We start from the raw sequence: 72,089 nt of genomic DNA on the forward strand, positions 1-72,089 counted from the left end.
TTGAACTGAAAATGTTTGTTCCCTTTTTTGTTGCATTCAAGTATTTTTAAAATAAATAATAATGGGGGTTTTAAGTGATGGGTGAATCTCCAAGGATTTGGCTTGGACATACAGCTAAAAGTCAAGGTGCTCATTCAAACTCCTCAACACTCCTACGACTGCAAAAATGAGGTGCTCACATACCACTGTGATAAGTGCAATATAGGGTTAGAGTAGCACCTAGAGGCTCAACTGAGAGCAAGGCCTCTTGTGCTAGGCTTTGCACAAACCTAGCGAGAGACAGTCTGTGCCTCAAGGAGGTTACAGTCGAAATAGATAAGTAAGGGCACGGATACACTGGAAACTTCACAGTTCTGTCGCGGGAGTGCTCCTGCGGCAGTGCTTTGAAGTGCGAGTGTGGTGCCGCACGAGCGCGGGGAGAGAGCTCTCCCAGCGCTCCTGGTCATCCACCTCCATGAGGGGATTAGCTCCGGGCGCTGGGAGCCTGTTTACACTAGTGCTTTAAAGTGCTCTAACTTGCTGTGCTCAGGGGCGTGATTTTTCACACCCCAAACCAGCAAGTTAGAACGCTATAAAATGTAAGTGTAGCCAAGCCCTCAGACAAAGGGTATGAGGTATTATTACACCCATTTTAAAGATGGGGAACTGACACTGTGGCCTTCTCTAGACAAGGATAAAAGGTGTGCTGTTAGCATGAATGTCTGCCCAACTCATGCTAACTAACACATCTTAAAAGTTTAGTATAGACAAGGCAATATATACTTCAATATTTGCTAGCAAGTTGAGTTAAAGCCTAGATTCACCCTCAACTTTAACGTGATTAGTGTAGCATAAAGTGTTGTCCTTGTCTACCCTAGACATTTAAAACATGTTAGTTAGCATATGTTAATATCACACCTTCAAATCCTAGTCTAGATAATAATAATACCTAGCTCTTATATAGCACTTTTCATTGATCTCAAAGTGCTTTCGAAGGTGATCAGTATTGTTATCTCAATTTTACAGGTGGGGAAACTGAGGCACAGAGTGGGGAATGACTTGCCCAAGGTTACCCACTAGGCCAGTGTCAGAACTGGGAATAGACGGCAGGTCTCCTAGTCCCAGTGCAGTGTTCTAGCTGCTGGGCATAATGCATAGATTAAATGACCCGTCCAGGATTTCTGGAAGTCTGTGGTAGATCTAAGAACTGAGCCCAGATCTCTTGAACCAGTTCAATGCCTTTAATCATAAGCCATCTTTTCTCTTATGGTAGGTAAAAACTGGACTGCAAATCTCATAAAAATATGTTCTTTAAAGATTTCTGGAATTTCCTGCTTATGGTCAGGACAGCAATACTATAGTCCAGCCTTTCTCATAGAGTGTCAGCACCTTTGCTTCCAGGCTTAACTTGAATCCAGAAAGTTGAAACCTGCAAAAATATTTTTACTTAGAAATGTAGCCAAACCATTCTGAATGTCTTTGCTTTGATTTCAGTTCAAGCTTTGAGCAAAAGTGCAGCGTGGTTTTCACTTTGTCTGACCCTAAGTAGGTTTTCAAAGCAATTCGTAGGATTGCAGCAGAGTGACTCCATTTTAAAGTCAATGGGATCATGCATATAATCCCCATCTTTTGAAAATATACACTTAAATATTTCAGATTATTTCCCCAAGCTGCTGGAGAAAATTAATAGTTTATGTACAGATCTCATCTAATTAAATAAATCCTACTGTGGCTTTGGTCCTGCAGATCTTTGCACTGTGCTCAGTAGGGAAAGCAAGATTGCTGTGCTCCAGGGCAAGAGTAAATGGAGGCTATGCTTTGGAATACATAAAGTTAACCACCAGGCTTTGTCCTCTGCACTGAGCAGAAGTAAATCTCTAATCCCGTCTGTTCCCTCCTCTCTATGTCAAAGAGCACAGAGGAGTGGCTAGAGAATGGGTGTTTCTGAGGGAACATGTTCAAGCATGTGAACAGCACACTTAGTTACTCACTCTCCCTTTAGGTCTTATTCGTGCTGCTAGGCAAGAGTAAAATGGAGGTCAGAGAAGTGCACCTTTGTTTATGCAGCATCAAGTTCTCCTGTGCACCACATCTGGCTCATCACTTTGTTATCTTGCCCTTATCCACAGCTGAAATTATAAATAAAACATGCTAAATACCACTCTCCTGTATTTAGCAGACATATGGAATATTTTAGTTTGCCTGAATTTAAGCCATTTTCATTAAAAAAGGAAACTTTAAACCAATGTCAGTGTTTTCTGAATCATGGCTTTTTTTTCTTTGGGGAATTCTTTTTTATTTTATTTATTTTTTATTTGTTTGTGACAGGGCCTCAGCGGAACTAAATTTGGTTCTTTTCACCTTCACCCCCAATGGCCTGAATGCTGGATGAGCAACAGGAGGTTTCTCCCAGACTAGATGATCAGAATGGTCCCTGCTTGACCTTAAGATCTATGAGTTCAGTGAGAGTGATTTAAGAATATCATGTCCTCTGAGTGGGACCATATAAAATTCATTATTTGCAAATAATCAGAAACCAATTGGTATTCAAGAAGATATTAAAGAGTCTCCAGTTTTTTTACAAAATTCATCCAGAACTGTATCCCAGTGCCCCATTATTCTATCTGTCAGAGGTATACATTTCTCATCGCTATAGTATCTAATTCATTATTCTCCTCTTTAGACATTTTAAATATTCAATCAAGAAGCAGGAACAATGCCTTGTGATTTGGTTGTCCAGCCATACACCACAAATAATGAATAGCACATCACAGCGAAGAGTTTTCACACAACCCATAGCATGAAAAGTATTAGACAAACCATGTAGTGCATACTTACAAAGAACAAGTTCATTAGCAGAAATCAGTAATGGCTCACAGGTTCTTTGCAAGTAGTAAAAAAAAAAAAAAAGAGCTGAATTTGCAACAGAGATTATTCAGACATAGGAGCGCCACACTTGATTAGATCTGTGGTCCAGCTAGTCCAAAATCCTGTTTCTAATGATAGCCAGCACCAAATGCTTCAGAGAAAGGTTCAAGAAACCCCATAGGAGCCCAATGTAAGTTGAACATTAATAAATGGCTCATGTGGACTATATAACCACATAGGCTAAGTCACGTGGCCCAAACCATTCCCATGCCAAGGGTAGAGTCACTGGCTCCATCCAATCCAATGCCACATATGGCCATGAGCATTGAGGACTGATGTCTGAGGAACAGGCACAAGTGTGTCAGTGACTGGGACATGGGCAGTCATGCCCAGAGGTCAGAGCTCGAGTAGGGTTTAGTGGTCAGGCTGGCCTCAGAAGTCAGGAATCAGTGCTCAGGGTCAGAACCAGAGTAAGAGGCCATGGTCAGAGCTGAAGACAGGAATCAGAACCAAGGCTCAGGACCGGATTACCTGAAATAAGGCATTGCAGGAGCAGGGGTGGGTCCAAGGCAGCAGCAGGACTGGGAACAAGGCTGGCACAGGAGGTATCACAGCTGTGGTCAAATGCTTTGAGCAGCTGCTGAACTGCTGCTGGGCTTAGAGCTGATCTGCTGACTCTTCCAACCAGTCAGGCAGGGTAGCCAATCAGCCAGGCTGCTGCCAAGCCCCATTTCCAGACTGGCTCTCCTGAAGCCCTGCTTCCTGACAGCCTCACTTCAGTTCCCATTGGTGGTGGGATGTTATTCTTGAGTTGTAGAGAGACTGAAAGAGTTGCGTGCCAGGAGAGATTAGTCACTGGGTAATGGCTCTGAAATGGAGCTTTGCCATGCATATGAGACAGGGGGTCCGCCAACGGCACTCTGGGGAAGAAGAGTAGGAAACCCTGTAGCCTTTCACCTCTGCCATATACACTGTGCTTTTGCATGCACTAAGACCTATCAATCCTACTGCCTTTCCCACTCACTGCAGCCTCTGTTATCCCCTTATGTGCTGGGACACTATCCCTAGGATCAGTCAGCCCAGGTCACAACTGGTTTATGTGGCCTTCTTCAGTTCTGGTGCTCAGGGACTATGGTGATGGAGGCATTATAAAGGGACAGAGAGAGATGCTTCATCATACCGAATGAACCCATTTCAGCAGCTGGCCCTAAATATGAGACTAAAATGAGAAGAAAACTAAACTGTATCTGTACAAGAGTTTTCATTGAGGCTTTGCTATTAAACCAGCTTCTATTGTACTTTTGATATTAATGTGCATAATGTGTTGATAGCTATCATAAGGGCCAAATGTAGCAAGAGCTCCCTAGTTCTTGCAGTTGTGAGCCACTTCTGTCCTAGCTGCAGAAAATCCTGTTTTGAGCTTTGCTGGCTGCTCCAACCCACTCTCTCACCTCCCTCCAGGCTGCTCCAGGCCTATCACTCAGCTTCTTCCCAGACTGCTCTGATCTACATTCCCTTAGTTCCCATTTGCTTTTCCAGCAGGTACCCGTCTCTCAGCCCCACATGGCCACTCAAAGCCACTGTCTCTTAGCACTCCACTGCCTCCATGGGCCTGTCTCTCCGTTTTTCTGCCTTCCTGCCAGCTGCTTTCTCTCAACTTGCTTAGCCCCTAAGGTCCCCCCCCTCTCATTTTTTTACCTTTTCTTCCTTCTTTCTCCCCTCCCGCAGACCGTATACTCAACTCTGTCTTCTCAGATTCCCACAAGCCTTCTTTCCACACTAGATAGCTCTCTGGGCACTACTGCTCATCTAACCCAACTCCTGATCAGTTAGAATTCAGCTGTCAGATCTTGCAGGGAGGGAGGGCACTTACATTAAACCTGATCTTCACTCAAGAGATCTCACCCAGTTTTACAGCGTAACTTGTCCCATCAATAAATATATCTCAGACTTCTGAGGCACTGGACAAAAGCTGGGTTCTGGTCCTAGCCATATTTAATCTCTAGCCCCAAAGGACTAGGACATCTTAGACTGTTGTGGTTAGCCCAGGCATAATTCCACCATTGCCATTGATTTTTTCTCCCAAGTTCCCCATGTGCTTTTAATAAACTCTCCATCTTCATGCCTTCACACCTCTATGCTTTACTTGATTGGCTCTGCTACTTTCTGTCTCAGCAGTGAAATAGTACAATAGAAATCTCTCTACATTTTACATACATTAACAATTCTATTTCTTCTCTCTCTGGTCCAGTGCAAGAAGGCCCAGTTCCCACAAAGGCTCAGCAGTACTATGCTCTTCCATTAAGATTATTTGTAATGGGGTCTATTCATAATGATGTAAAAACTAAGAAAATTGAAATATTATTAGTTGATGGCTGTTGGTTTAATATTCTGACTGTGGAGGCAATGTTGTAGATGAGAAGGGTAGAAATGTGTTTGTGTTAACTTAGATTGTGTTTCTATAGCACTGTAAATAGACAGTAGAGCTAAAACCTAGGTAAGAGTCTCACTGGACAAAAATATAAGCAGTTAGTGAGATCATCATTGCATTCATTTCAGGAAAATTGTGTGGTGGTGAAGAGAACTCATTAGCCTTCTTGTGCTGCATTGTCACTGTCATTTATCAGCTTCTACATCACACGCCACAGCTCCTATCTTTTGTGGCATCCAGTGGGGTACCACAGAATTCCTGGAGAATTCTGAGTTTAGACTCCTGGGTTCTACTGCATGACACACTGGGCTATGCACTGATTGTGGCTGATAGAATTTTTTTCCAATATACTCCTAATGGGACACTCAATAAAGCAAAGCAGTGTGATTTGCCAACTCCAGGAAGCATGGAAAAATAAAGCCCCATCAGAAGTTTGTCCCCCGTCTCCTTGTAAACCCTTCCTTACAACTTAAACTATGGCAAGCCGTTTGGAACAAACAAAAATTAGGCTAATCAGCCCTGTCCATGGGGCAGGCTTCGTTTAGTGGAGCATTTCACTTTAGTCTTGTTTCAAATGACTACCACCTATTAAAGCATATCAAAAGTCCGCTTCACCTTTAAACCATGGCCATCATACCCAAGTTTGTCCATATACATGCCGTTCAAAATGGAAATCTGTGCCCACTAAAACTTGGATGTGAAAAACGGGACACAATTGTAGAATCTAGGTAGAGATCCCTTTGTAAGCTTGGTCCTCAGAGTTCATAGATATTCTCTGAAGTGTTGATACCAACTGTGTTCAGATTGGCATTTGAGTATATAAGCCTATGAATACACTTTTCAAAGACCAAGTTATTGAAAGAGAAATCCCAGTTAAAATAGCGAAATGGAGCAAGTCAGTAACATAATTCCTGGCAGTTGCTTTTTCAGCCCTGAACTCAAATCTGTCTTCACAAGTACATTGAACTCTGTGGCCTCAGACCAATCTCCACTGGAGATTTGTCCATTCATTTTGGTACACATATTGCCAGTCAGGGGTGGGATACCTTGGTAGGAAGGTTGATGCAATCTAGTTCAAGTAGCTCAAGCCACTGCCATCAGTTCATGCCAGTGCTGCAAGAAAATACTGTCCTTCCAGATGAACCACATTTCAACCTCTCTCACCAAGTTATGTAAGAGAGAGATGGTTGTGCTGTCTCGTAGTTTGAGTACAACTCCTGAGTTCTCATCCTGTCACACACCATCCCTCCCCCTTCCCGGGTGGACCTGGGCAAGGCAATTAGCCATTCTGGCTCAGTTTTGCTGGGACAATAACATTTGTAACTCATAGGCAGTATGTGAGGATTAATTAATGTTTGTACAGTCCTTTTGAAGTTGAAAAGTGATATGTAAGTGCTACATATTAATAATAATAATAACTTTAATTTTAGAGAACGCAAGTCTATTTTGTAACCTTCTTTTCTAGGAAGATTTTTCGATGTCAAACAGTCAAACAGGCAATCCAGGATGAACCATTAGTGTCTAGTTCTTTGTTTTCCAAAGCATTTGGGGAAAGGCCCAACATAAATACAAAATCTATTCAATTGAACATTTAAAATATGGTCTGGTATGTTTTAAAATATGGTATGACACAGTGTACTGAGCTAATATGCCTGAAGTGATTCTGTCTGTTAAATGTATTAGAGTTGAGCTAAACTGATTTGGAAAGATTCAGGTTCTTTGAGTTTCGAGGCTTGTGGCTATAGCTTGTATTTTGCTCTCCACCTGCCATGAGCATGACCATGTATTCACTGTAATTCCAGGTTCCCTCTTGACTGCTCCTTACCACAGACTCTCTACAGAGTGTGTCTGTTGTCCCCTGCACTCTTCTAATGGTCTGCAGATGCCATCATAGATTGGTTGGCTAATAATCCTGGTTCCAGCATGTAGCTTCTATTAGAATCTCAAAGTGGCAATACACTGTATTTTTTTAACTCAAACTTTGAGCCTTTTGCTGAGGTATCCATTGTTTGATTTGAATAGGAAGAAATTCTTTGATTCTTAGCTCTCTTTCCCGCTCTGACTTGCTATATGGGGGGAGATCTGGGACAAGAAGAATGAGTAAGGTGTAAGGTACACAACTGGCAGTTGCCAGTATATTCCTACTTTTAGCTACCTAGGCTAACGGGCTTCTAAAGAGGCTTGAGAAACTTCAGTACAGTTTAAATTGAAATGGTTTCATGGTCCAGGTTTTGAGGGAATTTTCCTAACATCATGAAAAACAATATTTGTGTGAAAACTCTGGCAACCAGGAATTTCAAGTCTTGAGTATAAACACCAGAACTGCAAACAAAGGGTAATATTTATTTCTTCATTTGACTGGTTCAAGCAAGTGTAACCAGGATTAGCTAATGTTTCACAGAGGCTGTCATAAATATAAAGGGAAGGGTAACCACCTTTCTGTATACAGCACTATAAAATCCCTCCTGGCCAGAGGCAAAACCCTTTCACCTGTAAAGGGTTAAGAAGCTAAGATAACCTCGCTGGCACCTGAGCAAAATGACCAATCAGGAGACAAGTTACTTTCAAAGCTGGGGTGGGGGGGGAGCGGGGAACAACCGGTCTGTCTGTCAGTGTGATGCTTTTGCCGGGACCAGGTCAGGAATGCTCTTCAGAACTTCTGTTAAGTTAGTAAGTAATCTAGCTAGAAATGCATTAGATTTCCTTTTGTTAAATGGATGGTAAAATAGGTTGTGCTGAATGGAATGTATATTCCTGTTTTTGTGTCTTTTTGTAACTTAAGGTTTTGCCTAGAGGGATTCTCTATGTTTTGAATCTGATTAACCTGTAATCATCCTGATTTTACAGAGGTGATTCTTTTACTTTTTCTTTAATTAAAATTCTTCTTTTAAGAACCTGATTGCTTTTTCATTATTCTTAAGATCCAAGGGTTTGGGTCTGTGTTCACCTATGCAAATTGGTGAGGATTTTTATCAAGCCTTCTCCTGGAAAGGGGGTGTAGGGCTGGGGGGGATATTTTGGGGGAAGACGTCTCCAAGTGGGCTCTTTCCCTGTTCTTTATTTAATATGCTTGGTGGTGGCAGCATAGGGTTCAAGGACAAGGCAAAGTTTGTACCTTGAGGAAGTTTTTAACCTAAGCTGGTAAGAATAAGCTTAGGGGGTCTTTCATGCAGGTCCCCACATCCATACCCTAGAGTTCAGAGTGGGGAAGGAACCTTGACAGAGGCTGATGTTTTTGTAGCTAGGGAATCCCTAGGGGAACTAAGAAATCCAATTTTGATGAAAAGCTCCTAGTAAAATTAGAAACTGCTTCTGAGCCTAGTGAAGGAAAATGGAAAATAATGAAAATTAAAAGTGCAGCACAGAAATCTTGTAAAATCTGGAAAAGACTGCAATCTGGAATTCACTAGCTGGGATTTTTCATGTTTTCTGCCCCATATCTCTCTCTCTCTCTCTCTCTCTCTCTCTCTCTCTCTCACACACACACACACACACACACACACACACACACACACACACACACACACACAGCTCCTTTTATCCAGGTGGCTTACGTCAAAGATGTTTTTTTTTTTTTTAAAGTTCAATTAAAAGTTTATTAGCTGACACCCAAACTTCCTCTGGTGTATTGTCTTTGATGGCAGAAAGAGCACCATGAAAATACGGGGTAATTTCCAAGGTAGTGAGCATATCTTTTCCTCTCCTTAGCGTCTCTGTGTATTACAAACAAAATAACTGGGCAGTTTTTTGTAAGGGAAATTGTGGTTCTTGATAATTTGTCTATAATCACAAATCATGATCTGCCATTGCTTCTATGGCCAATATCTTTTATGCATTTCACATAAGTGGAAGGGGAACCCAAAGCAGCAGAAATGGGATGAAAAATGCAGAAGGAGGGGAGCAGCAGTTCCAAGGCATACCCCTCTTTAACCCTCTAAAAATTTCTTTGCCTCAGATCTGCAAGATGCGAGCACCTTCATACCTCTTTGTAATCATGTTAGTCTTTTAAGAATGTAAGCAAAAGGACATTTTTTTAAAAAAAGTTATCCCTAATGCATCTATTTTCTGTGTCTTATAGTTTTTATTCATTATTTATTAATTATTATTATTATTAGTTCTCCACACAACCTGTATCTGGAAACTAGTTTTTACTGGACACAGTAATGACTGTGAGGCAAATAATTACATTAGTGATTTCTTGCTTGTAAAGCAATATCATACACTCTTGAAGACAAATAGACTAGACGTACAAACCATGGCAGCCTGTAACAGCAGAAAGTGAAGTGGGGTAAGTGGGTATTTACAGCACAGAGGCAAAGTTGAGCTCACTAAAATCCTAAGGATTGTTCTTTACTTTCGGTCTGCAGTCTCTATAGTGTATTCAGATTTGAAGCACTAGTAAGGAAACCATTCAATTTTTTTTCCAGATTGCTTCAGTCTGTGATATCAGCAATAATCACCATGGTATTGTTGCCTAGCCATTCTTGAAGAATCAGAAGTGGACTGTAATTGAAGACTTCATTACCAAGATCAGTTGCCTGCCTGATTACAATGGCAAGGTGAAATATATATCCTCACCAAAAAGCAAACTGCTAAACCTTTGGAGAAGTCACCCACTTTTCACTCTTTTTCATTAGAACCCCGACAAGCTTGTCAGCAAAATTAAAGGTATGTCATTCACATCTTGCATGCATTGCAAAGGACTATAAACCTGCCAACCTCTTTGATGAAATAAAAGGGTTTTATTTATGATTCATGTAGGAATATGAGGTTATTTTTATTCTGTCAGTACACTAATAATCAGACGAGAGTTCAGGAAATGAGAAGGCAAACTGGCAGGGAAGGTTCTGATAAAGGGGAACCCTCTAGGGTATTTTGACCCCTTTGTAATCTCCTTCTTTTTAGTGTGAAGTTATAGCGTGGCATAGTGTGATCCTGCAACAAGCTTGGGAACAAAGACAGTAACTATCTAGAAGGGCTTGAGGTGTAATTCCACTAGAAAAGGAAAATGCTTCCACCAGAAAAGTGTGTGTTGTTGCAGTGATGGGAACAAGTACATTTTGATCCTAGCTGGTTTCCAGGATGTAGGAAGTTGAAAAGATGTCCTTTTAGGGCTCCCCTCCTACAAGACAATGTAACTAGTCTTTAAAAAACAAGGTAAACCTCATGTGCAGTCATTAAACATTTCTTACCTATCATTATTGGCATTCACTTTTACAGCACCATTGCCCCAAGGAGCTCACAGTCTAGTCTGACGTGATGTAATGAAGGGGATGCCAATAAAGTAGGGAGAGGAAAGGGGAGGAAGGACTGCGGTAACCCCCTTCATGATTATTTGCTAGGGTGATTTAATGCTCACATATAGCTATGTGTACATGGGCACATTTCAGAATATGACCTGCCCTGGACATTTCAACTGCTTTGGTAATTTGGTACTGGTGTAATTTTGTCCCAGCTATATGAAGCTTTTGAAAGTGACTTTAATTCTAGTTGGTGTAAACTGTCATTCATAGCCCTGGCTGCCGCTGAGATTAGAGAAGCAATCCTTGCAAGTAAAAGGTATCAGTGTATTAGCTGGGTAGCATTAAGTACAGTAGTTTGCTGAACAGTGGTATCTTGGCAGAGAAACACAGAATAGCACAATATATGCAGGATGAAGTGAAACAAAGTTCACTGGAGGAAAAATAATAATACTAATCCTTCATTCAATAAGCAGTGAGTTAAGTACATTTTGTGTGTGTGTTGAAGAAATGTAAAAGTAAAGGTAAGAGCACAAATGTAAAGGTAGTGACTAGCTTCCTTTCAAAAGACAACATATGAGACATTTAGGGGTTGGTAATAATAAAAGACGGACCTGAATTACTAAGTTCAAATCCAGATCCTGGTCTAAACTTCCACAAAGTTCAAGGGTGTTGGATTCACTCTTAGGGTAATACAAATAATACATCCGTGGGTGTCCTTTGCATAGAGCCCTATGCCTCCCTTCTCAGCTCCACAGTGCACAGTGTGCCAGGGTATGAGATATGGGCAATGGGAGGGGGTCTTTGCAGCTCACAGTCATAAGTTAGAGCACTGGTTCTCAATCTTTCCAGACTACTGTGCCCCTTTCAGGAGTCTGATTTGTCTTGCATACCCACAAGTTTCACCTCACCTATAAACTACTTGCTTACAAAATCAGACATAAAGACACAAAAAGTGTCCCAGCACACTATTATTGAAAAATTGCTTACTTTCTCATTTTTACCATATAATTTTAAAATAAATCAATTGGAATATAAATATTGTACTTACATTTCAGTGCATAGTGTATAAAGCAGTATAAATAAGGCATTGTATGAAATTTTAGTTTGTACTGATTTCATTAGTGTTTTTTATGTTGCCTGTTGTAAAACTAGGCAAATATCTAGATGAGTTGATGTACCCCCTGGAAGACCTCTGTGTACCCCCAGGGGTACACATATCCCTGGTTGAGAACCACTGAGTTAGAGCAGCCCTCAGATAAATTTGTAGGGACACCCTTATAATTAACTTCTGTCTGAAAAGTTTCCCTTGATTTGACACAAGCAGCAAGTAAGAGACACAAGTAACTGAAAGAGACTGGCGCAAACAAAATACTTTCCTCTGCTCTTTTACTTTTTTTTTTTCCTTCCAGTTTCTGCACTTTGTGTAAACCCCAGCAAGTTGTGTATAGTCAGTTTCCTGGTTTCTCCTGCATAGTCAGTTTCCCCGGTTGTTTGTGTCGGCCATTCACACAGCAATAGAGAAGAGAAAACATTTTAAAGAATAGAAAATATTGATTGCAAAACCACTGAAATTGGCTGGAGGGCTTGGGACAGGTGCAGCACCTGAAATTGCTTTGAACTCATTTTAGTACACTGACTAGATTTCAAGGGCCAGATACACCAGTATACTCCATACACTTTGTGTTACTTCAGTTGGCAAATCAGCCATAAACCCAGTTTAACTATCTAGGTTAAACTGGGTGTCTAGCAGCTTTGCAGTGCTGGAGTGACACAAAGTGGGGAGAGCTTTTGGGTGACAGTGTCTCTTTAAAAACCCCATTCCCTTCATCAGTTCAACTCTTTCAAATAGAAATATCATTTTTCTTCTTCCAAGAACTTTCTCCATTCCAAAATATTGCCCTTGTCAGGTAGCCCTGGGTGTCACTGCTGAGGATAGCCCAAGATTTAGGAGTTTGCAGCATTGCATCTTTATTTTCCATAGCTGCCAAGTACATCTCCTTGTACCTCTCAAGCCTGCCATAGTGCTGGAAAGTAGAGCAAGTAACTACTTCATCAGTCCAAGATTGCATTTTCATGGAGCACGGAGGTTCATTATACTTACTTTATCAGCAGTAAGGTTTACTGCTGAATCCATGAGAGATATTCGTGTGAAACATGAGCAGAGAGAGAGGCATTGCATCTTTTCATTAATAAGCCCTCTTCTGGGATCTGGCATTAGTGAGATTCAGCGGATCATAGAGCACAGGGGTATCATTTTTACATGATTACTCTAAATTCTTAAACCAGAGGCTTAAGAGAGAGGCTTCTCACAAAGGCAGCTGTGGGAATTGCTAAATGATTGGCACAGCAGTAGCAATGGGCTGAACCACTGCAGGTACCTCCAGTCATGGGGGTACCAGCAGGCATTTTATTACCTGCCATCACAGGAAAAGGGGAAACAAAGGTGTGAAAGACAGCAAGGAAGATGTGCTAACCCTGCAGAATTTCTCTGTGTTCCTATTCCGCCTTCTGAAAAAAGCTCTCAGAGCATACTTAAGCAGGGCTTCTCCATGCCACCCTTATTAGGTTGTTCTCTTCCCTTGCTGTATTTTCCTTGGGTTCAGGATTTTTTTTCAGAATATCTGTATTTACCTGCTTTGTTATCTCTAAAGCTAGCAGTGAACTAGAGAGAACCCCACTCTCCCTCTTAAATAACACCTAACCTCGCATTTGGTTGAGCCATGGACCACCCTGGTTAGACAGTCCAACCACACCAAGCTGTAGCCCAAATACCTTTTCTGAAGTTAATAAAGTCTGGAAGAGGAGTGGATGGCTCAGAGGGTTGGCCTTGGTCTAACAAGCCCTTGCTAAGTTCACACCTAACTCAGGCTGATGATGACACTGATAATGTTGTTAACACCAGGAAAGGAAAACAACCTTGTAGTTAAGGCACTGGACTGGCCTGGATTTATTTTCTGGCTCTGCCACAGACTTCCTGTGTGACCTTGAACAAGTCACTTCCTCATCTGTAAAATGGGGATAATTATAATTGTCTGCATCATATGAGTTAGATGTGGTGGGTCCGAAAACTAGACCATTGGACAGCCATCGGAGCCATATGAAGAGTTCTCAGTTCGCAGTAGATAGGTATCTACCTCACAAAAAACACACTTAGCACTGATAAGCGCATTTGTTGTCAACCTCTGTTGGGATTCAAAGTGTTGAATACATAACTGAACATGGCGGCTTAACTCTTAAAGACAGTTGCCTCAGGTTAGAGTTGAGGCCCACTGGCAGAACACTGATACTGTGCTTGTTAGGCCTGGTTCTCTTCTCACCTTAGGTGTACCAGGGATTGAGGTGTTCTATGACCATGGAACTCACTCTGAGCTGCAGAATTTTGTTCTAGAATCTAACTAACTAACTTTTCATTCATGAAATGATGTTTCTAGCCTTTGTGGTTGTGTTGATGAGCTTTAAAACATGAAGCATGTGTAACACCTGCAACTTTCTCTTCCCGAGTCTGCAAACAGCCTAAGACAATTGCGCTGAGAGGTATGAACTTCCAGAATCAGCTTAGTGTACATTTAAATCTGAAACATAAAGACAACAGCTAAAACCTCAATTGTCAAAACCTCCAGCTTTTCAAACAACTTCTATAATGTCCAAACAAAGTCCTGAACACAAGCATTGACAGACAGGAACTGTCTGTGACAGTAGCCAGCTGCAGATATTTTAAAGGAAAATGTAAAACTCCCACAATGGGATACTCTGCCCCTACATTAGGTCTCATCCTGATCTCTAATTGTTATAGACTGGTTTAAGCCCTGAAGCATGATGTTTAATATTCCTTTCAAAAAATTTCTGAGTGTTAATTATGATTATTCTGGATATTCTTCATATCCATATTAATGTTCAATTTATTTTTTAATTTTGCTAAGTTCTCAGTCTCAAAAACTTCCAGTGGAAATGAGTTCCACAGTGTAATTATGTGTTGTGTGAAAAAGGCTTTCCTTTTATCAGTTTTGAATTTGCCACCTTTTAATTTCAATGAATGTCCTGTTGGTCTTGAGTTCTGAGATAAGGAGAACAAAAGCTTCCAATCTACCTTCTCTAGACCATTCATCATTTGATATACTTTTATCATGTCCCCTCTTATTTGTCTCCTTTTGAAGGTAATTTTTTTAAATCCCACTTTGTATGAGAGTTTTTTTCACATCCCTAATCGTTCTTGTCACCCTTTTCTAAACCCCTTCTAATTGTGCAATATCCTTTGTGTGGTGCAGGGACCAATGCTGAACGTAATATTCCAGATGAGGCCACACCACTGATATATATCCATAATGGCAGTAGCTAATAAAGCATTTTGTAAAATGAAAATGTGGGGACAGAGTAAAATTAATTGAATTTTCTATCAGCATAAATAACAGAAGGGCAACTGTACTATTTTTATTACTGATTTCCTTATTTAATTAATTAAAAATCTCATTTTTTAAAAACTGAAATGTACCTGTCACAGAATTTTCAGGCTGCAGTTCAATACACGGAACAATATATGAACCGTGCTACAGAATGTAGGGCTATCTTCCATGGTATGTAGGGACTTGGGTGTAACTTTATTGAACTTAAAAGATTCACACCTCATTTACACCATTTTAAGTTAGAGGGGAATCAAGTCTGTTCTGCATATGGAGGATGTCTTTCAATTTAGCACTTTATACAAGTACCAAAGGGGGAAAAAAAGGAGAGTGAGAGAGACCCAAGAAGTCTACACCTTGCTGGATGTCAAATAGTCCAGATCAAATAGCAAAGAATACCAGTTTAGAATCTAACACATTCTCTCTTTCCAGTATTTCTCAAACTGTCCTGCTGAATTAGTTAAAAACAGGTGCTAACTATAACACCAATTGCAACAGGTCATCTAGTCATCACAGCAACCTACATGGACTATAACTTTATCTATGTGGATAAAATGTGGGATAATTAACCCTTTAGCTAGTGGAATAAAATATTGCATAATATTGTTCAGAACACAGATCTAACAAAATGTAAGATCATGTGAGGAATCTTTCATAACAACAGGTTCCAGACAAATAAGTGACATAAAGAGCTGAGCTCATACCCAGCCTTATATAAAAATAGAGAAAGGTACAAGGAAAACAGTCTTTTTTTTTTTCAATTAGTGATCTTTTAAAGGCCTAGGTTTATATAGTCTTTTCTGCAACAGGATGCAAAGATTGTAGCATGATAGAGACTCAAACTAAACATATAGCCCAAATTTAAAAAAAAAACAGTAAGAGGTCTATGGTTAAACAGCAGAGTAAAAGAGGCAGTTAGAGGGGGGAAAAAAAGGCATACTTTAAAAAAGTGGAAGTCAAATCCTAGTGAGGAAAAAGGAAAGGAGCACAAACTCTGGTAAGTCAAATGTAAAAGTATGGTAAGGCAGCCCAAGAAAGAATTTGAAGAGCAACTAGCTAAAGACACAAAACCAAACAGAAAATAGTAATAATAATTAATAAATAATAATTTTAAAAAGTAAGTACATCAGAGTCAGGAAGCTTACCAAAGAGACAGTGGGGCCACTGGATGATTGAGGTGCAAAAGGAGCACTCAAAGAAGACAAGGATGTTGCAGAGAAGCTAAATGAATTCTTTGCATCAATCTTCACTGCAGAGGATATGGGGGAGATCCCTACACCCAGGCCTTTCATTTTGGTGACAAATCTGAGGAGCTGTCCCAGCTGAGGCATTAATACAAGACATATTGGAACAAATTGATAAAATAATCAGCAATAAGTCACCAGGACTGGATGGGATTCACCCAAGTGTTCTGAAGGAACTCAGATATGAAATTGCGGAACTACAAACTGCAGTATGTAACCTATTGCTTAAATTGGCCTCTATACCAGATGACTGGAGGGTAGCTAATGTAATACCTAGGCTGCAGAGGCGATCCTGTTAATTACACGCCATTAAGCCTAACTTCAGTAGCAGGCAAATTGGTTGAAACTACAGTAAAGAACAAAATTATCAGATACATAGATAAACACGATTTGTTGAGGAAAAGTCAACATGGCTTTTGTAAAGCGAAATCATGCCTCACCAAGCTAGTAGAATTCTTTGAGAGAGTTAACAACATGTAGGTAAGGATGATCCAGTAGATATTGTACTTGGTACTTGGACTTCTAGAAAGCCTTTGACAATGTTCCTCACCAAAGACTCTTAAGCAAACTAAGCCGTCATTGTATAAGAGGGAAGGTCTGCCCATGGATCAGTAACTGGTTAAAAGATAGGAAACAAAGGGTAGGCATAAAAGGTCAGTTTTCAGAATGCAGAAAGGTCAATAGTGTCCCCCAAAGCTCTGCACTGGGATCAGTGCTGTACATATTCATAAATGATCTGGAAAAAGGGATAAACAGTGTGGTGGCAAAATTTGTAGATTATATGAAATTATTCAAGATGGTTAAGTCCAAAGCTGACTGCAAAGAGTTACAAAGGGATCTCACAAAACTAGGTGACTGCGTGACAAAATGGCAGATGAAATTCAATGTTGATAAGTGAAAAGTAATGCAAATTAGAAAAAAAAAATCCACCCATACATACAAAATGATGAGATCTAAATTACCTGTTATCACTCAAGAAAGAGCTCTTGGAGTTATCATGGATAGTGCCCTTGAAACATCCACTCAATCTGAAGCTATCATAATGCTACTATATAAATCCATGGCATGTCCACACCTTGAATATTGCATGCAGTTCTGGTTGACTCATCTGAAAAAAAATATTAGAATTGGAAAAAGGTGTAGAGAAAGGCACAAAAATGATTAGGGTTATGGAACAGCTGCCATATGAGGAGAGATTAAAAAGACGGGGTTTCTCCATGATTGGTATGGAGAAAGTGAATAAGGAAATGTTATTTACCCCATCACGTAACACAAGAACTGGGGGGCCACCTGATGAAATTAATAGACAGCAGGTTTAAACAATCAAAAAGAAGTTCTTCTGTTCACACAACACACAGTCAATTTGTCCAATTTGTTGCCAGGGGATGTTGTGAAGGCCAAAAGTATAACTGGGTACAAAGAAGAATTAGATAAGTTAATGAGGGCTAGGTCCATCAGTGGCTAGCAAGATGGCCAACTTCCAACTGCCAGAAGCTGGGACTAGATGACAGAGGATGGATTACTAAAAATTGCCCTGTTCTGTTCATTGCTTCTGAAGCATCTGGCACTGACCACTGTCAGAGACAGGATACTGGACCAGATGGACTGAGAATAGCCATTCTTATGTAATGCTCGGTGTACACTTCAGCCTCACACACTATGTTCTATCAAACCTTGATTTTGTAATATATTGCTTTGACTAGTTCTGTCAGTATATAAATCATATCACAAATAAACTGCTGAGTGTGTTTCTAAACTACCAGGCGAGAGTGCAAGGGCCTCCAAGACTTACTGTATTGAGAGTAACTGATAGATAAAGCTGTTTATCCTTTTTATCTCTTAAAAGAGCAAACTTTAGAAACTTTAGAAAGTCATAGTTCACTTATTTCTATCCACACAAGGGCAAGCGTCACAATCACATTTTCACCTGGTCATACAGTGAATTCATTGGGTGGCACTGGCAATGCTCTTGAATATAGCATAGAAGGCTCCCATTTTTCAAAGCCACCCCTAAATTCCCTCTTGTGAGTTTTTCCTGATAATCTCTGCATGACATTTTTGTGCTCTAGTAATCATTTGGGAATGAGGAGCTTCTTTAAAACCTATTTTGTTTCTTTGAAATGTGCCAAGTATAAATACAGAATCAAAGAAGCATACATTAATGATACAGATGTGTGTGAATGCATTTTTTGCCTTTCTAGCGAAAGCAGCAATAAGTTATATTGTCAATTTGCAGAAAGATGCCAACAATTCTTCAGATGGAAATCTGTGGGGTCGGGGTGGGGGTTCTACCTTCAAATGCTCACCCAGCATAAAAACTATGTGAGGCCTTGGCCTTGTATGTTTAATACAGGGGTTCTCAAATGGGGGGGGGGTCGGGACCCCTCAGGGGTTCATGAGGTATTACATGGGGGGGGTCGCAAGCTGTCAGTCTCCACCCCAAACCCTGCTTTGCATACAGAATTTAATGGTATTAAATAAAGTGTTTTTAATTTATAAGGGGGGGGTTACTCAGAGGCTTGCTATGTGGAATGGGTCACCAGTACAAAAGTTTGAGAACTACTGGTCTAATAGGACTGAACCTAAAGAAACTAAGGGAATAAAACCAACTTTCTTATGAGGGCGCAAACTCAGGATCCGGATCTTGTTCTTTTGGTGGTCCATAATTCATGGTGTGCTCACAGATGATGCCACAGTTACAGTATCCATCCATCACTATTCAGCTTAGCTGAACTACGTCTACAATCAACCACATAGATATGTTGTCTGTGACCTCCATAAACATTTTTAAATGACTACTCCAATGCCCATTAAAGACAGTGGAAAGACTCCCATTGACACTGATGGGATTTGAATCAGGCTTCAAATGAATGTTTTAATGGCAGACAGATCTTGCAATTAACCTACAGAACACTATATTTATATTTAGAGTTGACTCCCTAAAATAAAATTCGATTGCACTTGGAGATAGTATAGGAGGCTCCCAAATAATAATGAATGATTGAGAAGTTCAGATGTAGATTCAAACTTCACAGCACTATCTCGTTAATTTTATGGCATTTCATCAGGTTCATCCTAAATTATTTTATCAGAAGCATTTCAATATTGGCTGGCTCGTGGTTTGCAAATATTTCTCGTGTGGCACTGAGTTCTCATTTCACCTCAGTGCATATCTAGATATTTTCTTTTTGTTAATTGTGCGCACACCCACACACAATGGGTTTTGCAAGGCTGGATTTGAACCTGAAAATCTCTCATATTGTTATAACCAAGACCCCCTTGCCAGCATATCACAGGTGTGCACCACAAGAGTGAAAAAGGAAAGAGAGATTCAGATGGTTCAAGGCTCTGTTGACAGCTCTGAGTCCAAAATGCTTTCACCTAACAGTGCTCCTGTACACCTGTGACCCTGTACAATTAAGCTAGGCTAGGGGAAGTAGCTTGAAGTTTTGAAGATATGTTAAACAACTGGTTACACATTTCTTCAAAACATGATCAAAGTGGGAATGTGAACAAAGGGCTGAAGGGAAGGGATGTGAATTAGGAAGAGAAGGACTGTGAGCGTGGCTCAAATGAGTAAAAGTGCTGAGAAATCACTGGAAGTATGGAACTGGATTGGGAACCTTAAGAAATGGGTAGCTAGGTTCTTTCACCCTCTGGTCAGTTGTGGTGTTTTGTTTTGTGATCTGAGTGCCAAACACTTGGATTATATTTTACTGGGAATCAGAAAGATCAGCTTACCCACAGGTGAATGGTTGGGTCAGATGTTTCAGTCTCAGGTCATCTCTACGTTGTACCTAATTGAATAATACCTTTCTTTTTTTCCCTTTTCCCATCATTGATCAAGCTGCTTTTGAGAGAAGTGATTCTTTGCATATCTGGCTAAGTGCTGTTAACAGCCTCTGCCTGCGGTTTGTTAAAATTAAAAAAAAAAAAAAAAAAAAAAAAAAGTGTGATCTTCCCGGAGAAGTAATTTGCTTCTCTCCAACCAATGATGGCTTGCACTTTATGCAAATTGGTATCTAGGGACAACAAATCCCATTTAATACATATGCATAGTTCATAAAAAAAAACGACGTGAGAGAAAGCGAAAAAAGATAAAGCAAAGAGTCAGCAAAAGAACAGGTTCCAAGGAAATTTATTGTCCCAAATTGGACATTTGTAACAGATGATGTGAACAAGTGTTAACTTTGTTTTCAGCAGCTCTTCACGTACGTTCACTAGACATCACACAGATTATGTTTTAAGGATCTGAACTGTAATAAAAAAAAAGTGTCTGTGGGCTTTAGAGTGTTGTGTTCCATATGGTTAGGGAAGTGCGGAGTTATTGCGACAAGCATCTTGTGAAGCTCATTACGCGCGGCGGTGTTAGATGCGAATTGCTGCGCATAGCTATAGGGTACGTACATGACATCCCACAGTCAGCAGATAGCAACTGGAAATGAAAGATATGAAGGCACAGAGTACAGCTTCAGGGAACATGTTAGACAAAACATCTGCTAGTATCAGAACGCTGCATTATCAGATCATTGTGGCCATGAATTTTTTATAAACACTTTTTTTTAAAGCTGTAACTTTGAAAGTGACATTTTGTGAAAAAGTTTTTGATTGAAGGGTGATGTCAGGATCAAGGCCAGTCTAGTTTATTATCTGTGTAAGAACCAATATTGGCAGCCTGAAATAACTCCTTTCTCCAAGGAGTTGAGTTGTCCATTGCTAGGGTTTTTTCCTTATGATCCTGAAGGCTGATAAAACCTTGGCCTGGGATCCAGCACAAAGCTATGGGGCCATGCTCCACATGGAATGCTTTAACCCTGGAACAATGCAGCGCTTACTGGTGCTTAACAGTCCTGTACCTAAGTTAGGGAACAGTAAGGAGATAGGCAACACATGTATACATTGCAGGCCACTTGCATTAAGAAGGTGAACTGTTTTCCATCCCATCACCTTTTGTGCTCTGACTACTAGCAGGTAGACTTTCCCTGTGTCACTTCTCTCTAAGGGTGCAATTGTAAGATATTCTCTCTCTCATGTAAAACGGGTACAGATGAAAAACTTGTTTTGTTGATCCCTGAAAATGCCACATGAACTCTATCTTCCCATGCACCTGGGGGCATTACTCAGGTGCTTATCTTTGAAAGATGTCAATGGTCATGCATTTTAAGAATCATGACAGGACATCACACATTTCAGAGTGGTGGTGCGGGAGGTAGGGGGACCTTCCAAAAGATCATGATTTATGAAAAGATTAGGCTGTCAACAATCATCTTTCATTTAATTCTGTTCATGATACTGATCCAGTGCCCTGATCCATGTGGACTGAATTTATAGATACAACCATCTTAAATACTAAGCCAGTAGCTAAACCATAAATGCGTAATGAGGGCTGCACACAAAGCTAAAGAGGAACTGAACTGCATCACAGGTGCTAGGACGCCTGAACATATGTCAGATATTTTGCTCACCTGGCCTATTGTTGAAGAAGGTGACTGTCACTTGATATCACACCTAGCAGCACCTTTTTGAGATGATACCTGAGGTACCATTGCAGTAACATCATTGCCCCCAAACACTTCCTTTGGTAATGCAGGAACAGCAAGCCTAGGAATAGAACATATAGGTGAAAATTTGGCTACATGTGACATTGGTATCAGTTACTTAGAAGATACCTATGTCATGAGGATATTTTAGTGTCTACTAAATCATATTAAAATAATAAACAAAAACTACCCCACAGATTGCTATGCCTGCAGCTTTGGGGTGGGATTCCATCATTAAAGAACAATTTTGACACTTGCAAGCCAAAACCCTGGTTCTAAATATGACCAAATTTCTATAGAGGAAATCAGAATCTGAACCTGTACCCAAACTTCACATCTGGCTGCCACATATATAGAGGGCCAGTCAAAACCCTGAATCTAACGATGAGGTACTCAAAATCTGGGTCAGAATTTTGCAGTTCAGGCAGAGCTCAAATTCATCTCTTTCTTCTCTCCCCATCCGTCCCCCACCCCCCAATCTGAGTTACTGGTAACCTATTAGTGTCAGTTTATGAAAACTTGAATCAGACAAAAATGTAAAATAAAAGTCTCTTTTAAAAATAATTTTAAAAAAGGTATGATTCTGTTTGGTTTTGAAGTTTGTTTATTTCTTTGCTGCCACACCATTTAGTATGGAGATCCTCAAATCATTCAGTACTTGAATTGGGTCAGTACTTGGATGGGTCAGTGCAATAAGAAGCCCTTAGGGTATGTCTATACTGAAACTATGGCAGTTTCATGGCAGATTGCAGCTGGATTAAATTTACCTGAATTAGCTTTAGTCTCAGGTACTGGAGCAGAGAAACTGTGGCAGCATGTTTCTCAGTTTAAATGCACCAGTTGCATATGAAAAGGAAATTTAGACATTGAAATACCGCCTCTATACATACAATAAGCCACTGTTTTTATCTGCAAATCAGGATATAGTCATATGTGAATTTGTATGTGCAGTTGCAGTAGTTGTGTTTCCAGAAACAAATGCTCAAATGTGCACATATTTTTGTGGTTCCCTTGTGTTTCAAAATTTGGCCTTAAATATCACATGAAGTAATTTTTATCCCTTTGTTTACTCTGATGTTGTAGCTAAATTCCAATTCAATTATACATTATGCTTGATATATTTCCCCTGCTAGTTTAGATGGGTAAAGTAGTCTTCCTTGTTTTGTTCTTAATTGTGGTGATACTCTTTCTGTATAGAAAGATGGCTGCTATGTTACAACTCAGTGGTAGCTATATTTCAGAGGTGGTTTGTGTGATTTTTTTTTAATAAAGAATTAAATTCTGCCTTCTCCTACGTAGTTCTGTAACAGGGAGAAGATAGTAAAGATTGCAAAATATATGTTCAATCTGTACTGCATGTAGCGTGAGCAAAGAATTGGCATCTAAATATGGAACAAGAGCATGGAAGCATATATGGATACACAGTTAGTAGAATGAACACAAGGACACCGGCTTGAGGGGGAAGGGATGTGATTGGTCCCAAACATGGCAAGCACATATGCTGCCATCCACAGCAAGTGTATGATACCACCATTACAAGTGTAGTGCTCCTAAGGAAAACAGCTGTGTAAAATTCGCTGCGATGTATTGAGCCTGCTGACCTGTATCATCCTGGTCTGGTGACAGTAGGATTTCTACACTAGTCAGGACTGACAGCATATCTGAATAAACACAGAATAGGCTGCGGGAGAGAATGCCACGCCACTGGGTGTAGAATGCATCACGAAATTAGTAAAGTATTTTGGGAGCATTTGAGATGAAAGACATTTTATCAACCAATAAATGCAAGATGATTTTCTTATATTTATTTTATTGTTGTGTCCAGTGCCAAATGTATGGAAGAGAACACTTTAATTTTCTGTCTCGATCACTGCATAGTTTGATACCTGCTCCTTTGTTAATACAGCTGTATATTACTTTCAACCACCTTCACATCCTCACAGTCCTTTTGGTTAGTAATTTTTAAGTTTGGAAGAAACTTAATTCCATAGCTGGTATGGATCTCTCATTGTCAGATATAAAGTCCCATTCAAAGAGTGTCCCTCTATATAGTCCTCTCCCACTATCTATAAAATATTAATAAATGCTACAAAACGTTTCATGAAATCTGTTTCTCCATGAAAGTATCTGATGGCTTAAGTATGAACTGATCCTATGGCATCTCATATTGCTGATTTATTGTTGATCTGGAGATTTTAAAGCCAAGTATAACTGGGGTTTACAGTTTGATTTGAATTAATCAAGTCTGATTAGACAAGGACAGATCAGTCTCTTCTGAATCCCTGAGTCTTGATAATACATCTCTGTGCGCTGTTCGAAAAAAGTGCATCTCTTAAGGTAAAGGAGGCTATCTATTTAACAGCCAGTCAATAATTCTTACCAAAAGGAGCAATAAATCTGAAGGAGAAAAAAACGCTCCTGATAAACAGAATGCAGGGAAAGTAGCATTTGTTTTAAATATGGAAATTTTAGAATGGGGTCACTGGGTGGTAGATTTCATAAATGTACATAAAGAGACACTTCTTTTTTCTTTTTCCCCCCCTTACTCATCACACTGCTGAGTCTGTCCACTTACAAGCTTTGATAGATGGAGTTACAAAAACAAAAGAGTGCATTTAGGCTAATAAGCCAACTTGAAGAGACATTGAAAGGTTGGAATTATGTATGGCAGAAAACAATTATGGAAGCTAAATTATTCTTTAATTAATAACGAGATCCATCAAAGGCAAAAGACAAAAGAGCACAGAACAGAAAGCTTTATGGTTTACTGTGTATGTCCATATGTGCAGGTTGCATGTATAAATAAATTCTTATGCATAAATGTGTTGAATCTAAATGTACTCGAAAGTTATATGTGTGCTATAATACTGCACTTTAATAGTTTTTGGTTGTGTATAGAATAGACATGCATATAACAATGTCTGTTGATAGCACTATGAACAGAGTTGACCAGAGAAACCAGGCAGTGTTTATTAGGCTACAAGTTCAAGCCCAAACTTGAGCTACCGTTGGGTTTGGTAGCACCAAAGCCTCTCTGGCTGTTTTTGTAAGATACTGTCGCAAAGTAACAAAAATGTCATGAGATCAGCTATTCTCATATAAGTTCTTTCTTTTACAACTGCAACTGAACCAGGGGCTGAATTTGCACAGGAGGAGGATGAAACCTGCCCCTAACTCCTTCAGTGTGGACAGTAATGCTGCAGGCAGCATTTATACCCTTGCCCGCTCTTTGGGTTTTTTTCCAGAGAGAGAAGGTTCAGTTTCTAGCCAAGCCTCCACGGAAGCTCTGTTGGTGGAAGACATAGACCACCTTAGCCACACTAATCACCACCCACTTCTGGGGCTGTTGGCCAGCTGTGGTCTTCCCCAAAGGAGTTGGAATTATGGACACCTTGCATTACTAAGCAGACTTGCCAGATACCTGTGCCTTGTATAAGTGTGTTAGAAACCAGCATAAACAAGGACTGAAGATAGCCCTTGATTTTGCAGTCACCTCTCAGCACCAAAATTGTGAGCTTGTATGTGGGGATTTTAATTCAAATCTTCCTCCTTCTGAAATATAGTGGTGCTCGTTGAGTGGGGGAGGGGATGATTGTTGGATCTGAGATACCATTACAGGCCTTTTATACTGTGTCCATTTTGTTACACTGAATATCAGTGAAATTTAACTTCATAATGCAACAGTTTACTTTCAGTAGCTAAAGTAGTTTTTACATAAAAACCTAGATTCACTGCTTGGTTTAGGGGGCGCCAAGGTGGAAAGTCTCTGCTTGTGGGGACAGGCTGCAGAAGCACAAGTCATCTGCAACCATTGCTTCAGCTGACTCTTGGCAAAGCCACCTGGGTGAGGCAGGTGTGAGGACTGCAGCAGGAGGGCACACCAGACAGCATTCATTCAGTGCCCGGACAGGCAGCCTCTGTCTGTAGGGCTTCCAATGAGCCCTACATGACACTGAAATCTGCCTTCACCTCTGTAGGCCTGAGGTTGTGCAGATCACACACCCCTGTTACAGTAGGGGTGAATAAATCCCGATGGGTATAAATGTTCCTCATGCTCAGGTTCATCCTCATTTGAGAACAAAAGAAAATGAAATTGCGGTGCACATCCCTGGCATAGATACTGTTAACACCAGTGACCATGTGAAAGGTGTTCACCAAGCTGAAGAGTGCAGTGAAAGGCCATGGCACATCTTCCAGGTCTGTTGCAGAACATCAGCATTAAACTCTTCCCATATTCGCTGGTGGAGAACAATTGCCCTCAGTGCATTAATGAGGAAGATGGAAAGGCATAATTCCTTATGCCCCTGTAAGAAAATGTAAACATAACTAAAACAATGGGGCAGGAAACCATATTTGCCAAAGTAAAATTTCACTGTTAAATCTGTTTTATTGGAAATGAGATGGCAAGTAGCAAGAAAAAAATTCTCTCTCTCTCTCTCTCTCTCTCTCTCTGGTAAATAGACATGGTAAAATAGAAGTCTACCTTTAGAGCCATTGGTTTGGCCTCTTTCCTGCAGCATTTATCCCTTCTTTTTAAGTTCCTGACTGCATGCCAGAGCAACAAGCCAGATGTTAAAGAGTGAATACTTTGCAGACTATACCAGCATGCAGAATCGGGGTGGGGGGGAGTGGGTAATAATGTTGGGAGAAGGAGGAAGAAGTGATTATGTGATAGTGATTATTCAGCAGGGCAATAGTGGGAGGTACTGTAACTGACAGGGACTCACTATGGGACGCAAATCACTTAAAGCAAAGCCATTAGGATCAATTTAAAATATAAGGAGGGAGGCTAAAGTGACAATAGCATATTTTAATTGAAATCACAAATATCACTCTGCAAGAGATGGTTAACATGCTGTACAGAGTTGCTTTATCTTAACTGAGAAAAAAGTTTTGCTTTTGAAACAGTGCCCTTTTTAACAAAGATCCAACCTGAGCGTTACATTTAAAAAAATCCTTAAATCCCCATTTTCCCCCTTGTCATGTTTTCTTCTTCTTGGTGGGCATGGAATTAACTACATTACTAATGCTTTTAATCTGATTTTACTAGAGCCTAAGGCTGAAGCAGGGAATCAGCATGTGTCCCATTAAAAGAAAAATACACTTTATATAGACACTAAATAGCATGTCCAGACAAACACATTTATCTATGTGTTAGCCTTATTTATTGGGCTAACTAGCCGATGTATAGACCTTTATACAGAAATGAAGTAGTTAGGATGTGGTTATTACTGCTTTTGGCATCTAAAATCCAAGCTTGATGAAAGAACCTGGCAAGGAAAACCCACAGAGTTCTGACATACTCCACTTGTTACTAGCTCTTTGATTTCAACTCATAAAATCTGACATATGTTGGGCATTGACCTTGTTCTTTTAAATAAGCTTATTTTAGGAGACCTTTGCAAACTGCTGGCTGCATGGCCGCAATGTAAGCTGTTAGGGAAATGTAGTACAAACAGATAGGTTGTATGTTTTGAATGCCAGAGCTGTAAGTTGAAGGGCAGTTGTTAAGATCTATACTTCTGAGTGCTTCAAGTGCCATTAATATGAAAGGATCCATTTTGGCTTCACTAGCCTGGGTCCAGATCCTACACACCTCACTTAGCCAAAGTTCCAGTTGATTTGTATGGCAGCTTTTCCTGTGCAATGGGTGTAGGACTGGCAGAGCTTTAGGGATTGTCTACATGCTGCATTCATAGAATATCAGGGTTAAAAGAGACCTCAGAAGGTTATGTAGTCCAACCCACTGCTCAAAGCAAGACCAATCCCCAATTTTTGGCCCAGATCCCTAAATGGCTCCCTCAAGGATTGAACTTACAACCCTGGCTTTAACAGACCAGTGCTTAAACCACTGAGCTATCCCTCCCCCCATTGCCATAGTACTCTTTGAAATAGGGTTACATCAGCACTTACTTGGAAACTTTTAGTGTGCACTAGCAGGCTCCACACAGGCCAGCAGCTGTATGACATGGCATCACGCACCAGAATTTACTCTTAATCTGGTGTGCACTAACACACAGTGTAGACAAGCCCTAACAAATACTAAGGAGTTTAAGCCAAGATTTTAAAAGTGACTAGTGATTTTATGTGTCCTACTTCAGACACCTTTAAAGATCCTACTTTTCAGAGCGTGGGTGCTCAGCACTTTTTGTAAACCAAGCGCCTTTTAAGGCGCATCAGGTTGAACACCCAAAATTCAGATACTCAAAATCATTAGTTACCTTTGAACATTTTGGCCCCCACAGTCACCTTGTGCATCATTCCCATTTTCAGTAAATGTGCCTGAAGGAAAAAATCCCCCTTCAACATGGAAGTTTGTTTGCCATTTGTTATAAGAGAGTTACTTATACGAAAGTTAGAGAGAGGTGGGTGAGGTAGTAGCTTTTATTGATCTGCCTTCTGTTGGTGAGAGACAAGCTTTCGAGCCACACAGAGCTCTTCTTTAGGTCTCTCAAAACTTCTGTTAGTACGGCAGCCTGGCAAACACCAGCAACAAAAGAACGTGCCGGACACCAACATAGTAACATAGAGCGGGAGAATGGAAAATCCTCTATGTCATAGAAACAATGTGCTTCATTTAGGAAAGTCTGTTCCTGTTGAAGTCAGTGGAAGACTCCCGTCAAGCTCAATGGGAGGAGCCAACTCTTAAACTTGAAGAAAGTTTTAGAGCTGATTTCTGATATCCTTCTGTTCTGTGTAGGCCAAATCCTGCACTTGTGACTCAGGCTATGATCCCGTGAGGAACTAAACATGGAGTTCCCATGGAAGTCAGCTGACGTTTTGCCCCTGTGTGGAATGGACTGCAGAGTTTGAGCATTATATATATATATGTATACTGCCAAAATAACCAGGAATAAGAATTCATTTTGACATTTAGATTGTAAGATGTTCAGGAGAACAACTGTCTCTTTCTTTATATTCATACATTGCCTTGCACCATGCAGGGGCCTCAACCTTGATTGGGGCATCTAGGCACCATTGTAATACAAATAACAATAATTAATCATTGGCAACCAAGTTTAAAATAACTGCACATTAAAATCACATCCAAAGGTTTTGTCTAGCTCAGATTCTAAAATGAACAATGAGGACTTGGTGACTTATTTCCTAGGGACAGATTGTGAACCTCCCTTTATTCATATTGGGGAGCAGGCACTCACACAAGTGACCCCACTGAAGTTAGAAAGATTACTCATGCGGGTAATTGCTTACCAGTATAAGTACGGGGTTCACAGTGTGGACCTTTGAATCTTTTGGGGTGTCTTTGACTGTCTCATCATTGATGTTAGTCTGGTAGTTGCTTTACCCGGGACCAGTTCGGGCTGTGCCATCCATCAGCAGGAAGAACGGCAGAGAATAACAGAGCTTCTGCTGCCTCGTGTAAAGGGGGCCTGCCTGAAATTCCCTTAACCATCCGTCACTCACAGGCTCATTTTTCAGGGAAACAGGAACTCACTACAAATGAAGGCTGATACAGAAAAGCTTCTCACAGAAACTAAATAATGTAACATATTCCAGGTTCTGGGCAGATAAAAATTGAAAAGGCTGTGGTGCTTGTGGAAGTGGAATGATAGCGACAAGCGCCATGTGAAATCCCTGAAGGTGGTGTCAGGGGACACGCTCCCCCATAAAATTATGAAAGAATCTGATGTAATGGTGCATTGTGAGACAATCTGAGCATAAATACCACATTCTTTCCCATTAATGATTGACTTTCATTGTGCCAAGATTTTTTTTAAAAAAAGAATGTAGATTTTGAGCACACTGAGAACAGGAATTTCCATTGTGATAGTGCTGCAGTAAGATTTAAAGATTGTGGGGAACTAAGAATTGAAATGCAAATCACTCTCACATACAACCTCCTGCTGAGGCCCAAATTTTTACAGATCAGGTTCTGCAGCCCTGATGGGGAATCAGTGATCTGCCTTTCCTAGGATTCACAAATTAGTAGTAGTCTAAGGTATCATTTTCTACAATATAATTGTAACTTACCAGATGAAAGTTTGCCACTGAAGGCAGTCCTCTGATCGTCCATTATTTTTCCAGCTGCATTGCCACTGAGGATTCTTTCACAGACAATGCAAATATACACATCACAGCCTCCCTCTCTGAAACATGCACTTCTTGAATATAAACACGTTGTGAATATTGTTTCCTTCTTCCTTTCTCCCTTGCTTTTTTTTTTTTTTTTTTGGATATGCAGGTGGTAAAATACTGGCTGCCATGAACTTCATGTAAGAAATAAAAATTACCCACTTTTGGGGGCTGCTTGATAGAAAACTGCCAGCTCGTAGCATCGCTGCTGCTGTAATCACTGCAAGGATAATAGGACATACATGCTTTTGTGGATAATTTTGTTTGCTAATTGCTCATGAAATTTCAGGTAAGGAACATCCAGTTCAATCTGTTATAATGAGTAATGTCCTGGGTGGTAGTGGTTTTTAAAAAATTATTGTTGTCATTAAAAATGCATAGCTCTTCAAGTTTGGAAAAATACTTTAAAATGGTTTGGAAGCTGGATTGACAGCAATGGAGACAGGAAATTTTTATCCACCGAAAAAGCTCAATGAAGATAGTATCAATGCAGAGCTATCCCTAGCTTCCTGCCAGTAGGTCTCAGCCCTGTTCTAGAGGAAGTGAAGTGTTTCTGACTATAAGAGTTCATTCAAAACATTTCTTCAATCCTTGGCTTCTCTGAGACACAGGCTGCCAGTGACAGTAGCTTTAACAATGGTGGCTTTTGTGAGCTGGACACTTTCCCACTAGGAACCGTATGGAGGCCCCCCCTCAAAAAAAAACATTTTACATGGGGCACTGAGCATGTGTCGGGTGGTGGTAATGTTCAGTCACTGCCTACTCCTTGGCCAGATTTGAACCAGTGCCCTCAATGTGAAGAGATACCTTTCCAGCTAACAATACCCTGAGTCATTCAGTGCTTCTGAGAAATACTACGGTATACCTTTCCTCTGGAGATTCCTGACCATGGCATCATTGGGTAAGGCCAAGAAAAATATCACTGGGCAATGATTACAGGCTTAGATTTTTGTTTGCAACTAGTCCTCCTTTCTGATTCCTCAGGCCATCCTTCCTCTACCGCTACTGTTATTAGTTGGTGACTAGCCTCATTACATAGTGCTCTATTTAATAATTACGCGTACATTAATGAGAATTAACATTCATTAGTGCCTTAGCAGGGAATTTCTGTCCATTACATTTCAGGGGTTCCATCACTGTACTGTCTTGAGGGCCATACTGAGTAATTTTAACTCACAGAGGGCTAAATTGTCACAGGCCTTACTTGGCTGTGCACGGAGATAGCCCTCTCGGCCCCCCACTTGTTATTCCCCAGTGTTACCCTGCAAAGATTGTGCTTTTCTGTGGTGAGGAGAACACAGGCTACTTGTCTAATGGCCCTCCCCGTGAACAAGGTGGGAGGGGTGGAATGGGGGGAGTGAAAGGAGCTCTGGTTTTGCCCCTGCTCCCCCCACCCCTCGCTAGCTGGGCACACAAGAAGGATGAAATAGCATATCCTTCTACAGAGCAAGGTGGGAGTAGGAAAGGAACTGTGACTCTCTGGGGTGCTACAGCTACTCATTGACCCTTACTTGGGACAGACTCTAAAGTTACAGGCTAGCCTATAGAGATCCACTTAGTGAATTTGATGGCATATCTGCTCTTCACCTCTCAGTGGATCAATTTCATAACTCTAATGTTCTTTCATGGCTGTTTTTCAAAAGTGGAGGAAAATGTAGCGACTTAAAGTTAGTAGCTTATTTGTTTTGTGTTGGAATACAGAAATATTTAAAATGCTACCGTGTTCAGCATGGTAGCAGTAATTAACTGCCACAGCAGCTATTTGCCTGTTTAACATTGTTGTATAATTAATTTTTTTTTTTAAATGTATATTACTTTTGTCCATCTTATCATTAATGGGAAAATATAGGACTCTTATGGCTCTTGAAAGGGTTAACAATACCTAGATAATGTTCCTTTTGGAGCAGGAATTGCCGTTTTTGGAAAGAGGATAAGCTGTAAAAATGTAGAAGGGTCCTTATATAGAAGGGGTAAGGAGGCAGAAGGGGAGCACTGGTCATAAGTAGAAATTGGAAGTTGGATTGTTAAGTAACTCTCAGGCTGTAGCTGTGTCAAGGCTGATTCCCCACTCTGGCACTTTGAGTGCAGAAGGTGGGGGCCCGCAAGGATTCTAAAAATTAATAATAGCCACTCCAGGCTGGTATTAAACTCCCAAGGTCACAGCTTCTCTCTGACCACACAAGTGCAAAAAAACCCTTTGTACTCAGGAAGGCACACTTGGGAATTCCTCCCTGTGGGATACCCTCAAGCCCTTTCACACACCCCCTCCGGGGAAGAACTAAGAAAAGAAAACAAAGGAAATCAGCTGTTGCCATGAGCTAATTAAACAACATATGCACAAACCTGTTAGGACACCAAAAATCCAATCCTGTTTTTAAAAAAGGTATACTTTTTTAAAAAACAAAAAGCAAGAAAATACATCTGGAACTTAGGTTTTTGGTAGATTTTAAAAACCTACTTACCAGAATTAAACATCAAGAATAACCTTCTTGAGGTCCTGCTTAAAGGTTACAAGCAAAACAAAAGCATTTGGGATTAGCACAGAGGAGTACACAAGCCAATAAGGGGGGAAAAAGAGATAATCACATCTTCCTAGACTTTCCTGATCTACTTACATATCAAGGGGTTTCAAATAAGTAGTCTCTCGGTATGATCTGATGGTTTTTCATACCTGGCTTAAAGCTTCCTACAGCTTAGTTCAGCCCTGTTCCTGCTCTATGTCTCCTCTCTCCAGAGAACAACAACAGACAGACAAAGGGAAAGTTTTTTCCCAATATTAAAAAGTTCTAGCCTTCCCGTTGGCTCTTGTGCTCAGGTAACCACTCCCTTCCTCTTACCAATGGGCTTTTTTAACCCTTTACAGGTAAAGCAAGTAGAGAACAGCTACTAATAGAGATTTTATAGCTAACTGGCTGGCTGGGTGTCCATAACAGGGAGCTACCTCCCTCCCCTCCTCCCCTTCATTTATCACAAGCTGTTTTTAATTTATTTTTGTTTTATGTGCAAAGGAACGGGGCCTTGCAGGCCTGGCTAATATCAGAGGCCTGGATTTCTGTAGATTTTAAATCAGAGTCCACATTTGGGGGGTTCTGGTTTTGGCGACTCTGGGTTTGTGTTTGTTTGTTTTGTCTTGTTTCAGGGTCTGGATTTCTTTAGTTAAATTTTTCAATTCCTCAGCTTTGAGCCAAGTGACTGATTTCAAATTACACGGTACTTTCCAAAAAAGGGGATTATTTTTTCAAGCAAGGGGAATCCTAACTTGCTTGCAGTACAGTTTATCTAAAAACCACAGATGCCATCTGCAGTGCTAATCCACTGCCTCTCACTATTAATTCAGTATTCTTAGCACCTCCTAGATAGTTTATTACCCATCATAGCTGTATCACAGGAATTCTGTATATATTTTTTGTTTTGTCCCTCATCTGGCAGGGAAAGTAAATCCCAAAGTATTTCAGCAGGTGCTATTAATATGCAAATAATGGAGAATACACTAGTTCTAATAGACCTCCCGACTACATGGGAGGTGTCGCTGTTGGAGCAAATTAGCTTTCTGTAATTTGCATGCTTCTCACAGCCGCCTGGGATTATATTTTAGATCAGAGACAATAAAAGCATATGCAGTTAGTTTAAAATGTAACTAATTTTAGACTTTGAAAGAGTTTTAATGTAACTTCTTAGTGGTGTCAAACAGTTATTTGCAAAGAAACTTTTACACAGCCTGTAATTTTCATGGCATCTCTCTCTCTTTCTGCCATTAACTGCTCCATCTCTCTTTAGTGTGGAAATGAATGAGGGAACATGCCAGGTGGCTACATTTTCAAAGACAGGTCAGTTCTCACTAGACTAATCCAAGATCATGCCTGTTAGGTTCTGTGTGTACCTGGATCTTCCCCCTTTAACACTGAAGGGAACTAGCCTGCCTTTGCAGCACCACTCTTCCACCCTTCCCAGCCCTGGCCTTTCTGTTATATTCCACACAGGAGGGGATGATTTGGCCCCAGTGAACATTCATGCAGTGAAGACATTATCTGGGCAGTCACAAAATCTTCCCAGACAATCCACCAAAATAAAGAGAACCTGGAATAGTCCAACACAGATGTTTAATAGAATCATCTAGCCACACCAGGAAGTGTATCCTTTTGGAAAACTCTGGTTTAAAAAAATTTGAAGGAACGAAAGTGTGTTAACCTCATCTTAGCCTGTAGAGCAAAACAGTATCACACCATATTGGCACACTGTAGTTTGCACTTTGCAAACTGACATTGAGCAAATACACTTTTTTTCAGCATTTAGACACACATGGTGCACTACAGAGAGTAACAATATAACATGGACCTCACACTAGAGATACTGTATCATTATTTCAAGATATGCAATGATTGCTTAATATTCTACATGTGAATGCATTGGTTCTGAGCCTGGTGGCTACTGCATTTGGCAGGGTTGGATGGTGGGATGGTCTGGTCTTCTATCCATGGATGTTTGCTGAGCTCACTGTAAACAATTTTCTTGGCTCACAGAAGTATCCTGAACCCACTGCCTTGATTCTAGCAGTGCCTGCTTTGAAGAACCATAGATGAGGTGCTTTTGAGGAGCAGCAGCCGTGTGCTTTTTTGGAGGGGGGGGGGTAAGTCCCCTTACAAGGTGTTTGATGCTATGTTCTGTGAGGAACATGCAATTTCCAGTGACTCTTCGTTTCTGTTGCTTCCCCCCATGTTGTTTTGCTATTTATAAATTTGTAAGCTTTGAAGTGTCAAATAACATCTTTATTTAAAACAGAACAAATAAACCAGACTGATTCCTCAGGTGTTAGTACAAACATTTGGAGGTTATGTAGGATGGCTCAGTTTGTAAAGCATAATACTGTTATAGCTGAAACTGGAAGGAAAGGAGTATGAAAATGTGACCAAAAATATCTTCAGCTTTGCTTCACATAGACCGTATCAGAAGAAAACTGGTGATGTGCTAGCATGGGAATACATGAGATGATGCTATTTTGGAGTACAAACATGTATCTTTCAATAACAAACCACTTGACTTCTTTCGGCAAAAGCTTACAGGTTGACAAAATCAGAAGACTGTTATTAAATGGAAGTACTATGAACCGGTAAACCTTGGAGCATTTTATCTGGTGTCATTGCAAAGAGTGAAAACTGAAAAGCCAGAGCCACACATGATAGAGTAAAATATTGACAGCACATTGTGTCACAGGCTTACTTAGCATTGTAGTAAGATATGCTGCCGCCAATCAAATCAAAGTAATGTCTTTCTCCAATGACACAGGCCGTCAAAAGATTCATGCCATTGCTGCTGGTGTCCAGGAAGAATTGTCTAGTAAAGTTCAAGAGATCGACTACTTCTTGACTCAACTACATGAGACTACTGTCTGATGTATTCTACTATCCAGCTCCCTGAAGAGTAATGTCTGGGAGTCCATCTGAGGACTTGTGGATTTGATATCCAAACTAAGAATTAAAAGCGGTGGTCTTGTAATAATAACCCAGGCTATTTTGCACCTCACAACATTTGGATACATTGCTTAGACCACTGGGAAGCTTTAGCTGAGTTCTTATGCCAGAGGAAAAGGCTTGCTGATGTTGTAAAAGTTGAGAACTTGGCTGGTCCTCAGATGCATACTTCTCTGCCCTTATATATGTTGAAATGAATGTTGGATACCAGCAGCATCTCTTCCACAGTGAAGTTTTTTTGGCTGTCACATGGGGAAAAGTTTTGAATAATTTTGTTTGATCTGAGATCAGAAATACAGATACATTTTTTTTCTTGCTAAGTTTGACTTTGGCCTGCCTGAATACTTTGTAGATCCACACTTGCTTTTCTTCCGAGCTGTTCCCCATGGACAGAATGTGAATAGTCACATGATCACAGAGAAGTTTGTTTGAAAGCTTGGTCCACTCCATTCTGTGGCTGTTTAGAAACACTGCTATGATGATACATTTCATTATTGAGAATAATATGTCAGAAATGATCTGAAAATTACAGTTGGATACTGTGGAGTTCTCAAATCCTCATTCTCTTGATGTTTTGTATGTGAATTTTCACCCAAAATGTATAATTTTTTGAATTTTCACATGTGCAATTATTTTCATTCTCTGGAAATTTCTCGAACTCCTGCCCTGTACTCCCCCCCTCATGCCCCTGCACCCCTGCCCCCAAATGGTGTCAATTATACAAAATGAATTAAATGAAAAATATTGCATGAATTTATATATTTGAAAATTTTCTTTGTTTTGTTATGGCTTCATAATATGGAAGCTTCACTCTCTCATGTTTTTGTTTTTATAAATATAAGCTTCTTTTAATAACTTCCTTGGATCATGACGTTTCTTTCATAGTCCAATAAAATATGTTCTCTAAGAAACTAAGTTGTCAGTATTTTGGGAATGTGTTCACAATTTAGTATGAATTGCTCTTATTAACAAGGCAAAAGCCTACCCTGTCAAACCTGAAATCCTGCTTCCATGTTTAATGTGCAAATTAAAGCCTTCTTCAAATCTTCAGTCATGGTGCATTTAATTTGGGGGAGTATTACAATATCTCACTTAACATTTTAGTTGTACATAGGAAAGGAGAACTTTTAAGAGCTGCATCTAAAAAACTACAGATTTGAAAGAACTCTAATTTATTATTCCCTTACTTTGATAATGATTCAGGAAAGTGATTAAATATGTGTGTAAATTATGCAGCTCTTTAAGTACCTTGATGAATCAGGGCCCTTGGAAATTATCAAAGATAAATACAACTATATCCACGGCATGAGATGTGTATATTACTGTATTTTTCCTTTTAAAATATTTCACTAATTTAAAAGAGAGGAGAGTGGTATCTTACAGCAAATGTAATGAAAAGTTACTCAGGGATTCAATAATTGAATCTACAACAATTAACTATTATTATGTGAATAATAATTAATTTCAAGTTTGTGAAGTCTCTGTAGTGGTGGGCAAAATTTTCAAACTTCACTGCCTAAAGTTAGGCATCCAGTTCCATTTTTAGGCAGCTAAAATAATGCCCTATTGTTTCAGCAGAGCTGTGGGAGTTTAGCATCTCTGGAAACCAAGTGACTTAGGCCCCAATTCAGCAAGATAGTTAAGCACATGCTTCACTTCAAGCATGTGAGCCAACTCATTGATGCCAGTAAGACTAAGGCATGTATTTAAGAGCCTGTGTTGAACTGAGGCTTTTGTTAGATGCCTAAATATGTCTAAGTCCCTAACTTCAGGCATCCACATTTGAACAGTTCAGAAAACTTGGAAAGAAATCATAGGTGTGAGAAAAGGCATCATGGAACTGGTTAGCTCTGTAATGTGGGTTCAGACTATTAAAACGATTGAGAACTGCTATATTAGTACATTCTGATTAAATTAAAATACACAATCATTGAGCTCCAATCAGTGAAAACTTATCCTATTTTTCATGCCAGGCTACAGGCATGCTCCCAATGTCACCTTGAGCAAATTGCTTATCATTTTCCAGTTTGCCTATCTATTAAATGGGGATAATTACTTGCTTTCTTGCTATTCTCATAGGGTTGTCATGAGGGTTGATTAGTTAATATTTGTACAGTGCTTGGAATGTGTGTGCACCAATATTTGCTTACATATATATGCTAAGTATTATTTATGACTGTTTTTGACTTGAGCAATTAGTCAATATTCAGGGCCTTGGCAGGTTTTTCCATTAGTAGGATGATAAGAGTCAGATATTTCTCTGGTGCAATCCTGTGTATGTAGAAAGAATGTTCACAAAGTCCTGTTTCACTGAACACTATAGGCACAAACAACATCAGGCAGTTTCTCACAGTTTCCAAGCCTGCTTTTCCAAAGTCCTGTGCCCCAAGGAGAGGGCTGTTTCCGCTCAGGACTATGCTCAGTGCTGCTTCTCTTCTGTCTGTTGGCTAGCTGATGACTTTCTGGTTCTGATACCCACACAAACACACAACTGTAATAAATCAGTGTCCCAACCCCTGTGTTTGCAATCAGTTTCCAGGGAAACCCCACATATTTTCCCCAAGTTAGTTATTGCTCAGGACTTCCCACTGGCCCAGTAACACGGTGGTGGCGTCTATTATTTCAGCTATCTTATTCTATAAAGGAGCTTAATTGCTTCTTCCATTTAACCCGAATTAAGTATGGGTAACACACCCATCAACCTCTCTGCTGCAGAGCCACAGAGTGCAGTGGTGGAGCTGGGGTAAGAGAAATGGAGTAGAGAAGGTGTGGACGGACATGGGAAAGCTGCTGCTCGATGTGGAAAGCTTGTTTCCCCCTCCCACTGAAATCCACTGAGGAAGCAATACATCTTGAAGCTATATTATCCCCTTCTGGGGTTCCTCCTGAGGGGCTACAGGGGCACTCATTCAGCCATTGCAAATGTAGCTCCTGTAGGTTCTGGTCAGTGGCAGAGAGTGCAGTGGAGTAGTAGTCATCCCTTCCAGATGTCTCCTCTCTTTACATTGAAGGGTGTTTCCTGCCTCTCTCCTTCCCACTACCCTCTGTTGATCCCTGACATTTACATGTTTGGAAAGGAAGTATGGCTTCCAAAATCCACAGTACTACCCAATCTTCCCATCGGAAGGGATGGTCATTCAAAGAAAATTCAGCGAGATGAATATCATTTTTAATTCACCAGATCCCTGTATACACTTTCCCACTGTGCTTTGGCCCCATTTTCTCAGTACTGTAACAGCCCTGTGTAGGTTTTGCATTATGAAAGCTGGGCATCACTTTTTTATTATCAGAGTTATTATGGAATCAGACACTGCTTAATTAAAGAATGTGCTGGGGGGATACACTATTTATATAGAAACTATGTATTTTAAATGCATTTTTCCGTGGTGATTGCAGATAATGTGTAAGCTCAGCTTTGATTCATTAGTGTAGTAAAAGAGATGCTCAGAATTATTTGGTATAATTCACAGCACTTAAGAAAGCATATATTTTCATAATACTCTAAATACATAATGCTTATGGTAGTAACTCAAGCATAGTATGATTGGTTTGCCATAGCACCATCATTTTAAAATTGTGGCGGTGCCATTTTTTCATTGTAACTGGCCAGCATAGGAACTGATTTAGTACAGTACTTTTAGTGAATTCTGTGCTGGAGCATGGCTGTTTACAACAGTACAGCTGAGCTTGTTTGAGAACTTCCATTTTCATAGGCCCTGTTTATCCATCTCAAACTCTCTGTACTGCTTTGGCCTACAGCATAAGAAATGGAAATTTAATTAGAACAGGCTTTTCCCTCAGTTTTCTGGTTCTTCTGTTTCTCAATCAGAGGTGAGACATTCTGCTGAATTATTCATCTTCCTTTGCTCCAATCAGAATAACTTTTGAAGTGACCTCTGTGCATAAGCCATACAGAATCCCATAAGGAAGCAACTTTCATCCAAAAAAACCAGGCTTTTCCCTCAGTTTTCTGGTTCTTGTGTTTCTCAATCAGAGGTGAGACATTCTGCTGAATTATTCATCTTCTTTTGCTCCAATCAGAATAACTTTTGAAATGACCTCTGTGCATAAGCCATACAGAATCCCATAAGGAAGCAACTTTCATCCACAACTAGCATCCAAAGAAGCAAATTTGTTCTGAATTGAAACTTGGCAAAGTATTAAATTATTTTTTAAAGTTAAAAATCACTCTTAATTCATTTTTATTAGGAGAAGTTGGGTTGTTTGTTTGGTTTTTTTTAAAGAAAAAATAGGTTACTGTTATAGTTTTTAGTCTGTCTACACCAGAATTCCAATGGTCAGGAAACAAATTCTTGGAATTACTGATGGATCTCCAGTTTCTCCCCTGTTTAGTCCCTCCGTGCCACTCTTGCCGAACTGAGCTGGACATAACTCCATCTCATTAGTGCTAAGTGAGCCTGATTGCATTCAGCCCTGTCCCACAAAAATCCCCATGTCCAAACACAGTTTTCAAAACCGAGGCTTGAAAACCATTTCAGACAATGCAGTTTTGCCAGTGGGTGGTAGCTTCTGCAAACGGGAAAACATTATTTTCTGGAAAAATGTTTTTTAAGCCTCTGGGTTTCCACAGCCTTTTTAAAAAAAATTCTCTTCAACCACACAAATGTCAACAAAACCATGTTTCTTGCAATGTTTTTCAATTAGGAAAGCCACTTGTGGACGCAAGGGCCAAAATTTTTAAAACATGGCTGCCTAAAGTTAGACTCCTAAATCCGTAATTAGCAACATCATTTGTTCCAGTCAGAGCTACTTTCAAAATGAGTGTCTGATCAAGCTTCACAGACTGATGAAAATGAATCATTACTTTGATTCATTACACAGAAAAGCTGTTTTTTTTCCTTGAGTTTGCAACATATTTTTTTATTCCAATGTCTACACATCTAAGATGTTTGGAACAAATTTCAAGTTTCCCATGACTGTATTTAATGCTGTACAAGATTTCACACCTCTGGGCTCTATATTTACAGCTCTGTCATGTTCCTTTCTTGTACTGACCTGAAGTTGAGGTTTTTCTTATCTCACGAAAAGGTTGTCTGTCATAGGTGCAGCTCTTGTAGCACAATATATTACCTAAATCTTGACCCTGAACAAATACTGTACAAGGACAATTTACCTCAGAATTCTAAAGGCAATGAAAATCTTTTCATTCGTTCAAAAGAAACATGCTTGTTTGGTTTAAAAAAAATTAAAGTAATTCTGAAAATCATCTATTGAGCCTCGCTTTTAACCGCACTTGGTCAGATTCTGATCTTCCCTGCACAGGTTTTCTCCTGGTTTTGCTCCAGGGTGTTAATCTGGATTTACATTGCAGTGAGATCAGAATCTGGCCCTGAGCCCCTTAAAAAAGACAACAACAATAAACAAACCCACCAATTTTACTATATGTGGGGGGGTGGGGGGGAAAGGAACTTTCAACCCTGCCAAGCCCAATCCATAGCTCACTGAAAAGAAAAGGCTACTATTGATTTCAGTGGGTTTAAGATTGTGGTCCTACCTAGAAGAGTCTATTTCCCTCCCATTATATGCTACTAGTTTGTTCCCTCCTACTCTCATGCAAGTTGTACAGCTGACCCATCTTCCCTGACAATAGTACAGGGAACTGTGACAGTCTTTTAGCTTCAGCAATTTGAGGAGACAAGGAGAACAGCATGACACATTTGGGGCTTTTGACTTGTATTGGTTCTTTTATTTAGGAAGCCTTTCACTCCAAAGAAACCCCAAACAAACATTTCCAGTGCTCTTTCAACAGTGCACTACTGATCTTGCTGTAATCTATTCTTCCCAAACTAACTTTCCAAATGATCTACTGCCCCACTCAAATCTAAGATGGATTCATACTCCCTTCAATATAGTTCTGTTTGTACTCAGTAAGTACAGCCCACTAGAGATGGGAAATAACTTACAATGAAATATTAACTTTATACATTTCACCACGTTTCTGCTCAGATTGTCCATGAACAGATTGTGATTTTTCTCAAATACATCCATTATTTGAAATTATTCACAGAGTATTTTTGATGAGTAATACTTGATATGTAGCTAGTTCTAAAGCAGGTCATTGTGAGTTTAAAATATTCAAAATTCAAGCTGTTTTAAATGTATACATTGGTTATATGGGATTGTTTCTTTTCCCTGATTGGATGAGCGGGACTATTAAAGTGAGCTTTCTTGTGAGAAAAGTTAACTACGAGTTACCCACATTAACTAATTCAGCATTTGTTGTCTGCAAATATTTTTTTGACATTCATGGTTTCTGTGAACATTCTGGCCAGTTTACTTGTTCTGTAGACTGTCTCCAGACGGTGAATGTAAAAGAGTTATGAACCCAGCCAGAGATAATTCATTTAAAATTTAAAACAAAAATTTGTTGAATTTGTTTTGTTTTGTTCTGTTAAACATATATTTGTCCAGACAAATTATGAAGCCTTTATTTATACTGGTGAATACAAGAGCTGAGAGCTTTTTTTTCAGCACATAGTAGATTAGCCAAAAATGCATTTGTCAGGACACTGAAACTGTACGCAAATTCAGATCAAATCTGACAAATAGTTTCAGCTGAAGAAACCCTATGGACTTTTTAAAATAAAAAAGCCAAAATGCTTCATTCTGGTTCTTTCAAAAGGAAACGTTTCAACTTTTTGTTTAAATAGCATGTTTCATTTAGAAATTTACCTATTTTTTTAAATAGAAAAAACACCCAAAATGAAAAACAAAACAAAACAAATTAACTTGAGCACAAACAAAATGTTTTGTTTGTTTTAAATGATTTTTTTCACTTCCCCCCTCCCATTTCAGTGAGAGAAAAAAAATTATCAGTTTTGCTCTGAACCAAACAGAATGTGGGGGGTGGGGAGGGGATTTTACCATTCGGAACTGAAACCAAAATATCATTTATTTGCTCTAGTGAGTACTTACATACTCAAGTAGCCCTATTGGTGCCTGTGGGACTTCCTGCATGATAACCGTTCACCATTGTGAGTCAAAGCTCCACAATCTTTCCCTTTGTTTAGATTTAAAACAAGCAATGAGCCAAAATGTGAACCTTGAATTCAAACTCCATCAAATTTGAGTATGTAAAGCAGCAATTGATAACTGACCAAAAGAGGCAATCAGGCAGTCAGGCAAACTGAGTCCTCTAGTTTATTTTTGAATGAGATACAATGCTGGAGGGGGTGTCTGTTTTTAGGTGTTAATGAAGCCCAGAGTGGCAGAAATCTGGCAAGATCATGATCCAGTGAAATTATCAGCCAAGATCTAACAAGAACAGTTTGCAAGATTTCCACATCATTTAATATGAACCTGAACTCTAGCCTTGATTTAGGTATGATCACAAGACTTTACCTAAACCAAATCCAACCCCAAATTTGGCCCATCGCTTTGTAGCAGAAGGCTTTTCAGAATCTTATGTAAATGAAAACATTTTTCTAATTTAAAAGTCTAGTGTCCACAACTTTAATCATGGCTACACATCTTCCATGACTGTATGAGTGGTAAGTTCAGTCTCTAGGACTGCCCATCTGGTGCCTCTCACAGGTAATAAATTCACTTTGTTAAGGAGAAAAACACGAGTCCCCCAAACAGATAACCAAACTAAGACAAAAAATTCTTCCTTTGTCAGACCAGATAATCGCCTGCGGAAAGATCTGAAGAGTGCATGCTCATTAAAGTTTACTTCTGAACTAGTGCTGAAGTCTTTATAAAAGAAAATATTTGAAATGTCTTTTTGAGTGTGTATGTGTGTGTGTGTTTGTGTGTGAAAATTGCAGTTTCTCAAGAGTCACCTTAAAATAAATTCACAAACATTTGAGCGTGGTATTCAGTTACATTTTTTTTAAAAGTGATTTCCAGATAGAATTACCCTGAGAAGCTAATATTGTGCCTCTCTAATGCTGGTTCAAGTAAGGTGATGAGACCTGATGAGTTTGCTCTTCCAAAAAACAGCACAAGCTTTCAGATGAGGAAAGAAGGTGTTATCTGATCCATTTGTTTTTGGGCCTCTTAGCCAAGTGGGTATTCACCCACGAAAGCTCATGCTCCAATACATCTGTTAGTCTATAAGGCGCCACAGGACTCTTTGCCACTTTTACAGATCCAGACTAACATGGCTACCCCTCTGAAGCTTAGCCAGGTATGTGCATGCATGCTCAAAATGGACATTTCTCTGAAATGATGGCTAACTTAATCCTGTTGGTTTTAGTCATGGCCTGTCTTAGCAATAGTGGAAAGAAAGTTCAGCTCAAAGAGAGGTTTTTTTATTAGAGGAAAGAAGGACACACTCTGCCTTTTAAAGAAGTTTTCCTACTGCGGGCAGCATCCCACTATGACTCACCATTGCTCCTTTCCCCCCTGCAATGCCTTGCGGAATTCTGCTGAATTGCTTCTTATGCCTGTACTGGTTCTGTGATGGTGCCTCACTACAGCCGTATATTGGGATCCTGCAATGTCACAGGAAGCTCCTCCAGGTCACAGGAGACTAGTGCTGGCTCCTATTATAGCTCCTGCAGCAGCAGCCCAGTGGCTGAAGCAGAAGAGGCTTTGGCACTTTCAGCCTGCCCATACTTCTCAGGTGGCTCTTATCCTGGTAGTTGGGGGCACCCCGTTAGCTCATGGTACACCCCCTGCTGCATTTCTGTGGTCCAAACATCCCTGTCAGAATACTGTGAACGGTTTGTGGTGCAGCAGAGGTCTGTCATGCGACTCCTTACTGCCTCTCTTTAAGACATGTACTGGCTTTAGCTGTAGTGGTGATGATGAAACCATCCTATCTATTTTCCTCTCTTTTTCTTGTCACTTCTACATTTTGTTCGTGGATGGATGTAGCCTGAAAAGGATCTCCAGAAGGACTATTCCCTTCTACCATATGAATGTCTTCAGCCAGAGTGTAGTCTCTCAATGGGCATATATTGGCCACAGCCCCTTCCAACCTCAATTTGGTGATCAACTAATCTCTCTGCATGTGAACAAAAATTTGCCCTTTAACAGAGGGTTTGCTCTTAATGAGAACCTAACAGATATATAGTTGATGTCCACAGTCACAACACAAGAGGACGTAGTGCTCTTGTAAACTAAAGCTGGAGCACTGGAGGAGTGTTTGCTGCCCGCAACCTCAAATCTTTAATGGGATTATCTAGCGTACACCCGTAATCCTGTGCACTTTCTCATTGACTTCCCACACTCTGTGATTTTGTGGAGTCAGACTCAGTCAATGGGACTCTGCATGGAAATAAGGGTCCCTGCTAGCATATCCCGTTGCAGGATTGGTGACTAAAAAGAGAGTTTTGATAATAACATTAAATTTAGTTAATTCTCTAGGATTCTGGCAGATGGATGTTGTGGGAAGTGAAATGACATTCAGACGGAGGTACATAATACACAAAATGAAATTCAGAATGCTGAAAATCAGAACATTCTTGCATTTAGTTTCAAATTCTTAATCAGTCTCTTTAGCATCCAATTTCTATGTTTAAAAGCAGATCATTTTGAATGAAAATGATTTCATTTAGGGAAAGTGTTTGTCTGAGTGGAAGTGTTTTCAATAAAGGAAGTGTGCAATATTTCACAATATCCAATGTTTTCATAGCTAAATTACCATTTTAATGAAACATTCAAATTCAGGGATATGACAATAACATGAAAAATTGTGGAAATTTTTGTGAAACTTTTTTTTTAATTTTACTGTTAGACAACCTTTATTATGGGGTCATGAAAAAATATTTGCTGATGTCAGAACTTCTGAAAAACAAATAAACACCAAATCAAAACAAAAAACAACAACAACAACCTGAGGGAGGTCGAACGTTCATTAGCTCCAAGCAACTATTTGGAAGACCCACCAATATTGGAATAAATATAAAAATCTCATGTCAACTAACAGCATTACTTATTTACACAGTATCTGTTTATTTTTGACTTTCAAATTCTTGCCTGTTAAGCAAACGTCAGTTCAGCTGGTTTATATGACAGAGTCAGAGCAACTGAGATGTTGCAGAGTTCTGAAAAAAATAATTCTAAAGGGCCAAGAGAAACAAACAAAATGTATTTGTGATAATGCCTAACCTTAGACATATTGTCTGTGAAGCCGGAAGACTCATATATTGAATCTATGATAAGGATGGTGATAACTATTAGAACTGTGCTGAACTACTGTGAAACAATTCAGATAGTCAGCAAACAGCGTTAATTACTAGTCTGGGAAAATGATGTGTAATTTACTGCCCACCATGGGCTTCTACCTAAAAATAAGCTTTTTTTTTTTTTAAGGACTTGCATGTGAGTGCAGAATACCTGATGCAATTATGTGCAGAGAAGACATTCAGATGTGCTTCCATAAATGCACTTCTGCTTCTCAATTACTGCTTCAGTATCTTCATAAAGCCTTTGGTAGAAACAATAGTCTTCATTTAATCCAGAATGGTGAATAACCACTAGACCACATGTAGGACCTGTTATCCCAAGTGCCTTGATCTGTGGGTAGCACAATAAAAGTGAGAAAATAAAATACAGTGAGGCTTCCACTGATAATTACAGAGACACATGGCAAGTGAAAACCTCTTAAGTGAATAGAATGGCCTGAAAACTCTTTACATATCAATGTAAATTAACTAAGGTTTCAGAGTAGCAGCCGTGTTAGTCTGTATTCTCAAAAAGAAAAGGAGTACTTGTGGCACCTTAGAGACTAACCAATTTATTTGAGCATAAGCTTTCGTGAGCTACAGCTCATTTCATCACGAAAGCTTATGCTCAGATAAATTGGTTAGTCTCTCAGGTGCCACAAGTACTCCTTTTCTTTTTTCAATGAACTAAGAAACTTTGAAACTCCACCTCTAAGCAGGAAGATAAAAGCTCCCTAAAAAACGCAATGAATTCAGTTTGTTAAAGTCAAGGCATTAATCTTTTTGACATGGAAGACGTAAACCAAATGTTTAAATGAAATGACAGCCTCAGGTTAACAGTCACCGACTGAGCTACAGAACAACCTCCCCACACATTTTCAGATCATTGAAGAAGACCCCTGCTGGTTCTCAAGGAAAACTAACTTGCAGGAGCAAAATAAATACTGGCATTGCGGCACAACAGCTGAAACATGCAAGCACAGATGTGTAGTATTGTCAGCTTTTAAAATCAGATAAGGAGTATTCAGACATAATCACTTTAGTGTCTGGGCCTCATTGCATGCTACAGAGCTACCCAAGTATGGCCCTACAGACACATGCAGTGTGTGTTCTGTCTAAACGGCAACAAGCTGATGGGATTTCATAACATTATTGTTATGTCTAGATAGGCTAATGTTTGTGTAATTTAGCTGTGACTTTGAAATAGCTTTAGAACTTGGGACACAAATGAAGTTTTATGTTTAGTTGTCAATAATATTATATCTACTGTATGTCAATAATTCCCAGTAAATGCACAAGTCTAAGTGTCTTCCTTCAGACGTGTGCCTTGTAATACTACCTGAGGGGTGCTATAATTACTCTGAAGTGAACTGCCTGTCATATCTTGTTGCTTATACACTAAACAGTTGCATTCATAAGGATTAACGGTCTTCGGGAATGCTGTGCTGCAAGAGGCAGTGCGCCAAACAAAACAGACTAGGAGTGCACGCATGTTGTTATGCAAGATCGGTTGTTCGAGTAAATCTAGCAGTTTCCTCATGTCTGTCATTGCGGTTGCCCATCATAATAGTGGGTCTGCTACAGGGCTCCTCCATCACTGTCCCATTAAAATGTATGTACCCACACCTTTAAAAAGACATGGCCTTGGGCATGCATTGAAGTGTGGCACACAAGGGGTTATTAACATCTGGTTTCAGACAAGACACTTCTAAAAGTGCAAAGATTGTGTATTTAACCTTAAAGAAATATGGCTCACTGATTCTGTGGTAGTCCTGTTAAGACATACAAGGTATTTCAGCCAGGGACAATTTAAGTTACACACACTACATGATTGTAAGTAAAGAAATATTGTTGTTGGGTTTTTTGGGGGGGGTAAGGGGGGGAGGAAATCTGAGTATTTTTTTAGGTCTAATTTATGGCTGAGCAGCTCCATTTTAGTTACTTCATGAGAATATTTTAAACCAAGCCGGCATAATATTAAAATAACTTAACATATATGTAAAATTTATGAGAGCATGTCAGGTGTAATGCTTGATAAAGTAAGTTTAATGCTTCAGAATTTATTTTTCTTCAGGCAGGAAAAGCTGAATTCTGCAATTCTAGGTTGCAGTATAATTTTATAAATTCTTTTTCATTACACCATTCTTTTATTAATGACATCCAGCCCAATTTAAGTAAAAGAGGTAAATTTCTAAAGAATTTGTGGAAAGTACCTAGCATGTTAGAAGACAGGAGTGCATTCTTGCAAGTGTAATAACAGGAGAATTTTTCTGTGTGTTCATATTATACATCCAATCTCATAAAGAGACATGAAAGAAATCCATCTGCAGCAAACTTTGTATGTGTGTCTCTTCAGTGTGGTCTTTCTGCTGGAAATGCTGCAACATTCTGTGAACAAATAAAAGGTTTTGTAGCTGACAGGAGCTGTACATCACTTTGAACACTCGTCATTTACTATGGGTGTGTTGTGTTGTTACATTGTGTGACACTCCATATTATCGTGACAGGACTAAATGACAAAGTCCCAGCTCTCTACTGAAAATTCAGAGCATCTTATTTCCATTTTCTGCCTGCTCACGTACTGATATTCCAGGTGAACTAATTCAGTGGATCAGCAGAGCAGCAATGGGAAATATGTGCATACTTCTCAATGGCACTGTATTAAAGATACAGCACATCAGTGATATTAGATCTGAATTTACCTCCATCAAACAGAAACCTAGCATTAGCTCATTATTCTGTTACAGGGTGATACCAGAAATGTTGAATTTTGAAATAATTATAGAAGAAAATTGTACTTGGTAATAGTCACTTTCCATCACTATTATTCCTTCCCTTTGAGGATTGCAAAGGCCTTTATAAACATTAAATAATCTAGCTTTATCATGCTCCTATAAGGGGCAATGGAAAACTAGTATTCCCCCTTTATGGATGAGGCAGTGAGAGAGAGAGAATGATTTGCCCAAGGTCACATACCAAGTCTGCGAACAGGTGGGAATAGAACTCCGTTCTGTGCCTTAGCCACAAGATTGCCATTCCTACCAAAAAAGACCCTGCATTCCATCCAATTTCAAACTTCTCTGTTGTTTACTTCCCTAGATTTTAAGACTTTACCAGGATTTTGAGTTATTAATATCGATGAAGATTTGTGTCAGACTGATTACAGCCAGTTTGCAAATATTTTCATTCATGACACACCAAATGTCCTAGCTTTACTGAACAGAGCATTTCCAAACAACCATGGCATTCTGAAATAAAGTTGGAAATGAGGAAGTGTCTGATTTGATATTCATGACTTCTCCAGCCTCTTTTTCTGTGTTGCCCCTGAAAGAGGAAGATAATGCAATGGTTTTGTTAACCTTTACTATAATAACCTTTTTTGCTCCTGCTAGTTGATTGGATTGACTATTACCACACAATTCTTAAATGGCATTCCAACAACATTCTCAGTGTGCTCTGATTAGTTATCATGTCCATGAAATTCAAATCTGGCCAATTAACTTGTGTATACCTGTTGCCTCTCCTATTATCATGTAATTACTCTAAAAAGATATCAAACAGAAGGATAGCTTCATATTCAGGTGCCAACTTAATGTCATTTGTGCATACTTTTGTATTCTATCTCTTTTCCTATATATATTTTCCAGGAGTCTAACGTATAAAGTCTGTGTCTTCTGATACAATACCTCTCTCATATGTGTCTCTCCAAAATCACTCTGAATCAATAAATTGCCCACCTTCCTTGTACAGTATTTGTAGAGGTTCAAAGACAGGACCATTACTGTTAAGGTTGAATTGTCAGGAGTGGGATGAGAATATTCATGTTGAAGTACTATATAAAGATATATTCAGAGATTCTGAGGAATTCCTTGTGATATCAACAAGTCTATAAATTGAACCTTTTGTGGAATTTGGGTTGAAATTTCCAAAGTCTTTCATTCACAATTTTTCACATACATTTGCACACACTTAATATATGGTATGTACACAATACCAAAGGCCTTATCCAAAGCCTACTGAAGTCAATGAAAAGACAGCATTGTGTCAAGCCCCTATCGAGAGGCACACGTTGTCAGTCTGATACCTAACTTGCCATAAAGATACACAAATTCCACACACATTGTTTATTTATAAAGCACGCATCTTTAGGTGCTCTTCTAAAAATGAAAAACAGGACAATTCAACAGTTCAAAACACTATACCTGAACATATTTGCCCACAACTTCTTATAATTGCACAAGAAAGATATTCTGAAATCCAATATTGCCCATCCAAGCATGCCTTAGCCCCTTAATCAACACCCTCAACCCAAAATGCATTATTCTTAGGTGCTCAGCTACTACAGTGATAGACATTAGATTATTGCACATTCTAAAACCTCAACAATCCAGCCCCGACAATATTCATGCTCATATACTGAATTAAACAACAGTCAGTCCATTCCAAGTGCTCACAGTTCCTGGGAATGAACTCTACGTAAATGTGGAATAGCTGTATGGCTATTCGGGTGCTCTGCTGGGTCAAGGTAAAATCAAATCCCTATTTTTTAATAAACTTGTAATCATCACAGTATGTTTGGACTATTTGGAATTTTCATGACAAAGATATAGAGAGGGAAAGAGAGGGAGAGTGTGGTTTTCCATGTGATACCACCTGTCCATTAATGTTGCAAGATGATACAATTTTCCAAAAATGTCTCAGCATGCATGTGTTGTATTACATTAGGAAAAGAGTATCTTCTACTAAAGCACTGGATAGTATTCAATACACTGAGTATGATGCAAATTTAACTTAAATGGTAAGCCATGTTCTAGCATAAATATCAAATGATTTACATCTTCTGATTGGTGTTTGTGTTCTGAATAAGATTAGACAATAGGTATATATGCATGTATGTATGTATTGTATTGGAATAATGCTTAATAGCTCCAGTCATGCTTAGGACCCAACTGTGCGAGGTGCTGTACAAACACTGAACAAACAGGTGGCTCTTGCCCAAAAGCAATGGTACAATAATTGTCAGCATACAATAAGTAGATACCATTTTGACATGGGTGCTCTTGATGGAACTTAAGTAGGCAACTTAAATTAGATGAAAGGTTGTACTTACTGTGTGCAATACCAATTCATTGTGACTCTTAGTGTAAACTGGGTTGGGGCAGAGAGGCAATAAGGGTTGAGCTGGGGTTATGGGTTTCTTTTCTTTTTTCCTTTATTGTGGGGGAAGTTTGAGTTGGGATTAAATGAGGAGAAAAGTGATGGTTAACTGAAAAGAAAGTAAAAAATATCATTATTTTTATCCTTCTTTTATGTAGGCTGGTTCTTTGCATATGGTACTTCATACTCCCGTGCAACTTTATCATATGTGGATATGTTATAATATTAAATTCTGAACTATTAGCAAAATCTCACCATTCTCTGTCCTTAACTAATGAACCTTGTGCATTTTTTTACCTATATCTTTACCTGGTTTAAGGAGTAAACAAGTATTTTAAAACAATTAAAATCAAAGCGAGTCTAGCTTTCCATATATTGTACCAAGAGTTATCTTTTAAAAATGTCTTTTTATTTGCAGGGATTGTTTTAGGTCTTTGTGACATGATTGACACTGAGCTGAGAAGGAGGACATGCACACTTCCGTCTAATAATGTGTGACAGGAGAGACGCAAAGAAGACAGGAAGAAGGGGATAAAGCTGTGGACAGGGGTAATACTGACATTCCTTCAAACCTAGTATCATAGTGTTCCTTCTAAATTATCCTGCTTTCTTTTGTATCCTGCTCTTTTGGCATTAACTCTGCTTTGACGTTTTTCTGGTCATTCCATAATACTCCTTCTGTGTATGGAGAGCACTGACAAAGGTAATCTCTGAAACATCAAATAAAGACAATCTAACTAATCTGTCCTTGAACAATGCAAGTTCAGGATACTTAATCCAAAATACATAAATCTCCTTCTGAAGAAGTGCGTGTGCTGTTTACTACTTCAGCCAGTTTAAAATGTGTTTCTTTGCTTAACATTATGAATAACAATATTAAAAAGATTGCTGAGGGCTCCCTAGCCTAGAACATGGTCACTTAGGATGACCAGGTGGAACCCAGTCAGGTAAAGTAACATCTGCCTTAAACTTTTGTCCAGAAATATGCTTTACCTTTTTAATGATTTTGATTTATTTTGTAGTACCTCTGCATATTCTGTCAAAGGATAGAAGCAGAATTGGTCTGATATAACAGTGAGAAGACTGTTCTCACTTACACCTGGTTGCTATAGTCATAAGAGGGAGTTCCAGCAACTGGGGATAGCCAGATCCTGCGGTGACTGCACCCAACCTGGGAATTCCTGTATGTACACAGATGGAATCCTCAGATGCCCAGTTAAGCCTCTTAAGCCACTGTGACCCAGGAGGGTATGGCATATTGCTGCTACACTGATGGTATGCCACACTGGGCTTCCCTTTGCACCACTAGAGCCATGGGAAGGGGAGAGTGACCCCGAATCTGCCCAGAAGTCTCGAGTTTAGTGCCTCAGTCCTGTACTTAGTTTGTTACTTTGTTCCTGGTCATTGAAAAGAGGAAGGGAGTGTGCTTTTTTAGAGCAAGAAGAATAGAGGGGTAGACAGACAGATGGGCCACATAAGCAGCAGGCACACAAACAGTGTGTTCAACAGGGCAGAAGCTTTGGGCTGTGAGACCCTCTCGCCATGTCTTGGTGTTCGTAGAAGGAGATTGCAATCTATACAACAGCCCAAGAAGCTCCTGAAAATAAGCATGTCTGCAATTTAATAACACCATTTTTTTAAAAAAACCCAAACTCCATTTTTTCTAATGTTCATTAAGAGAAAGAAGGCAGAGAGCTATGGGGCAACAGTCAGCATACAATTCATTACCACTGCTGGAAAACACAGCTAAACAGTCATGTATTTATTTTTCTGTATGTGTAATTGGTGGGGGAGAATGTAAATTCTCTGGCACTATGATGGAGCCTGAAGAAAGCCTGTGCTCCACAACCCTCATGGTCCAGATGTGAAAACACCCCACAAATTCCAATAAAATGAAAAATAGAAATAAATACTTTAACTATCTGGTGTAGGATTTGAATGGCTTTCTGAATCGGTAAGTGCTTATCATATGTCTTTGTTATTTCTACACTCTGTAATGTTGGCTCTCTGAAAGTCAGAGACAAAGTAAGATAGATACTACAAGTAGCAGAGAGACTGCACTGAGAAACCAAGTATCTGTAGTAGATCCAGATTTATGGTAGATGATGGCAGTAAAGTGAAAGCAAAACTACTTGTCGTGTTTGCAATGTTGCCCATTACTGTGTTTGCCCTTTTTTCTTGGTTAGCTAAAGCGGAAAAAAAAGGAAAAGTGTTGCTTATACATAGTGTTAAGAGACACTTTTTGACAGTAAGGTCAATCAGACTAGTTTACCTAGTTGAGGTGTTTATGGAAAAATAACTCAATGTCTTTAAGGAATGGTTAGCTACATTTATGAGAAAGGTGTGTGTTGAATCCTTCCAGCTTCATAGAACTCTTGGCCAAGACGACCCAGGAGGCCCCTCTGAGTCTATCAACTGTGGTTGCATGATTGATGCTTTCTTTTACAGTATTTTCAAAATACAAAGCACTGTTATAACCTTTAATGTAATACACAATGTAACTTCAATGCAATATCTTCCAGTAAATGGCTATCCAGCAGCACAGAATTCTTGTGCCCTGGGAAGAAAACAAGGAAAAATAGCAATGCAGTTTTCCTGCAAAGGCACAACATTTAAGGTATTTCCTCCTATTGGGCATAGATTGTGCATCCCTTACTCATGCTGGCAGATGCTTATCCCACGTGAGTAGCCCGACTCAGGCCAATGCATCAGTGTCAATAAAGGTTGCCCAATCTGGCCCTTCATTAGGTATTTCCAGAAGAGCTTACAATTTAGTAGGTAGTTTCCAGGGACAGGTCCTCCACCCTAAAGAGTTCATATACATAAGATGGATCCTCCAGGACTCTTTGGCTTTGGGAGGAAAAGTAGCCGAGTGGTCAGGGCACTAGACTAGGAATTGGGAGATCTGGGTTCAAGTCCCTGCTTTGCATCAGACTTCCTGTGTGACCTTGGGCAAGTCACTTAGCTTCTTCATATCTCAGTTCCCCATCTGCAACACAGATAGTACGGAAATGAGGGACAAATATGTGCCCAAAGCTGAACTGACCACCTGAGGATTCTAGCTGTGTACAAGAACTCCCTGTGCTATACAGCATATGTAGTATCACCTTTGCTTTCTCTTACTGTGATGCAGGAGGACTGCCGGCATCTGCAGCTATCAGGATGGGCCAAATGGAGTGGTGATCAGCTGGTGTAATGCAGAGCAGCCTGAAGGCAGTAATGAGGAATTGCAGATTGGAAGCAACATATCTATGCATCCACTAATATGGGGGGGGGATGTGGGAGGGGATGAAATTGCCACCCACTATATTCTCGAGCAATTCTTTGACTAACAAAGGGTTTGTACAGTGTAAGGGTATAAAAAACATAAGTGTGAAAAGAGGACAAGGATGGATGTTTTGTTACTGAAACTTCCATGAATAGAGTCTTTGTACCATTCTGATACCATTCAAGAAGGTCTCACAACTGACCATCAGATAAAGCAAAATCCCAAGCAAAGAAACAAACACAGACTCCAGAATATGACACTTCCAGAACACTTTTCTGAGAGTGAGGGAACTGCTGGGCAGAATATTGTTAGAGGACCCTTACATTAACTATATTAAGGACTCTGAGGAATAGATCCTTGGCAACATTTTCTCCTACTTGAATCAAAGATACCTCCTCACAGCCAGCTATTCTCCCACAGGGAGTGGCTACCAAAGAGCACTGAAGATAGATCCTCCTGAGAATGAAGGTCTGGCAAGTCAGAGAGGATTAGTGAAGTACCTGCACATGTGTCATTAGGGGACAGGAAGAAAAATGTGAGGGGAAAAACTTACAAAAAAGGTTTTAAAAAACCACTTATGAAGGTGAGTTATTGCAGCCAGAGTGGGAGACTGGGATCAGATGTTTTAATATCCTTCTTGCCTAATTCATAACATGGATTTAAAAATCTTAATTAAACTCTGAGGCTCCAACCATGAAGTCTGGTCTGCAGGATCCAAGGGACACAGAGACCAAGATTATGGTGCCTTTCAGAGTGAATCATCACAGTCACCATCTTGGAACCTCCATGTTGGGAGGAGAAACCACAACAACCACTAGCTCTTTCTTTCTAGCATGACAGGCCAGATTTTTAAACACACTGTTTGCCATTTCCCTGTCTGATAATTTTGTGGAAATAGTCGGGTGTCTCCATAGCTCATTGTGCCTTATTTTGTTAACATTTTTCCTATTTCACCTCACTCCTGCCCCCCCATTGAAATTCTGTCAAAATTTTTACATTTGAAAAATTTAAACCAGCTCTAATCATGATGTTGTTGCTGCTTCTCTTTATCCCCTTCTTTATCCCCGTGTCATATCTGGAGTAACATGCTGACTTGGATGGCTGCTTTCTCCAAAGCTGATTTTGCATCAAGTGGAGGTTTAAAAGCCAATTTGGCTAGTGATCTCTGTTATCATACAGAGCAATTTGTGACATGAAGATTTAGTTTACTTCTATACAGTATAGAGAATTCCTAGTGACAAGCAGCTCTCCAGTCTATGTATTCACCAGCTGGATTTTACCCGGAAATCAGGGTCAGTACAAGGTCGGAGTGTTGAGTCTTTCTTGGGCTGATCCTTCCGAATGTCTGAGAGGGCTGAAATGTTTGAAAGTAAAATATTCTTGTTTCATTAAGGTGTTGAGTTTATGTCAGAATCATAAAAAATGATGTCAACTAAATCTTCCAACTTTCTCACCTGAGGTCTTGGTTTTTTAATATAAGAACACAGATCTGAAGAACTAGGTTCATCCTTGCTTCTCCTGTACTGTAAGTCAGACAATTAACTGCTTTAATGCCCCTGTCTCTCTGGAATTTTCCTGTCAAAAGAATTTGTACTTTGTTCAAATTTCATATGAATGTTCCACTTTCGCTTTTAGAAGCTATAGATACTTAAAGTCTCTTCTGGGCAATGCAGGGTGTTGGGGGATGATATCTTGGGTAATCTTCAGATAAAGGGCTAAGGAAGCTATGAAGGAAAATGGTATTTACCCACCAGGTAGCTACCTGCAGTCTTTCTCCATCTTCTTAGTGGCTGCCCAGCTCTGTGCAGCCAGAAGGGGCACGGTCAGAAAAGAGTGAAGAAGTTGGAGAACAGCCACTCAGCATGGCAGGCTCTGTCAGGGCAATGTAAGTTATGATTCGTGATTAGGCTGTGCATCAAGTGTAGACCCAGCCATTGAAAGCACAGCACTTGTGCAAGCACTGCACTTCTGGAAGTCTCTCAGCTACTGTGCTGATGAAGACTGTGTAAGGACTAGACTACAATATTGCCATGACCGACTGGTAGGTGGCTGTGAGTGGATGTTCCCAATGGCCAGACAACTGCCAACACAATATTGCCATTTCCTGTAGAACTCCACATAATTAATGTGAGAAATTATGTCCATGTCCCCTAGTCCTAAGGGGACAATGTAGTGGCCAACAGCTCTTTCAATGCTGCATAAGGTTGGAGAAGTATGCTTGTTTTCTCTGCCATTTACATGCTTAAGGGGGAGTGTTTGTCCCTAAATCAGAACTGTTTTAAACTTTCTCCTAGCTGTAAAGGATACAGTAATATGATACATTGTTACTCAAAGCAAGGGGATGCTGTGATACAAATGTAATTGTTTTTTCTGTCTGTTTTATACAGTGTCAAAAATGTCCAAGTGCTTCCAGAACGTGGTTTTGTGTATCTGCAACAATGACAATGCATGTAAAAGTGGAATCTCATCCATTTGTTGGGCTGGCTGCCAGACTAGCAGCACAAACATGTGGCTGGGGAAAAGATCCTGTTAATATTCATCTGATAACTGACTTGTTGAGAGAGTGGGAAAATTAGGCTATATTCTTTTAGGACAGTTAAACCACATGTGCCTAAAACTCAAGGAAGACCGGTAAACAATGAGAGAGGACATACTTCTCCCCATATCCCCCCCACACATTCACACACAACCTATGACAGTTTTGGGGGCTTCTGATTTTCATAAAGTGTTATCTGCTGAAAAATAATTTCTACAGCTGAGCTACCTCTCTGACTCCTGGACCTTTGCTCTCTGCAGCTTTATTGTCAAGGCATTCAGATACCATAGAGATGAAGAATGTAGATAGACTCACAGTCCATGGATCTATTGACGGCACTGTTCCCTCTAAGCTGTGCGCATGGGCACGTGCACACAGATCCTAAATCCTGCGCACATGGCGAAACACCCCGCGCACAAAAATTTGCACAGAAGTACAACAATTTGCGCAGAAGAAATTTTTTGCGCACACGGCCTGTCAAAAATTAGAGGGACCATTGATTGATGGACAACCACTTTAAACAGGAAAAAAGGGGGGAGGGTAGATATGCCATGTTAAAGATACATAAGTAAAAAAGATAAAAACTCATGGATGTACTTGAAATTCCACCATCCTTGGCTGTTTGGAAGAGGGATGGATAGCCATAACCTAGATTGTAGCTTATTTGGGGCAAGAGAATGTGTTTCCTAGTTTCCAGTCAATGGGTAAGTCACTTGAAATAATAATAAGCATCATGTGTAAATAATAACAATAATAATAACACCCAGCCTGACAACAGACTTCTTCCAGGCCAGTCTGATGCTACTCTAAAACCAACCACAACATAGAGTGAAAATAAAAATACTATGCACATACAATAGCTACTTATAATGATCTCAAAGGATTTTACAAGCATTAATTAATCTACCCAACCAAAACGTTATACAGCAGGTGGGTATCATTGTGTCCATTTTATTGATGGGAACAGACACCTTAAGGTTATATACAGTTAGCCAGGTACAATGCCTAACCTCAGGCTTTAGACCAATGAGTGAAAGGAGATAAGGGGGCTCACTTTGATCCTGAGGACTGTGTCCAAAATCTCGGGATTTTTTGGTGGTACTGTAACAGAGTGTCACAGTGTACCACTTCCTGAGGTTTTGCAACAGGAAGGGTGATGCTGAATAGAAAAGAAGAGCAACAGCAAAATGAATCCTATCTTGCAGATTGCAAAGAAGATTCTTGTTGAATGTTTGCACCCCTTCATTACTCAAATTCACCTGAGGCAAGAGAGAATGTTGTTTTCCTGATTTTAAATAAATCATGGCAAGTCCAATGCAGTGCAGTGCTGAGCTCCTTCAACACCCACTGGAGAGCACTTGGTATTTTGCAAGATCAATCCTTTGATGTTAATTGTTTTTTTTTATGACCCCCTCCCACTGACCACCACCACCACCAAAATTCTAGAAAGGATTCCATGAAGGGGGGAAGGGTCGTAATTCAGAGGCAGAGCAGAGACTACAACCCAGGAGTTTAGGCTACCAGCCCCCTGCTGTAACTGATAAATGATGCTTGTTAAGAGTAAACAAAACTGGGGGATGCAGAATAGAAGTATGTTCATACATCTGCCATCCTAGTAATTCTGCAGGCATACTTTTACTGTTCAATGCACTCTATGTTTGTTTGAAGAAACAATGAGTTTCAGAAAAGAGAAAAATAAGAACTTTAAGGATAACCAGAACCCTGACTACATACTTTACCATAGGCAATGTAGAATAAGCTTCTGTACTCTTTATTTTTAACACTTCAGATATGTAATTTAATGTGGGTCTAATGACAGTCTTGAACATACAGCTTTAATTGAACTTGTACAAGCTCTGGACTGTGACAAGAACTCACAAGCTACCAGCGGGGCTGTCCATTTTCCCTGCCTCTGCAAGGAAAAGAAAAGGAGGAAAAAAGAAAAAAAAACCCTCTTGAACTTATGTTGCTATTGATGTGTAATATACAATAAAAAAACAGTTAAATTTCAATTACCCACAGGTAATTATAATTTTATTGTTTGACTATAGTAGGGGGATTTTTATAATTCCCTAGACTAATAATTTTCTATAATTTTACAGGTTGTCAAATAAACTATTAAAGATTATCTTTGAAAAGGATTCTGCAATTGTAAGGACATATCATACTGTTCATGTACATTATTAGTAATTAGAGATCCCTGGATAGTGAAATGTCTGCACTGTATGCTAGCTGCTGGATACCATATTTTCTCACAGCCTCCTGTAATCTTGAACCAACGCTTTCAAACTTCTCATCCAATGCAACCATTGTAGTGGAATCACATCCAAACTTTTATTAATATTCACGGAGTCTTATTAAGCAATTCTGGTGTGTTCGATAAGTTCCATCTGTGCTTCTTGATGTAAAAGGGTAATAGCAAAGGCAAACAATTCCACCCCAACTCAGTGGAAACAGGGCCCAAAGGACTGATTGTGATCACAGCTGGGGGCAGAGAGCAAAGCTCACTGTGAATGGGGGAGGGGTAGAAGGGGGAGCTACTGAGACTTGGTGGGGAATGCCCTGTGCCCTTTCCTCATGGCAGCTGGTGGTCTGTGCTCCCGACACCCTATCCTTGGCAGCTGGTGCCCTGTGTGCCTATATCCCCTTGCCCCTCACACCCCGCTCAGGAGCTGGTGCCTTGTCCCCTGCCCCAATCTGGTCACTGTCACATGTGTTCTGAATCCTGCCCCTCTCCCAGACCATGTGTCGTTGCCAGATGTGTGCTACCTACTCTTCAGCATCTGGCACAATCTTGTGCATCTTGGTGGCCACACCCAGACCCTCTTCCAGGTCCCACTCTCACCTCTGCGAGATATTATGGGGACAGAAAACAATGGGGAGAGGGGCTGGAAACATAATCAGCCTCTTCATATTTCCAGTGTGATGGCATTAGCCCCTCTTGTCCCCCCATTTCTGCCACCCTTGGCTCACAGTCACACCAGTGTGAGTCAGGACTACCACCAATGAAATCACTGGCCCAAACACAGATGGTTAGTGGATATGGTTCATTCTGAGCATAGATGGATACATTATTTTACCAATAACCCACCTCGTCATAGGAAAATTCCAATATTCATTGATACAAATTGCAAATATAGTTGGACTACCTTAAAATCTGCATTTGCTCTGAGTGAAAACCCTCCAGCAGGCAGAATGGTTTGTAATAGAATAGCAGTTTCTCCAGCTGGAGATACTGCATTGGTGCCCTTCATGCATGGGGAGTTCCTGCAGCGGGGGTGGGGGGGAAGGGGGGTGGTGTTATTATTATTTGTGTTTCATAATGCCAGGGTAGATTAGAGCTCAGGGTTACAGTCAGTCTTGGCAGTAGAGTAGCAGCAAGAGTGACTTGAATTGCTGAACACAGTATCCAGCCAGCCAGAATCAGAAATTCTGGGGTTTTCCTGGCCCAGTCACCTGGAAGTTTGCGTCCGAAGTGACAAGGAGAGGTCATTCTGTGCAACATTGTGACATTCATAACTAAACCTCCAGATAATTTTGCCTTCTGCTCTAGTGCCCCCATTACCCAGTGATATTGCAGACATCTAGCGAGTGGACAGCAAATGTTCCAGTTTCTCTCCTTTGAGTAGAAAAATCAAATAACCAGCAATCACCAGTGAGAATACCCTGCCTCTGTATGTGTATTGTCTTGCAAGTGGTGATAGTTAGCCTGACTCCTTCAAGGCTGTATTGGAGTACTAGGACAGGGTGGTAGGACGAAGAGGAGAATCCACTACATCATATACGCTCTACAAATAGGGACTGCCTCAGAGGGCAGTAAAAGTGAAATATTGCTCAAGGGACTAAAGAGTTCCTGAGATTATTGGTATATTGCCCGAGGAGCCATCAAAGGCACTATTTTTACCTGATGACAATTTTTTTTACAGCTACTGCCCCTGGAGACAGTCATTATTTGTTTTATTAGCCTCTTTGGTTGTTATGTGCTGAAGCTCCTATGCTGAGGGGAACTTCAACGCAGAAAGATTTCTTTATGTGCTGAAATCTCTCTGAGCAGAGGGATTTCAGTGCCTGAAGATTTTGATGTAGAAAATGTTATGGGTCTGATTTTTCATGGGGCCTCCACCCTGCCTCCATTTGTCCATGTGCCATTTTGCACATCTGTCTAAGTGCACACACACACATAGATACATACGCACACAGTTATCAATCTTCACATGAAAATGTTAGATGTGGTCATTAGGATACAGACCAGAGGCCTGCTCCTGGGGCATGCCAGGGCTGCACTCTGTGCAACTCAGAAGGGTGTGTTTACAAAGATGCTTTTAAGCCACCTTTTATGTCCTGCCCCCACTCCTCCAAGCGGCTATTCTAGCAGCTGGACCTTGCCAGAGTGCTGGGGCACTCAGGCCATGCTTCATACACCAAGAGAGGGGGGCGGCATAAATCTCCCAGCTGGGGATTTCCTTTGCACAGGGGCGATGTGGAGGGGTTGGACTGAGCTGCTTTTAAGGCTGTACTGAGCTAATGGAGCACCACAGAGCAGCTGTAGAGCAGGGAAGGATGAGAGCTATTGGACTATTGCTCTCTACCTCCTCTAAGGAAGACAACAGCCTCACTTTTAATTGATCAGCTTTCTTATCAAAATCCAAGGGTACAATATAGATATACATCGAATTGATACATTTTATTGTGTGTATAAATAAATAGAAGTACACCATATAATGTGTTGGGGGTGGGGGAGGTGAATGCCATATCATAAACAGCACATCTCTAAGATGAATTTCAATTTTTTTGCCTTCTATGACTACCTCCCTGCAATCTCCATTGGGCTGCACCTCACATTCCAGGAATTTGGCATTTAGAATAAATACACACATGAAAACACACACACACACACAGAGCATTAAATATCCTTGAAGATACATTGATACTATTTTTGTTGGATAACATATGATACCGCTACACAATATATCTCTCTTTTTCTCTTTCTCTCTAATTTTTCTAGATATGACTATGTTCCCCCTCAACACATGTCCTGTCACAAGTGGAACCTCAGAGACATCACTGGTGAAACAGTCTCACAATTGGCTATTGAGGCAATTAAAAAAAATAGAATTAAGTGATAAAATTAAAGCCCTGCTTTCCCCAGGTCTGTCATATGAATACAAATATTGTCAGTTCCCATTATTATTAATTAATATAATTATTAATATTCCTAATCCCTGCACATTTTATTGAAAAGTTACCCTCAGCTCAGGAATATAATTGTTAAATCAAGGAAATGGTAAGTAGCAGCTAAGCAAGTCTAATGTATTAATAACAAATGGCAGTTTATCCAAGGATTAGACTTTTACCAATATATAATCACCTCTTCGTTTGTTCATACATAAAATATCTTCCACCTATTCCAATTCCTGATTATTTATCCTTGCAATATATGGTTTTCAATAATTTTAAAAGAAGATCGTAAATAAATATTCTTAGCTGTTGCCTGCTTTACTTCAAGATAAGTCATTGTGAAAAGAGTTATGTGCCCTAACCTGAAGGCAATGTCAGGATCAATTATCTCACCCCGGAAGACCTAATGCAAGATACTTTTGTGATCAGAATAATATGTGTAACATCATAAAGCTTTTGTTTTAATGTCAAGGAAAACAAATCCACTTTCTCTAGATTACCTGACACATTGTCTCTCCGTTCTGAATGTCACGGATTATTCTAATAATAAATAGAATCAGTTGCTGTCCATCTGAGCAGGTTTTCCTGGTGTAACATAATTTCCAGTCCCTAGTGGAAATGGAAGTGGGCTGGAGCTATTTTCTAGCATTCTTTGTCATCTTATCTGCTTTCTCAGTAGATTGGCAATTCACTTCTTACAGTAAGTTGTCTGCTTCATGGAAGTATTCACTAGTAGAATGTAATGTAGCTATATAGAAAAAAACAGAATAAGCAAAAAGTGCTTTGCTTTAAGGAGGTTTTATTGTTTGAAGGCTCAGATGATCATCTTAATATCATTTAATCAATGTTAATTTTATGTTATTATGTATTATTACCAATTTGTGTTGGTTATCTTAAGAGAACTGTTAATATTGGTCGGGTGACCAGATAGTAACTGTGAAATAACAAGACTGGGGGTGGGGGGTAATGGGCGCCTATATAAGAAAAAGTCCCAAAAAACAGGACTGTCCCTTCAAAAACGGGACAGCTGGTCACCCTAAATATTGGTCATGTGCTATTTGTTATAAAAGAAGCAACATGAAAGTCTGTTCACTACGGATATGTACCTTTATCTGCTACTAATTTGACAAGGTACCACATTAAATAACCAATATAAGATATAAAGTCTAGGACCTTCCACGGAAAACAGTATGCTCTTCTTCTTCTTTTTTTTTTATGGCTACCTTCTGTGATAAGGAGTCACTGTCTAGGTTTCTATTGATAACAGACCCTAACTCACTGAAGTGGATGAAATGACCAACGACCCATTCACTGCTGGGTGGAATGCAAATAGTCACTTGAAGTTTTGACGGTTTGGGTTCAAAAGTGTCCAAGTTCCAGGACATAGTGTCATTCCAAGTTTAAATCTCTGCATGCTTGTCCAAGTTCAGGATTAAAGCACACTGTGTGTGCAAAGCGCTTCTTTTGGTGTTCATTCCCGTTTTCTTGTGTATAACTATACCACATGACAATGAACGCTGTCAAGTGCAGGAATTTCTCCAGATTAAAACACACCTGCCACTAAGTCCAGACAACAAGTGATCCCCTGCCAAAGGGCCTGGCAGTGAAGTCTTTATTCCATATTGTAAGTGCATCAGAACCCTTGTGGTGAATTATCACTGACTCTGGCAGTACTGAAATATCATCCGTAGTGGGATGTGGATATCTCCATCATGCAGAAAACAAAACTAATGCACAGTGGTGTGAAACACTGGTTCGAGTTCCTCATTTCTTGAGAACATGATCAAAGGGGACTAAAACCACTGATATAGTCTGTCCAACCATAGCATCAGCCTAGTGAGACAATCTCTTCACCCACTTCCATCTTTTCACCAATTCTTTGTCATGTAAAGGAAGGGCAATTTGGGGAAAGGTAGGGGAGGGGGAGAGAGACAGGAAATCTTTAATCTACTCTCTCTTCTGTGTCTCCTCAAATATATGGCGCTTGTCAACTTTCATTAAACATGAGCAACACAAAAACTTAATGATATACCCTCCAGTTAAAAAGCCAACAGAAACAAAGCTTAGACCATTTCCCTGTGTGAGCAAGGATAATCACAAATAATAATTATTGCATGAATACAGGTCCATAAAACACCATGAAAGGATCTCTGTAGCTATAAATTTAGACAGAAAACAAACAAAGTAAAATGTATATTCGGAAAATCAAATGTATTCAGCCATTCAGTACAGGTCTCGGTAGTATCTATGGGTGAAATCCTGTCTCCATTGAAGTGTATGGGAGTTTTGTCATTGACTTCAGTTGGGACAACGATTTCCTTACATGTATTCAGCTATTGGACATATTTATTCAATAGCTGACTATAGTCCACTGTATAACCCACGAGAAAAAGGAAACGTACCCACATGTGGAACCCTCAGCTACAGTTGGTCAGAAAAAATTTATTTCTACATACATTTTGGAGTTTTTCCTAAAAACTCAAAAACTGAAGTATCTGAACATGGAAAGATTTCTGCCAAAGACCAAGAGATTCTGGCTGAAAACCTTTGGGTTTTGGCTGAGATATTTTGATGAAAAAACAAAATTTTCTGTGAAAAGCTGACATTTTTACCAAAAGATTCATTTAGTCAGAAACTCAATTTTCCACTAAAAACTCTTTCAACAGAAAATTTTCAACCAGCTCTATCCTTTGCCTGTTGTGTTGTTATTATTAATTACTATTAATTATTATTATTTGTATTCCATTAGTGCCGACTGTCCTCAACTGAGTTTGGGACCCCATTGTAGCAAGATACTGTGCTAGCCCAGAGTAAGAAACAATCTCTGCCCCAGTATCTTACATTCTAAGGAAAACAATCCCATTCTTAAGTCCATTAGGTGTTTTGCTGAATAGAGATGCTTTCCTGAATGGGGACCGGAACAGAGAACAGAAAGGGGGAAACAGAGGCACAGACAGTAAAGTGGCTTTCCTAAAGTCACATTGCAGATCAGTGGCAGAGCTGGGGTTAGAAAGCAGAGCTCTTAACTCCCCATTTATGTCCTCTATTCACTGGGCCACACTGCTTCTTAAGTAACAGCTTAGTAGTTTGCTCTTTGCTGTGGGGCAGTAGAAAACACCCTTTCAGGCAGGCCAGGCTGGGAAGCAGTGATTGCTTCCATAATGAAGAATCATTTTTGCTGCTTTTGACAAAACATGAACACAGTGAGTTAACCAGATCAAGTGAATTAACAAGATAAAGAAAGATGGCAATGGATTAACTTGAACATTGACTAACAGCTATTACATACTACTCTACTGCATTTCCCCCCCTAACTAGACCGTCCCCAGCCTGTATTGCTTTACAGATCAGTCAAATGTCAACTAGTGATCTAATGGGAATTTTATGGGTTAAGTACATACAACCTTTGTTAAACACAATAGTGCAAATTGTGGACTTTAGCCAAAGTCTTTGTGGACTGTGTCACTATGGCACAATAGTCACCTTTTCTGTACATGCTACACTGTGCCCTAATTGATCCTGCCAGTCTTTACTGGGTTAGTGCAGGTCCAGTGAACTCCAGGCCAGCCAGCTGCTGGCTCTTCTGTCCATCTCTGTCACTAATACTTGTGTCCACTGGCCCAACAGAAGTTACAAATAACTGTAGACCCCCCCCCCCCCCAAAAAATAAATAAAAATTGGAAGCCCTTTTAAAATATCCGGCCCTAAAGGTACTTTTCAAAAACATGAAAGGATGATCCTTGTGGTCCACTCAACACTCCCTCTCGTCCTAAAACAGGCCCTAATGTTGATGGCTTAATATGAGCGACTTTGGAGAACAAGAGCAGTTGCTCCCTGTGCCTGCGTTCTCATTGCACTGACGGTATCTAATCCATTGCTTTGTAACGTGCTTGGGATACCCCCAGTATGGAAGGGGCTCCGTGAACTCATACTCTTAGTCATTCCTTTCTTAATAGCTGTCAATTCTCATTAGGTGCATCTAAAGTTATCTGGTGTGGCAAATCTGCATCTACTGATGATGTGAATGCAAAGGCGGACAGGTCCTTACTCCCATTAGAGGATTCTTTTTATCTTCCCGAGGATTAACGCAATCAAAAGCAAATCTCAGGGACAAAAGTAGAGATGGACAAATCAACAGCAGGAATCATCCACAATCTTGGCCCATCTACATGAGCTTGATGGGAAGACGTTCTCAACACCTGCTGCGGGAGTGATGAGGCACCTCTTTGATACAGGTTTAAGTAACTCGGTGTTTCTTCCAATAATTGTAGTAATATCAATGTATACTTGGAAAAGGACCAGGAACAAGGGGAATAATGTTTGACCGCAGATATAAGATCCACTATGTGCCTTTTTTCCAAAATCTACTGCTGGTTTGTAATCAGTCCTGCTTTTGCTGCTCATTTCATCCATATGTACAATGAATCACATTCCATCACGTCAATCAGATTTCCAGTGCACCAGATACACACTAACTGATATTCTGTTGTAACAGTCACAAAATCAGTGGTCTGATATTGCAAGTGCACAGTACCCACCTTTTCACTGAACTTAGTGGGAGTTTCAGGTGCTCAGCCCCTCTGAAAATCCAACCCAGAGGTCACTTTTTGTGTCTTGTGGCTTTGTACACTGACTGTTCTTTTCATAGTTCCATTTCTTAGTCTGCTATGTACCATAAATAAAAATACATAGGCCTCTGACCATTGTTAAGCTTGTAATTCAATCCTAGTGTCCTGATAATATATCTAAATGGATCAAGCTTCACTCTCTCAATTTGCTATGTTTATCAGGACCTCTCAGTAGAATTACACCCTAGTAATGGCTACACGCCCATGTGTTATCCTCTCTGTAATGAAAAATAATAATAATAATCTACTCCAGCTTTCATGGTGACAGTAACATTTGAATAGGCCCCCTCGCTATTCTTATTGTATACAGTTCTTATATCAAAGTGCTTTCTCCCCCTCATTCATCTTAAGAGCAAAACCCTGCTTCTCACTCAGACACACTCTAATCTTTCCATTTCTATTACAATACTTCATTAATTTGGACTACCCCATTGCTTCACAGCTTTGAAAAAGAACAGAAATGAAGAACACTTGAATTTGATGTAACCTTTGCTAGGGAGGTGCTGTTTCTCTAAATATTTTAGATATTTCTCTCCATCTAGTGCACCATCATGTTTCAGTTCCCAAGAGCTATAGATATTTATTCAGTATCCTCCTACCTCCACCATCATAAATATCTCTCTCATAACAAATAGCTCACTCTGAACATTACTTGTCACTGAAAAGGATCTTCAAGAAGCATACGCTTTGCAATATGGGGTATCCCCAGCTCTGTTGCAGGCACTTTATAGAGTTTTACTGAATCAGTCTCATTCAATTTAGAGGATAAGTATATGTCATCTTAATAGTTTTACCACTTCTTATTGCAAATGTCTGACTGCTTGTGCTGCATACTTAGAGACTCACTGTTCCATTGCCTCTTCAAATGAATACTACTACTTAGACATAGAGAAAGATGTGTGCCTTTCAAAAGATTTAAGGATTTCAGCTGTCAATAGTGGCTTAACAGTCTGCTGCTAAAATCTCAGATACCAGTGATGGGTGCTGTATAAAGAACAAAAATAGATCACAATGACCCATTTCAAGCTCATAATAGATGCAGATCCAATAATTTATAAAAATCAAAATGTAATGCATAATATTAACTTACATCTTATCTCTTCATGTCATAACACATCATGTTATGTTATTTCCTGTCATATAATGTGTAACATGATGTAATGGAGGTCACACTTCACAAAATATTACAAAGTGAGAAATGATCCTTGTTAGCAATTTGGAATGTCAGTATATGATCCAAATGTATTGTGGCTTGAGATGATGGGAAGGGATCAACCTGGCCACAATGTCAGGCAAATTCTTCTTATTTCCATCTGATTGTCTAGCAGATGCCCATTTGTCAGTTTCAAGCCCCATTCGAATTTTTTGGTGCACAATTCCTTTTTCGTGCAAAATAAACAGCATTTTCATGGCAAGCAAATTAGTGAAAACAGGCCCTTAGAAGTACATAATAAATGCATATTAGTGAGACAGAACATTGGAAAATGGCCACCTGCCAGCAGCCAAATAAATTTTAGAGCCAACGCATTTTCTGTCATTATACCATATCGCAATATTTATCAAAAGTATTCAGATAATGAGAGTGTTAAATGTTTTCTCCAGTAGTGGAAATGCTCATTGCCACATAAAAGAGAGGATATTGAGATACAATGTTTATTAAAGTAACTTGATTTTATTAGGCTGCCATCCACAACAAATGGACAGACGCAGTTAACACAAGAGCGATTGTGGATATGGGAGATTTGTTAATAACACTAGGTAAAAACATTCTATTCTGAGTTCTATTCAGTTATGAAGCATACACAAACTTTCATTAACTTCCTTAGAACCAATTCTTTTCTAACCTTGTTTTCTTTGAAAGACATGCCTCTCTATTTTGTTAGCCAGTTTGTTTGCTTGCTTTTAAAGACATCATTAAGATAAATTAGGTTTAGCTTTAATTTACATACTAGTAAGCTTAATACGTATAACAGTCAACAAAATATTATGGCTGTAGGTAGGTTCTTTCATAGAGCACCATGTAGCGGTAATAATATGTTGAGAGCATTGTAAATTTTTAGTAGGGCTGTCAAGCGATTTAAAAATTAATCGCAATTAATCGCGCTATTAAAAAATTAATCACGATTAATCGCACTGTTAAACAATAATGGAATACCATTTATTTAAATATTTTTGGATGTTTTCTACATTTTCAAATACATTGATTTCAGTTACAACACAGAATACAAAGATTACAGTGCTCACTTTATATTGATTTTTATGACAGATATTTGCACTGTAAAAAACAAAAGACATAGTATATTTCAATTCACCTAAGAAAAGTACTGTAGTGCAATCTCTTTATAATGAAAGTTGAACTTACAAATGTAGAATTATGTATAAAATATAACTGCATTCAAAAATAAAAGAATGTAAAACTGTAGAACCTACAAGTCCACTCAGTCCTACTTCAGCCAATTGCTCAGACAAACAAGTTTGGTTACAATATGCAGGAGATTATGCTGCCCATGTCTTGTTACGTCACCTGAAAGTGAGAACAGGCGTTCGCATGGCATTGTTGTAGCCAGCATTGCAAGATACTTACATGCCAGACGCAATTAAGATTCATATGTCCCTTCATGCTTCAACCACCACGCCAGAATACATGCATCCATGCTGATGACAAGTTCTGCTCGATAACAATCCAAACAATGCATGTTCATTTTCATCATCTGAGTCAGATGCCACGAGTGTTGCTCTTTTAAGACATCTGAAAGCATTCTCCACACCTTGTCCATTTCAGATTTTGAACAACACTTCAGATTCTTAAACCTGGGGTCGAGTGCTGTATCTATCCTTAGAAATCTCACACTGGTACCTTCTTTGCGTCTTGTCAAACCTGCCGTGAAAGTGTTCTTAAAATGGACATGTGCTGGGTCTTCATCCAAGACTGCTATAACATGAACTATATGGCAGAATGCGGGTAAAACAGAACAGGAGACATACAGTTCTCCCCCAAGGAGCTCAGTCACAAATTTAATTAATGCATTCTTTTTTTTAAGGAGCATCGTCAGCATGGAAGCATGTCCTCTGGAATGGTGGCCGAAGCATGAAGGGGCATATGAATGTGTAGCATATCTGGCACGTAAATACCTTGCAATTCTGACCACAAAAATGCCATGCGAAAGCCTGTTCTCACTTTCAGGTGACATTGTAAATAAGAACTACGAGGAGTCCGGTGGCACCTTAAAGGCTAACAGATTTATTTGGGCATAAGCTTTTGTGGGTAAAAAACTTATGCCCAAATAAATCTGTTAGTCTTTAAGGTGCCACAGGACTCCTCGTTGTTTTTGTGGATACAGACTAACATGGCTACTCCTCCGATACTTAACACCATGCAAAGCACCAGTTCTAAATAAGAAGCAGTCAGCAGTATCTCCCATAAATGTAAACAAACTTGTCTGTCTTAGTAATTGACTGAACAAGAAGTAGCACTGAGTAGACTTGTAGGCTCTAAAGTTTTACATTGTTTTGTTTTTGAGCGCAGTTATGTAACAAAAAAAATCTGCATTTGTAAGTTACACTTTCATGATAAAGAGATTGCATAAGGTATAATGTGAATTGAAAAATACTATTTCTTTTATCATTTTTACAGTGCAAATATATGTAATAAAAATAATAATATAAAGTGAGCACTGTGCACTTTGTAGTCTGTGTTGTAACAGAAAGCAATATATTTGAAAATGTAGAAAAACATCCAAAAATATTTAATAAATTTCAATTGGCATTCTATTGTTTAACAGTGCAATTAATCACAACTAATTTTTTGAGTTAATCGCGTGAGTTAATTGTGATGAATCGACAGCCCTAATTTCTAGTTATAATGAAAACATTAAAAGAGATGTTAGAGTCACCTTAAGTAGTGGTGGGGAAAGCTGCACGATATCATATGGGTAACTAGGCTGAGAAAACAAGGAAGTTACATTCCAGTTGTGACCAAATTTTTTCATAGGATAAAGCAGAAGGGTTACCTTTATAAGGAGCTTGTGTTCAGAGTAAGGTGTTAACCTAGTAAACAACTTTAAAGCCAAGACACATAATCTCTCAGGTCAACTTCTCACATAGTGAACCCTTCCTAAAGGAGCCTGAGTTGAGTGTCTGAGAAAGGATTTGAAGGTCTTGTTGGGTGAGACAAAGTCCCTAAATATACTTTTATTTGGAGTTAGTTAAGGATTTGTGTCTGTGGAGAATTAGTTGAGTAGTTATCTCTCAGAACAGAATTACAAAGCAGCTGGATTAGAAGAGGATCTCTTGAGATAAATTAAATGATTTTCTTAAATAGTTGCAAGATTTCTGATAAGTTTTTTGTTGTTGTGTTTGTTGGATAGGAAACAACACCACTTTCATTCTCTGTGATCCCCAGGAAGAAAGGACTTCCACCAATGCCTTTTTTTCCTAGAGAAGGATCTCCTAAGAAGCTAGTAAAGGTGAGTCTTTCAGAAATAGAGGATAAGATTAGTTCAGAAATGAGAAACACATATTGTATCTTCCCAAGCTCTGGTTTCTAATGCCTTAAAGTCCATTAAGGAGACGCGAACTTGGGGAGTATACAGTAGATTGGAGATGAATAGATACAAATGATGAGCTTCCAGATTTATAAACAATCCTATGCTAGAAGAAAATCATTCTCTGGAAGATAAAATTCAAGAAAAAATAGAAGATGCAAGATTCGTTCTGCTCATGTATGGTGCATGTACGGTCTTATTACTTACTTGTCAAATTCTGAGAAAAAATTGTGACTCATGAAAATTAAGCATGATATTTGAACTCTTTAGTATGAATTTGTGAAGTGTGAAGATGGCCTGCAGGAGTTGATGGAATTCACAGACTTGGGGTGAAATCCTGGCCCTCTAGAAGTCCAAGACAAAATTACAATTGACTTCAATGGGATCAGGATTTCATTCTTTATGCCGAATATGTGTGCTCAGCGGTACAGTGGCTTGACCAGTTCAGAAGTTTAAACACCAAGGTTTGATCTACACTCAGTTGAACACCAATTTAACTAAATCAGTTTAGATACTGATTTATTTAAAGCAATGCAACCCCATTTGTATGGACACACTTACGTTGTATTAAGAATGTGCAACTGTGATTTAGCGTAGGTGAAATAAAACAAATTGATACAGGAGGGCACTATACATTCCAAACCTGCTCAAAAGAGGGGTTTGTACCAATGTAACCAGCACTGGATGCTTTGTGAATAATCCCTCTGCTCACTTGTGACATTCAGCAAATATTTCGAATGCTGACTAGAGTCATAAATAATGCCCATCACACACCAAAATTCTTTAAATGCTGGATTTTGTGACTACTATTTGACCAGCTCAGTTTAATATCCTGGATTCTCACAGTATCTGAATGGGGGATAGATGGAGAAGGAACAGCTGTGGTATGTTTCAGAGGGTTGTGGGCAGCTGCCCTCTCCACTACCACATGCACTGAATCTTAGCTCCCTGTCTTAGATCTTATATGTTCCAGCACCTGTCTCTGAAGTGACCAAAGGGTAGTGGAACAGTACCCCGTATAAGGATGAGGAGCACAGTTTGGCTTCCTAGTGAACTGCTGACTGCAGCCTAGATTGAGCTTTCAGGCTCAGTCCCATGTAAAGGGGAACACATAGCTGGGCTACCCTAGGAAGAGGCTTGGGAAGGAATTGTGACTCCATTCTGCCAATCAGCTCTACTGGTCTCAACCCAATCCACTCCCCATCTCTCTCCACTTGGCAGAGGGAGGAATAACAGGTACACGCCACCTAGGGAGCATTAATGGGGAGGGGAGGGAGTTGGGGAGTATGTGTGTATGGTGGGTGGGGGGTAGGGGGTGTCTTACTCCTCCTTACTGCCCTGAACAGCCACATTCACGTAGGTCACCAATCTGGCCCTACAT

At 39.7% G+C, this 72,089-nt stretch overlaps 1 long non-coding RNA gene across 4 annotated transcripts; it reads left to right on the forward strand.

The window, feature by feature from the left end:
- Positions 1–9,540: 9,540 nt before the first annotated feature.
- On the forward strand, positions 9,541–58,415 carry LOC114019481. 4 transcript variants are annotated; one of them, XR_005224925.2, is made up of 4 exons: positions 9,541–9,946; positions 29,906–30,085; positions 50,973–51,103; positions 53,688–54,000. It is a non-coding gene; the product is annotated as an uncharacterized LOC114019481 (long non-coding RNA). The 4 variants fall into 4 exon arrangements; XR_006289914.1 differs by lacking the exons at positions 9,541–9,946; positions 53,688–54,000 and adding an exon at positions 56,210–58,415 and having other exon boundaries at positions 28,946–30,085; XR_005224924.2 differs by lacking the exons at positions 9,541–9,946; positions 53,688–54,000 and adding an exon at positions 54,243–54,659 and having other exon boundaries at positions 28,946–30,085.
- Positions 58,416–72,089: the final 13,674 nt, after the last annotated feature.

This window comes from Chelonia mydas, chromosome 3 (genome assembly GCF_015237465.2).
Source record: "Chelonia mydas isolate rCheMyd1 chromosome 3, rCheMyd1.pri.v2, whole genome shotgun sequence".
Lineage (NCBI taxonomy): Eukaryota > Metazoa > Chordata > Testudines > Cheloniidae > Chelonia > Chelonia mydas.